This window comes from Malaclemys terrapin, chromosome 23, assembly GCF_027887155.1.
Source record: "Malaclemys terrapin pileata isolate rMalTer1 chromosome 23, rMalTer1.hap1, whole genome shotgun sequence".
Classification (NCBI taxonomy): domain Eukaryota; kingdom Metazoa; phylum Chordata; order Testudines; family Emydidae; genus Malaclemys; species Malaclemys terrapin.
In genome coordinates, this window is record NC_071527.1 from 11,516,690 (window position 1) to 11,587,159 (window position 70,470).

Sequence of the window (70,470 nt, forward strand, 5' to 3'; positions counted from 1 at the left end):
CATTTGGATCAATCAGAGAGCTATCCATTGAAAAAAGTATTGGAAGAAGCAAAGACTTCAGTCCAGAAGTTGACTAATGAAGGCATTTATATTGAATCCTTAAGTGAAGAGGACAAGAAGTGTTTGTTAAGACAACGGAAAACGTACACAGACTTGATTCTTAAAAATCTACGACAGCGACTTCTAGATTCTACTCAACCTCTACGTAGCTCTTACAGATCCCTGTCTTATAAAACACTGAAAGTTGAGTGGAGTGAGGCACTACCAGCAAGGGGGCTGCCATGTACTCGGGACAGAATAGAGAATTTGAACACAGAGTGGAATATCATATGACGAATGAATGAAGATTTGACTTCAACTTCTTTTTTATCCTCACTAGTGGCTCGACCTGATCTTTGTGTTTTGTTTCCTGGGATGAAAGAAGTAGGAATTCATCTCCTGCTACTCCCAGTCACAACAGCTACAGGTGAGCGTTCTTTTTCATCATTGAATGGAACTTTGTATTCTGAAAGAAGTCGCCTTCTGCCTGATCATGTGAATGAACTAATGAGCATATCAATTGAAGGAATGGAAGTACCGGACAAACGAGAAGCTACTGAAGATGAACGCATTGCATTCAAGAAATTCATTAACAGAGTTGTGCAAAATTATAACAAGAAACCAAGAAGGATGTAGATGTAGTGCTTCATAGAAGGCTTGAGTAGCCAACTTTAATTTGTGTGATTTTAAAACATGAGTTAAATCTAATAAAATGGTCATGAAACATTTTTCAGTTTTTACTATGGTGCCATACAACCCACCTTCACCCTCATGGTCTCACCCCTCCTCGGCCCTGACACACACACACACACACCCCGTAAATTCGAACACCCCCCCTAATTTCAATTCCTGGTGAAAACACTGATCTGGACCGGATCATACTCTGCATGGCCAGCCCATCCCGCCTCCCGTGCTGCCGTGGCTACACCGCTGCTCTAGCCCGCTAGCTCAGTCGGTTCCTGAGCTGGAAATTACACCTCTGGCTACAGTGTAGAGCCAAGGGCCAGAGATGGGTTGAAAATGCACCAGCAGGATTTGTAGCCCAGCCCGGGGCTGGCCAGGGAGGGCAGACATGCAATCAGAGCCCGGCTCTCTGACCTCTCTCTAGCTGCTAGTGTGAGCCCCATCTCACAGAGCTTAAGCCAGGAGGGACCATCAGACCAGCCAGTCTGTGTAGCACAGGCCATTGCACGTCACCCACGTGTCCCTAATGCTGAGCCCAGTGACTCCTATTAGACAAAAGCATTTCAGCCCTTGGGTAACTCAACTGGTGCAGAAAACAGGAGAGATCGAGGTGCTGTCAATGGCCGAGGCCCCTGCAGGAGGCTAGGATAAGAGCTGGCCTCTGGGGAGATGCAGAGCTCACATCTGGGACTGACAAAGAGAGGAGGCCAAAAGTGGATTGGCTGGGTGGCGCGCTGGCGTGGCCAGGATGGACGGTGTCTTAGCCTTTGCTTCTGTGTGCTAACCTGGGGACTTCCTGGGCTGGGTTCTAGCTAATAAACCTGACTGGTTGTAAAGGCTCCTGGTGTCACTGCAAATCCTTGCCAAGGTGCGCGGGGGCCTGAGGAGCGGACAAGTGTCTGACCAGGTGTTTGTCTCAGCTGGATTCACTCCAGCCCCAGAGGCTCAGTCGCAGAGGCATTGAGGATACATGGCCTATGCTTGAGGAAGAGCAGGACCACCATCCTCTCCAGTGCCCAGCTGCCCTGAACCTTGGCCCAGGGGAAATCCCAGGAGAAGAGGCCAGCCGGGATTGACACAATAAACAGATCCCCTTACACCCAATCCACAATGGCCTTCCTGAGAGAAGTGGGTGTGGGCAGGGGAAGCTCCTGCCTGGACCTGGGCGGGGGGGGGGAGGGTTGGGTCTCCAGGGGCCCCCTTCACTAGTGCTGAATTCACAGATCTCATTGACAATGACTGGGCTCCTGCTGGGCGTGCGGAGGCTGAACACGCCCAGCCCCTCTCGGCAACGCACAATCCTTCCATTGTCCCCAGCCCCAGGGCAGCCGCTCCCCCAGCCCCGCTCCCTCAGCAAACAGACTTCACCCACATCGACGCAGCCACGGACTGGTTAGTGTAGACGTGGCACCGTTTCTGCCAAGGGCCGGGGTCAACCAGCCAGGGGACCTTGTTGAAACTGACACACGCCAAGCTCCCCCAGGGACCTGGGAAAACTGAACATTTCCCCTGGGCCCCCCAGCCAGCAAATGTTCCTCACCCACTGCACTGAGTCCGTATGAAGAACACTGAAAACTTCATTAAGGGGACCAGGCACAGAGCTGGCACCCGGGAAACACAGCAACCACAAATCATCTCGATACGTGCACTCTTCCCCCTCCCCTGCTCTGCGGACCGTGGAGGGCCTTGGCTCTCTCACAATTTGCCCCATAAAAAGTATGTCTACAACTAATAACTAACCCAACCCCCCCACCCCCCACCGCGCCTTTGGCAGTGCCCTTAGCTGCCGTGTCCCTTCTGCAGGAGTGAATTTCCAATGTGCCCCACTCTGCTTTGCACCGTCCCAGAGCCCTGCAATACACTAGGCCAGCCCCCGTCCCGCTGCCAGGGGAAGTTGCCTGGTCCCGGCCAGAGACCCCCAGGCTGGCCCAGCAATAGTGATTTCAGCTACGCTGGTGCTGGCAGGGGGCATTGCCTCTAACCACAACACCATCTCCACAATGCCATCTTTGTACACCAGCTCCACTGCCCATTGCTGAGCCAGCTATAGCAATTACAGTACTAGTGGCACCAGGGAAAGGGGCCCTTATCAGAGTCACTCAGTGCAGTCAGTGCACTCAGCAGTTTCAGTAAAGAGCTACCAGGGATGGGGGCCCATTAGCAGATAAAATTCCCCATGCACAGAATCCATGTCATCACACTCTCCCCCGCCCGCCTGCCTAAAACTGAACCTGGCTGGTTCGTGCCCATGCTCTACTCAGCCGTGCAAGACGAGGGCTCTGGTTATGGCGACTCCTCACTCAGGGTTTGCTGGTGGCACTTCTGCTGCAGTCTTGTCGTACAACAAATAGCCCCACCTTTCATCAGCCCTGCACCCACAACGTCAATGAACGTTAAACCAAATGGCCAAAATGGTCCCAGTGGGCAATAAACGTGCAAATAAGGTCTGGCTCATTCTGCCTCTTCCTCCAGTTCACCACTAGATGGCGGCAGAGAGCCCCTCTCCTCTACATTTTAGACCACCAGGCTTATTGAGGTGCCCTGTGTACATTGGGCGGGGAGGGGGTTTGACTGGGTTGAGCACACAGGGCTGGTGCTGTGTTTGCTGCTTTGTTATTGCCCTAGAGGGGTTCTCACAATAAATGTTTTGGTGGCCTCAGAGTGTGGCCACCAACTCTCACTGGTGGCCGCTCTGACACTTTTCCCTAAAATACTTAATTAACGGTGGGAAAAACAATTCAATGTGCAGAGATTCACATCCAAATCAGTGTCATTGATATCTGTAGGGTTTTGGGGAGACTCAATAACAAAAATAATGCTGCCTCCCCTCCCCCCACCAATCCAGGGCTTAAGTGAAATTTGTAAATCATAGAATATCAGGGTTAGAAGGGACCTGAGAAGGTCTCTAGTCCAACCCCCTGCTCAAAGTGGGACCAGTTCCCAGACAGATTTTTGCCCCAGATTCCTAAATGGCCCCCTGAAGGATTGAACTCACAATGCTGGCTTTAGCAGACCAATGCTCAAACCACTGAGCTATCCCTCCCCCCACAGCACACTTAGTAGCTGCCTGGGAGGCTATGAAAAGTGATAAGTGATATTAAACATACAAGTATCACTTTTCATAGATAGCTAGTAAGTCTACTGTGAAAAGTGATACTTGCGTGTTTGTTAACATCACTTTTCCCAGCAAGCCCCAGGATCCATTAAGCCCTGGATGGGGTGGGGGCAAAGGGAAGGCAGCGGGGCCAGAGGCAATGGTGGGATGGATGCAGGGCCTGGGGAAATGGATGCAAGGTGAGGAAGGCAGCAGTGTCTGGGTGGAGGGGGGGTTTGGATATAGGACTGTGGAAGGCAGCGGGGGCCTGGGGCCATGGGGGGTTGGATGTGGGGCTGTGGGAGGCAGTGAGGGCTAGTGGCGATGGGGGTGGGTGATGAGCTCCACTGTCTCATGGCCAGAGCCAGGGCCTTGTGTCTTCTGCCATGTGGCCAGGACCAGGGGGGCTCAGTGCCGCTGCGTGGCTGGAGCTAGCACTCGCTGCTATACAGTCAGGACCAAGGGTCAGCATCCGGAGCCAGCTCCCACTACCACGTGGCCGTATCCTGAGAACAGAGCCGTGGGTTGGCATCTGCTGCCATGCAGCTGGGGCAGGGGATCAGCACCAAGGGCTGGGGCCGCGTGGCTGGAGCCCAGGGCCAGTGCCTGCCACCGCCCGGCCAGAACTGGGGGATAGAGGCTGACTGAAGCTCCGCGGCTGGAGCTGGAGGTCAGCACCTGCTGCCCTGTGGCCAGAGCAAGGGGTTGGTGCCCAAAGCCCCGTGCTTGGAGCCCACTGCTGTGCGGCTGAGGCTGGGGCTCGGTGCCTATGGCCAGCGCGTGCCATTGCGTGACCAGAGCCCGGGACTGGAGCCGGGAGCCAGCGCCCGCTGCCACCCAGCTGGAACCAGGGGCAGGAGGCTGAAGTCCTACAGCTGGAGGCCAGGGCTGCATGGCCAGAGCCAGGGGAGGGTTCAGTACCTGCTGCCCCGCGGTCAGAGCACACGGCCGCATTGCCAGGTCCCTGAAGTTCTGCCACTGGAGCCTGCCACCCAACACCCCCCTAACTCCCTATCGTGGGTTAAGAACTCACCATGCTCCTGCAGCATTGTGCCCCACCTCTCTCTAGAGGCGGTGCAGGGCAGGGCACCCAGGAGCAACAAGGAAAAAGGGGGCAGGGCCGAGGCTTGGCCCCCCAACCCCATCACTGCCTAGGAGGCTGTCGTGGCCGCACGAAAAGCCTCTGGTGGCCACATTTAAGAAACGTTGCCCTAGAGTACAAGGCAGAATATACTGCTCTGTTCCTGTCAATGTGGGGCTCTGTATGATGGGTTGTTATTGTAGGGTCACACAGGAGTGCTGGGGATTGCATACGCTTGTTATTATAGGGTTGCGCATACACTGGTTTGTTAAAAGGGCTTTGGCGTGGGGGGGAAGGGTACTCGAGTCACAGCCCTCTGCCAAGCAAAGGCAGCCCCATCTCCTGCCCTCTAGGCAGAGGTGCTGGCGCTAGGGGTGCTGGGGGTGCGGCAGCACCCCCTGGCTGAAGTGGTTTCCATCCTATACGGGGTTTACAGTCTGGTTCAATAGCTCTCAGCACCCTCATGATACAAACTGTCCAGCAGCCCTGCCTCTAGGGGAAAAGGTGGGCTCAGCCCCTGTGGCCCATTCAGCCCCTTGCTGCTCTGTGGGGGCTGTCACCGACGGGCCCAGATACAGCCTGAGGCAACAGTGAGTTTGTGATATGGACGCTGGGGTGGAACCCCACCCCCGAAGTCTGGGGCCTCCTAGGCTTTCCCATCCGCCACTTGATTTCACGAGCCTCAGTGGGGGATAAAGCCCAGAGTCTGAGCTATTCTGACTGTAGCCAGCAGGGGACAGCAGAGGACAGCATATCCCCCCGCCTCCTCATGACCATAGGGACACTGGCAAGAAGATTTCGAATGGCCCCTAACTTTGGGTGCCCACGTTGAGACACCTGTAGGGCTACCATATGTCCGGATTTCCCCGGACATGTCCGGCTTTTCGGTCTATAAATAGCCGTCTGGGTGGAATTTCTAAAAATCTAAAAATGTCCGGGATTTCCCCCCCGGTCGGCTATTTATAGACCGAAAAGCCGCCGCTCGGCAGCCAAAGCCTCTTCCCGGCTCCCCCCATCCCCTGCAGCCCCTGCAGCCTTACCATGCTGTCCGGCCCCGCATCTCTCTTCCCCCTCCTCCCCTCCCCTGAACGCTCCGCGCCCTGCTCCTCCCCCTCCCCTGCTTCCCGCCAATCAGATCTTCGCGGGAAGTCTGAAAAGAAGCAGGGGCAGGCGGGCAGCAGCAGGTAAGCTGGGGCGGGGGGGGGGACGCGAGGAGGAGGGCTCCGGGGAGGCGCAACGCGGCCCAGTCCGGCCCCAGCCGGCCCCCCCGAGTGGCTCCGGCCGGCCCCAGTGGCTCCGGCCCGGCCTGGTTCGGGCCCTGGGGCACCGGCCCCAGTTCCGGCCGAGCGGCACCAGCCGAGCATCCCCAGCCCCAGCGGCTCCGGTTCCAGCCAAGCGCGCCGGCCCTAACCCCAGCGGCTCCGGCCCGGCTCGGGCCCCAGGGCGGCCAGCCTGGCCCCGGCCGAGCACCTCCAGCCCGGCCCCAAACCCCGCGACTCCGGCCAGAGTGCAGCCCGATTCCTGGGCTCTTGTTAAAGCCGGCCGTGGTCGGGGGACAGGGAGTGGGGGGTTGGATGGGTTGGGAGTTCGGGGGCGCTGTCAGGGGGGCAGGGGTATGGAGAGGGGTCGAGGCAGGCAGGGAGCAGAGGGGGTGGGATGAGTCAGGAGTTCTGGGGGTCCTGTCAGTGGGCAGGGAGCAGTTGGATAGGGCATGGGAGTCCCAGAGGTCTGTCTGGGGGCGGGGGGGGTGAATATGGGGTGGGGGTGTGGATAAGGGTCGGGGCAGTCAGGGGACAGGTAGGGTCCTAGGGGGGCAGTTAGTGGCAGGGGTCCCAGGAAGGGGCAGTCAGGGGACAAGGAGCAGGGGGGGAGTTGGGGCTTCTGAGGCAGTCAGGGGGTGGGAGGGAGTGATTGGGGGTGGGGCAGGGGCGGGGCTAGAGCGGGGCTCCTCCCCCTGTGTCCTCTTTTTTGACTGCAAATATGGTAACTCTAGACACCTGGGCCTGGATTTCAGAGGTGCTAAACACCCGCAGCTCCCAGCGGGGCTCGTGGGCACTTAGGGTGAGTCTACACTGCAGTTACGTGCCCACGGCTGGCCCGGGCCAGCTGACTCCGGCTCACGGGGCTTGAGCTGAGCAGCTGTTTACTTGCAGTGCAGATGTTCTGGCTTGGGCTGGAGCCCGAGCTCTGGGACCCTCCCACCTTGCTGGGTCCTAGAGCCGAAGCTCCATCCTGAGCCCTAAAGGCTACACTGCAGTTAAACAGCCCCTTAGCCCGAGCCCCGGGAGCTGGAGTCAGCTGGCCCGGGCCAGCCGCAGGTGTGTAATTGAAAATCAGCCCCCAGCCATCTCTGGGTGGGCAACAAAACCTGAAGCATCCACTGCTGGCCATTTACCCACTACTGAATCCCTGGACCTGAACTCCATGGGTGAGGCCACCTTGCCTGGCCTGCGTTTGGCTCTAGGCTGCATCTCCTGGGAGCCTGGCAGGTCCTCTAGGTTTGATGTATCGTGAGGGCAGCACATGGCTCTGGGAAGGCTCAGTAACTGAATGAGTCTGTTCAATTACAGGGATCTGCTTCTAGCCAGGCCAGCATGAGGCGGGTGGTTGCGTTTTGCTTGGGTCTGTAAAACAAAACTAAATCAAAGTGGCTGGTGGAAGCGGCGCAATGAACATTTAATAAGAATCAGTGGCAGAGCTAATAGTGGGCCGGGGCAACCGCGCCCCTCGACAGCCATTAGGTATACGTGTGGTGCCTTTTCAAGCCAATAGGTATAACTGAAGGTGGAACCACCAATGACCCAGCTGCCTCCTGGTTCCACCACTGCTCAAAATGTAGCTCCTCTGATGCTAAGAATCCAGAGTCTATTGAGCAGGAACAGGGGACAGACAGCACCCTTGCTTGGAGAACCCATGCTTTGCAAAATGAGACATGGATTTTCATTCACCCTGCACTGAATTGCAGCCACTTCTGGGGTGGGGCGCAGTAGCTGCATAACAACACACAGCAACACTGCACAGGGATTGCTCGCCCAGCATTGAAATACAGACATCTCTGGATGGAGCACAGCTGATGTGCAACAGCGCTCAACAACACTACGCAGGGATCACTCACCCAACACTGAAATGATGCCACCTGTGGGGTAGGAATCCAGCAGCTGTTGAACAGCCACAGAGCGACACTACTCACAGTTTAGAGCAGGGTGTGAAGAAGACTCTCACTTCCATTCGAAAGCTCTGGGGGAGTTTATAGAAACAGAACATGCTGTTAACCTGAGCTGAACAGCAACCAGATGTCCTGATTTTATAGGGACAGTCCTGATTTTTGGGTCTTTTTCTTATATAGACTCCTGTTACCCCCCAACCCCTGTCCCGATTTTTCACACTTACTATCTGGTCATCCGAGTGGTGTGCACATTTGTGGGTCCCAGCTGCTTCCTGCCCCCTTCATTGAAGCAGGTGTGCAGGGTTACTGCCCTGGGAACTGCAGGCAGGGGCGTGGGGCAGGGCTAGCTGGAGACAGGGGGTGCAGGGTTGGCTGGAGGCAGGGCAGGGACTGACTGGAGGTAGGGACTGGCTGCAGGCAGGGCAGGGGGGTGCGGCAGGGGTTGGCTGGAGATAGGGGGGTGCAGCAGGGGTTGGCTGGAGACAGGGCAGGGGGCCTGTGGCTAAATCCAGACCACAGACCTGGGGCTTAAAAGACCCTTGGAAAGTGATGTTCCATGGTTGCCCCCAGAACTGGGACAGAGCAAAAGTGGCCCACAGGTCAGGACCGCCGGTGGTGCTAATAACCCTTAGCTCTTCTCTTAGTTTTTCCTCAGTAAATGGCACAATTAGGAGGGCCTGACATGTGACTTTTGAATACTTGGGCTGGGCCATACTGCCCCGGTTCAAGAGGGGTCTCTGAACAGGAATAGCAGGGGGCTGCAGGTCAGGGTCTCGGGGCTATTGGGTCCTATTCCCAGCTTTGCCATGGATTCACGATCTAACCTGGGTGAAAGGACTTCTGGTCCCCAGGCCTCCGTTTCCTCACTCTAACATGGGGATAATCCCCACCGCCGGGTGGGCTGAGGCTCACTCTGTTAACACTTGCATAGCCCTTGGCAGTGTTACTGCATCCGTACCTATGTCCTGACACCTTCCTTCATTGGGGCGGCTGCTTCTGGGGTGGGTTGTCCTCCGTGTCGCAGCTCGAGCAGCAAGGCCCCAGCTGGGGAGCTTGCAGGGTGGTTTAGCTGCGGCGAGCCAAGGCCAGGGCTCTGTGTCCCGTCCTTTCCTGTCTCCCCACCCCCACCCCCTTCCCCCGGCTGCAGGGGGAGCTGGGTTCCTCGCCTGGGGCTCCTTAGCCTCTAAATTATTCCCTGAGCTAAGGATCCGTGCACCCTAGTGTCCTGCAGCGTCTCTGTCTGCAGTGTGATCACCCAGGGCTAGGACCAGCCTGCAGGTTTTGCACCAGTGCAATAGGGCCCTGACCACGGCTTCTGGCTGCTCCATGATCATCTGGGCTGTGGGCACTGGGCCATGTGGCCAGAGCTCCAGATGCTTCTGCTTCTTTGGCAATGCACCATGTTGTGGACAGACACTTCCTGCAGCCCCATTTGAAGCACTTCGGCTGGAAGATCTCCCCGGCGTGGCAGCAATTGGAGAAGCACAGTGTAGGTGCGGGAGGCACCAAGCTCTTACTGCCACGTTGGTCCTGTCCCACTCAGAGCAACCTCCATGCCGTGGCATTAGTCGCGCCAAGAGCCCAGCGGAATTACCATCACTTTCTTTTGTCCCCTGAATGTTGGCAGAGGTGCCCCCTGCTTTCTGAGCTGCCCTTCCCCCATCCTGCTGCTCCAGTGTCACTGTGCTGCTGCTGCTGGTTGCTTAGCCCGGCCTGCACCTTCTCCAGTGCCTGGCCTCCCCCACACCCCCAGCACTGTGGCCGTAGCCTTTCAAACTGATCAGACCGGGTTTTGCAAGGCTTTCTCGCTATCCACATTAGCACGGTCACGTGCTGGAGGCCGGGCTGACTGTGGTGTTGCTGATTCGGGCATTCTTTAATGTGCCGCTAATTGGCAAAGCCCCAGCATCTATGGACTTGTCTGCACATTCCACCCCAGTGCAGCTGTGCCACGGTAGCGCTGTAGTGAATACACCTCTGTTGGCGTGGTTAAGCCACATCCGCGAGAGGCGGTAGCTATACTGACGGGAGAAGCCCTCCCGTCGACATAGCACTGTCTACACCAGAGGCTAGGTCGGTCTAACTGCGTCACTTGGGGGGCAGGATGTGTGTGGATTTTTCACACTCCGGAGGGACGTAGTTATCCCAGTATAAGGCTGTAGTGTAGACTTGGCCTAATGAACCTGTCCTGCCCAAGTGAAAGGCTGTGATCTATACAGCCAGCCCCTCCTGTGGAGCGGTCCCACTGAGGAGCAAGGAGGTGGATTTTACCCCAGTATATGACATCAGAGAGACCGAGACTGGCACGCTGCATCCAGTTCTGGTGTGCACATTTTAAAAAGACTGGGGGCAGCTTGGAGACGGTGCGGGGAGGAGCCACAGAACTGATCCAAGAGCTGGAGCAAAGGCCAGCCGGGGAGAGGCCTAGAGCTCAGTCTCCTTAGCACCTCGGGGAGGAGAAGGGACTTGATTTCAGTGTCTGAGTCCTTTCCAGGGGAGAAGAATACTGGGTGCTGTTGCGGAGTGTGGGGGAGTCAGGGCCCTGCACCCCTCTTCCCGAGATTCACTGCGACTCTCAACCAGCCAGTAAAGCAGAAGGTTTATTTAAGGACAGGAACACAGTCTCAAGCAGAGCGTGTAGGTACGACCAGACCCCCTCAATTAGGTTCCTCTGGGAGGTTCAGGGAGCTTAGACCCCAGCTTGGGGTTCCCTGCGTTGCACCACCCAGCCCAAACCGAAACTAAACTCCCCTGTCAGCATTCACAGACCACAGTGAGAACAGGCCCAGTTCGTCACAGGTGCCAACGAGCTTTTCAATCTAGCGGGAAGGCAGAGCAAGAACAACTGGCTGGAAGTTAGAGCCAGACCAGATCAGACTCGAAATAAGGCACTGATTTTGCAGTGGGAGGGCGATTGATGCCCCCGGCGAGGGGTGGATTCGCCATCTCTGGGGGGTTTCAGAGCCCTAACCCTAACCCTAATCCTAACCCTTTGCGGAAGAGGCTTTAGCCAAATGCAGGTGATTGGCTAAGTGCAGAGAGACCTGGGGGAAGTTCTCTGCAGGGCCACCCAGAGGATTCAGGGGGCCTGGGGAAAAGCGGAGGAGCGGACATAAAAAAAGGCACCACGCGCTGCGGCGCTTGTACTCACTGGACAGCGCTCTGAGGCGGCAGAGGGTCCTTCACTCGCTCCATGTCTTCGGCAGCACTGAAGGACCCGCTACCGAAATGCCGCTGAAGACGTGGAGCGACTGAAGGGCCCGCCGCTGAAGTGCTGCCAAAGACCAGGACCGCCGCCGAGTGAGTACAAATTAAAAAGGCGCCTCTAGCCAGGGAAGGGATTCTTGGCCAGGGCCGCGGGGCCCCTGTGGGGCCCAGGGTAAATTGCCCCACTTGCTCCCCCCAGGCGGCCCTCGTTCTCTGGCCTGTTGAACAGGATGTTGGACTGGATGATTTGATGGTTCCGTCTGGCCTTACACTCACTCCCACCTGTCTCTTCTTTTCGCTGCCAGTTGTTGCATTTTTAACATCCCAAATCCAGATTAGCGGCAGGTGGGGAAGGAAGAAGGCGGATTATCTGGTTTCATTCCCAGCAATTGAGTTAATTCGATTTTAGGTCCGGATTTCGAAGGGCTCATTCAACTGCGCTGGCTAAAGAGGCTTGTGCTAAGTGGCACATGGCTGCGTCGCGTGGAGAGCTTTTGGTTTGGCTGCGGGGAAAGTTGAACGGCTTGTCAGAGTTTGGGGGCAGTGTGGTCTAGGAGTCAGGACTCCTGGGTTCAACCCTTGCCTCTGGGAGGGGAGTGGGGTCTAGTGGTTAGAGCTGGGAATGAGGACTGTGGGAGGGGAGCATTCTCTAGTGCAGCGATTCTCAAACTATGGGGCAGGTCTCCCAAGGGAGGCATGAGGGTGTGTCATGGGAGGTGTGAGCTGTGTGCTTTTTAAGAGCACTGGCTGTCGGCCCCCGGTGGCAGGGGCTCATACAGAAGGGCTGTGCCCGCCCAGGAGGCGGGAATAAAGGGGACAGCCAGAGCCCCACCACCAGGCTTGGGCTCTCCATCCCCCTGTCTCAATCCCTGTCTGGGGTGGCGGTGGGGTTCCAGCTGTCAGCCCCAGGGTGGCAGCAGCAGTGCAGAAGTAAGGGTGGCGTTGGGGTGCTAAGTCTGCTGTGAAAAGTGATATTGACGAATATCATTTTTTCACATCGCTGTTCTTATTTCTGTGCAGACGCTGCTCTCTGCTCTGCCTTCAGAGCGGGGGGGGGGGTATATGTACTTGAGGGGGGTGGGGGTGTGAACAATTGCAGACACAAAGAGAGGAGGCCCAATGAAATGCATGTGAGAACTACTAGTGGTTAGGGCAGGGGTGAGGGCTGGTAGTCAGGACTCCTGGGTTGTATCCCAGGCTCTGTCACTGCCATACTGACTAAACCTCAACCAGCGGCCTTAGGGACTGCAGGTGTAACCCCTCTGCCCCTCTGAGTTGGCAGCAACAAGGGCCGGGTTCAATATCTAGGGGTTCCGTTTCAATAACGCAATGCAAAACCGGCTCGAGCCTCCACCCAGTGACCTGGGACAATTACATACCACCCCCCGGGCGCCTCTAGGAGGAAACACTTCCCCTCTCGCAAGCACAGAGTTGGATTGTAGCAAAAGCCTTTTAATAAAGGAGGGAAACAATGCAGCATTATGTTGGGGAAACACCACAAACAGGATTCATAACACAAACCATGAGCAAAAGACCCACTTCCAAGTAAGTTTGGCAGTGTCCTTTTCCTCTCAGGGTCTTAAGTCCAATCACCCCAAAGTCCAACAACCCCAAAGTCTCTGTCCCTGGTCAGTGCTGCCCCAGAGTTCAAAAGTTTATCTGCAGAGTTTTACCCCCCCAGCCTGGGCGGAAATGGGGGGGGGCACACGGGATGTTAAGGGGCACCTTACATGGTCCGAGGCCGACTGCTCCACCTCTCCGTGGAGTTCTGCTGCAGCCTTTACCATGAATGGCTCCACTCTACCAGCCGCGCTGCGCCACGCCGCTCCGCTCCTTCAGCTGTCCCCGCAAACTGCTCCGCTCTGCTCCCCGTTCCATGGGCCACTCCAACCGTCCCACAAACTGCTCAGCTCTGCCAGCCGCTCCACTCCACCAGCCATCCCATGAACCGCTCCAGCTGCCCCTGCAAATAGCTCAGCTCTGTTTGCTGTTCCCTGGACCGCTCCAACCATCCCACAAACTACTCAGCTCTGCCAGCTCCTTAGCAATATTTCTTCAGGCTCCCCCACTGGTTAACACAGTGCTCTGCTCAGCAATTTTAGCTCTTTTAGTGATTTCAGCTTGTAGTAGAGAAGCCCCAGTGCTGGTGCATTCACCCAAAGTGAATTCAGTTCAGTAACTTCTAGCTAGACTCCTAATGGAAGCAAACTTAGCTCTTCTATTCAACAGAGGAAACAGTACAATTGGTGCACCAGGCCCTCAAAGGTGGGCCCATACCATCAGATATACATGCCCATTCCCAGCCTCTCTCAATTCACTGGGTTTTGTAACCCATGCCCCTTGTCTAGTGAGTGCTACTTAGTTACTGGTGAGTCCCTCTGTCATACAACAGTTCCACTGGCCTTGATTCACAGAATCAGGGTAACAACACTTTATTCTTCCTGCCCCAATAACAGAGAAACTGGGGATCCCACACCAGCTAAAGTAACCACTTTCAGTTGTTGTTGTCCCAGGCTAGGCAGGTGGGTGTGCCTATGCAAACAAGATCAGCCCCTGAAGTTCTTTTCCACCCTCACCATAATTCACTACCAGATGTCAGGGGAGAGCTCATCCTGACTCTGCTTACACAGGTAACACCAATATCAGCTGATGTGGTACTCAGCTGTTACCACTCTGTGCCTTGGTTTACCGCAGTGGTTGTGTGCTGAGGCATGGCCAGGCTTTTATACCCATTGCACAGAGACCGGTGGCAGACTAGAAATGGAACCTGGGTCTCCCATGTCCCAAGCTCTTGTCACTCACCACAGGGCCAGCCTTCTCTGATGGGCGGCTGCCTGCAGAACCAGTATGCCCTTTGCTGAAACTGGGCCATTGTAAGTGCCTCTTGCTCAAACCCTCTATGGCCCCAGAAAGCCAGCCTGAGCTCCTGTTCCGGAGAGGTCTCGTCTGCCTCCAACCCGGCGCTGGCTGCCCTGCTATTGTCCATTGTATGCTGTGCACATGATCCTAAAGGAAGAAGGTGCTCCCGGCACTGGGACCCTCTGGGAAATGAGCCTGGAGGCTGCAGAACCTCCACTTGGCTTGTAGCAGGGGCGGTCTTTGTGTTCTGTATTTGTACAGCGCCTGGCGCAAGGGGGCCTGGTCTGACTGGGGCTCCTAGGCTGTACCATGACATCCCTAGTAAATAATGTACAGCGCCAAGCACGGTGGGTCCCTGGGCCATGACTCGAGGTCCTAGATAGGATTATAAGCCTGGATAAGGGAGCTGCTGAAGGGTCTAACTAGTAGGATGGGATCTTTCCTGTACAGGGCTCAATGGCTACAAAGATAAAACAGCAGCAGGAAAGTTAAGAGCAACAAGCAGGAGGAGAGCGGCGAGATGCAGGGGGCTGATCCAGGCGGCAGCAGCTGCAGAGAAGGAGGCTCTTGTCTTGTGCCCGCCGGGAAGGGAGTAGAGAGACACACGGGTGTCTTTGACCCGGCTTCTGAACTCCCAGGGGCCCAGCAGTGCCTGGAGAGGCTGCTCGCTGTGAGCTGGAGCAGTGGAGACCAGCGCTTTTGTACAGTCTCACGCCTTGGGGATGCTCTAGCTGTGATTGGAGGCGGTGCTATGAGCACCGCCCCTTGTTGATCATGTGATGAGAAGGCCCCACCCCATGCCCTGGCAAGGAGAGGGGTGGGAACAGGTTTGTGTTAGCAGGTGCCTAGTGAAACTGACACAGGCTTGGAGCGGACCCAGATTCTCCTGGGGCAGCCCCGTCTGTCTGTCTGGCGAGCCTCATGTTGTCCCCGGAGCAGGCCCAGGCAGGGAATTACGGCTCCTGATTCTGCAGCCAGGCCTGCGTTTCTTGCTTCACCTGATTCAGGTGCGGAGAGACTCACAACCCTGAGTGAAGGAACCAGTTTGGTGAATGCAGTTCAGCCTGCCTGGGGTCTGGTCAATGCGATGGCCCCAGCCGCTTTGGAAAGGAGTCTAGTTTGGCTTTGACGTCGGTTAGAATTTGGGGAGGGGGTTTCACCAGAAAGAACGGCATTTAGGGGCTGCAGGTAACACCACTATCAGCCACTGTGTGACCACTGCTCACCCTGCGCCATGCCCTACGGGGCCAGCCAGAATCCGGTGCTTCGTAGGGGCAAAACAAACGGTAGCACCCAGGAGCCCCAATCATGGACCAAGGCCCCATTTTGCAAGGCTTTGTACATTATTTATTAGGGGTATTACGGTAGCGCCCAGGAGTGCCACTCATGGGTCAGGGTACCATTCTGCTGGGCATAACAAAAAGATGGTGCTTGGCCCGAAGAGCTGACTATCTAATTGCTTAGCTTGGCCGTGGAAGGTGCCCAGGAGACAGGCCGGCAGTTCCCTGAGCGGGGCATGCCTTGGAGGGGTTCTTTGTGTAGGACTCAGGATTTGAAGTCTTTGTCGTGTTGTCGTCCCCCACACACAGTAGAGGGTCCCTGGATCCCCTCCAGTCAAGAGGTGCTGGACAGGATCTGTTCTCTTGCTGCACGGGGCCAGATCCTTAGTTCAGCTGCGCTCGTATCCAGCCTGGCAGAAAGGAAGGGGGATCAGAGCCATGGCCCATCTAGCCTGCCACCCCACTACGATCGCTGACTGGGGGCTCTGCTAGGAGCACATCGCTAGCTGGCCTGAGAGCAGCCTCTGAGCCACTTCCCCGAGGGGTCCTTCCACCAGCCAGTGGGTCCTGGCTCAGGGCACAGCCGTCCCATCCAATCCCCACCACTAATCCCCATCTCTTTCCCTCGCAGAGATCCTCAGCGTTGTCTTTCGCAGCGTGAAGAAGGAAGGAGAATGGAAGGTAAGCAGGCCGGGCCTGCTGCCCTGGTGTTCCCCTGGGGATATGCTGTATCCATATATCGTGCTCCTTCCCCTCCAGCTTCTTGGGATTCATTAGGACCCTGAGGTTTTCCAGGCTGGATCAGATCCCTGCTCTGTCTAGCCCATCATCCGTCCCCAGCTAGGCTTGGGTATGTCTGCCTTCCTGCTGCGCTGGATCAGACCCAGCTGGTCCAGCTAGCCCCATATCTCCCCACACACACACCGGATCAGACCACTGGGCCCAGTGAGCCAGCCTGGGTGGGAGGAGGAGCAGGAAAGCGCCAAGCATGGGGGCAGCATGCACCATTGGGCAGGCAGGTTATTGAGCCCCCGGCATGGACTGGGCTGGGGTGTGTGGAGCGGTGGGCTTGGCCGGTGCGGCAGAGGGAGCACAGGGGACTAGGTTTCCCAGTGGCTGGATCTGGTGCAGCAGGATGCTGGGCTGCACGGAGCAGTGGGTTCATTCGGCACAGCAGGAAAGCGGTGGAGATGTTGGGCCGATGGCCTACAGGGCTTTCCTAGGGGAACATGGAGACTCCCCTCGTTCCATTTCTCTGTGCCCTGATCCTGGTTCTGTCCTAGGGCTGGGGAGCGGGTATCTGGTGGATCAGAGCAGGGGATTAGAAGCTAGGACTCCTGGGTTCTGTCCCTGCCTCTTGCACTCACCCTGTCACCTGGACGAAGAGGCTGATCTCCTCCAGTCTAGGAGGATGGAACCATTCTGAATGGCCGGGTGTCCCAGGTTTGTCTCCGACATCTCGTACCAGCCATTCTGCTCAGAGCCGCTCTCCTTGTCGCTCCTCACGCAGTCCTTAGCACGGTCAGCTCAGCCAAGTGCAGGCTTGGTAACGGCCCTGCCGCTCTGCTGTGGAAGGGCTGGGCCGGGAGCCGTCGGCTCTGCCGTTAGCAGTCGCTCTACTCCCTTGGCTGTTCCGTGGATGATGATGGTGGGCGGCTGGGCTCAGGGCAGTGACTAGCTCGTCCGAAGCGGCGCGCTCCCCTCTCGCTACCCCAGGTGCTGATCATGGACCGCCCCAGCACACGCATCCTTTCGTCGTGCTGCAAGATGTCCGACATCGTGGACGAAGGCATCGCGCATGAGTGGCCCCTCCCTCCCGTCTGCTCCCCCCACCAGGGCTCCCCTCCCCCTTGGATACACCTCACAGTCGGGGAGTTGACTTGTCTACATTCACGTTTGCATCTAGTTTCCCCCCTTTGCAGCCCCCTAGATGCCCTCCTTGCTATTGGTACCTTCCCAGCCAGATCTAGTTCCCTTAGCCCGGCGCTTTCAGCCCCTGGAGCCTCTTCACCGCTTTTCTCAGACCCCAGTTAACTCCTCGCTGCTCCTCCCCCATGCTGCGGGCAGGGTCCTGGCAGGGGAGGGGGAATGCTGGCTCCCTGCTCCAGGGTGGAGGAGCCCTGGGGTTGAGGGGCCCAGAGCTGAGCCAGCGCTCTAGGGGGCTGTCCCCAGCACAGTACAGAGGGACGTTCCCTCCCTGTTCCATACTGGGGCAGCATCGCAGCCCATGGCCCCACATCAAATCGGCTGCTGCATTGTAGCCTGTAGAACCCCTCAGCCTGCTGCCAGCGAACATCCCTGTTCCCCTTGGCTTCCCCTCCCCGCATCCCGGTGGAGAGCGGCTGGGGCGGGTGGCTAGGACACACTGACCTGCACCCAATGTCTGCTCTCTCCTAGTCGTGGAAGATATTAACAAGCGCCGGGAGCCAATCCCCAGCCTGGAGGCCATCTACCTGCTCAGCCCTGTGGAGAAGGTAGGAGCTCGGGCCTGGGGCAGCTGGATGGGGAGCAGGGGAGACTCCGGGGCAGCACCTAGTGCAGCCTGGAGGTGACGCCGTCCGGGGGGATGCGCAGCACAAGGTCAGGATGGGAATGGGGCCAGTAGGGGCTCCCCAAGAGGCTGTTTTCCCGGAGCTGGGCTTCGTGTTCTTTGCCACGTGAGCACAGACTGTCCCCCAGACCTCTCCGCAGTGCAGTCCCGTGGGGGTTGGATGGGAAGGTGCAGCAGTCGGAGAGAGGCAACCTCGGCTAGGCTGACCAGATAGCAAGTGTGAAAAACCGGGACAGGTGTTGGGGGGTAACAGGAGCCTATAGAAGGGAAAAAACTAAACATTGCGACTGTCCCTATAAAACCGGGACATCTGGTCACCCTAAGTCCTCAGCTGAGACTCAAAGGGAAGGAGAATCGCTGAGGCAGAGGCTCAGGTGGCAGGAGCTGTGGGGGAGGAGGCTCCTGCGTCTGCAGCAGGGAGGCCAGTGGAGGGAGACGGGGGCAGGGGGCGCTGGCAGAGCAGGGTGAAGCCCAGAACCTGCAGGGGCTGCCCGCAGAGGGAGCGCTGTGGGAGAGGACTTCGACCTGGGACCTGGGGCTCGGGACAGGGCAGCCAGGTTCTCACCTCCTGTCACAATGGCCGGTCATGGAGTCCAAACAGCTTCTGAATACCCTGCCTGGCTAGCTGGGGTGGCGAAGCTGCAGGTGCCCAGCATGGCGCCCAGGGAGGGAGCGGGCCCTGATGGCGGCTGCCTGGGATTGCTGCTTGGCCGGCTGTTCCCTGGGCACTGCTCAGAGCCCACTTAGTTCAGCAGCAAGGCCAATGCCAGGCCCTACCCGTGGCCGGGCACGGACACTTATGTGCCAGTGAGAGACGTGGCTGGGCCCTGAGGATGTCCCAGGCACATGGGCACATGTCCAGCTCCAGGCGGGGAGGGAGCCCAGAGCCAGGGGGTGAAAACCAGCCCACCTCCCGATGACATCATGCTGGGCCCTGAGTCCCCAGGGGCTGGGCATGGGCTGGGCCCTTCGGGCAGCAGGGCGGGGCCTTGGCTGGTGCTGACAACCCCTCCTCTCCCCCCTTTGCAGTCAGTGCAGGCTCTGATCGATGACTTCCAGGGCACCCCCACCTTCACCTACAAGGCAGCTCACGTCTTCTTCCTCAGCCGTGAGTATCGGGGGGCGGGGAATCCCCCTGCCGGGAGCCTGGCCAGCGGCACACTGGAGCCTGGGGGTGGGGGGGTCTCTCTCTGCCGGCAGGCCAGTGCGCAGCACCCTGATTACGCTCTGCCCTCCTGCAGGGGGATACAGACCCAGCAGGCCAGACTGAACGACCCCACCGATCCCTTCCCCCGCTTCTCCCCCATGGGCCTGCCTCCAGCCAGCATGGCTCACAGACACCTGCAGCGTGCGCCCAGAAAGGCGGCCTCTGGCTACCATTCCCAGCATGCATTGCTCCATCCGTCCCAACTGGGGTTTGGGAATGGTACACCCGCAATACCCAGTGTGTCAAGGTCACATCTGCTTCTCCCCATTACAGCCCAAGTCCCTGTTCCTCCTTGTGCATCATGCTGAGTTGTACCCTCCAGTCACTTCCTCCGTGCGGGAGGGCTGAGGGCAGGGTGTGAGACAGGGGCTGCGTAGGAAAAATTGTGGCCCCCCTCGCTGATGCTGCAGACAGGGGCGGCTCTAGGCACCAGCAAAGCAAGCATGTGCTTGGGGCAGCCCATTTGCAGGGGCTGCAGGAATCCAGCCTGGGAGCTGAGAGCCAACAGGGGCCCTGGGAGCTGTAGTTCCTTGGTTAGCTTCCTGCCTATAGAGCCAGCCCTGGAGCAGGGAAAGAACTACATTTCCCAGCATTCCCTTGGCCACTAGCAACAGGAAAGAGGGGGAGGGAGTGAGGTAGCTGAGACCTCATGCTGCAGCCTGCTGTGAATGGAGAGCTGCACTGTGAGTAGGGATACCATATTTTAACATTAAAAAAATAGGACACTCCACGGGGAGGGAGGGTAGCCCCACCCTGCCACCATTCACCCCCTCCGACTGCCCCGCACAGAAAGCCCAACCCATCCAACCCCCCCGATCACCCTTCCCGGGACCACTGCCCCAACTGCCCCGCAGGACTCCACCCCCTATCTAAGCCCCTCTGGTCCTTGTACCCAACTTCCCCCTTCCTGAGACCCCCCCCAACTTCCCCTCTAGGACCCCACCCCCTACCTGTCCCCAGACAACCCCCTGGGACTCCCATGACTATCCAACAGCTGCCTGTCCCCTAACTGGCCCCCCAAACTCCTGACCCATCTAACCCCCCCTTCTCCCTGCCCCTGACTGCCCCCTTGAACCTCTGCCCCATCCAACCCCCCCTGCTCCCTGTCCCTTTACTGCCCCCCCCCCGAACCCCGTACCCCTTCTCCAACCCCCCAACCCCCTTACCGTGCCACTCAGACCAGCGTGTCTGGCTTCGTGCAGCGCGAGACACGCTACTGCATACATGCTGCTGTGCTCCCCCGCGGAGCCACAGGCTCCCCCCCCCCCCCAGCACCTGCCTTCCAGAGTTGAACACCTCAAAATTCAGGAGTGCTCAAGCTCCGTTTGGGCAGCTGTTACTTCATTTCTCCCAAATCAACTATACTGATCCACTGTAACTTGCTGTAGAAAAAGTAGAATAAATTGAGCAAGAAATGCTTCCCAGTGGTTATTAGGACTGGAATTGCTATTTTCAACAGCCATTGCCTGTTTGTTTGTTTGTTTAAAAGGAAGACAGTGATATTGCATTGGCAAATTCCCTATAGAAAGAAAGAGTTGAAGAAAAGAATAATAAAGGCACCTCAACTTTTCCTCATTTATGTAGGACAGTCTTATAATATGCATCCAGATATCCTCCAGTCACACAAGCTGAAAATTGTTCCACTTTACTGCAGTTCTGTAACCATGTGGGAACCAATCCTGTCTGTGTTCTGTGCACATCCAAAATTCCTGCTGAATGACCCACCCTGGGAGCGAGTTACCAGTGACCCAGGGCTGGGGCGGAAGGGGGGTGCAGGTGGAGTGGGTGATCCCAGGGCTGGGGCAGCAGGAGGTGTGTGTGTGTGTGTGGGCAATGGTGGGAGGGTACGGGGAACCCAGAGCTGGGGCAGTAGGGTGTGTGTGGGGGAGAGCCAAGGGCTGGGGCAGCAAGGGGGTGCGGGTGGGGGAGGTGAGAGCCCAGGGCTGGGGAGGCAGGGGGTGGGGGTGGTGGGGGAGAGCCCAGGGCTGGGGTGGGGGGCAGCCAAAATGTTTTTTGCTTGGGGCGGCAAAAAACCTAGAGCCGGCCCTGGCTGCAGAAGGCGAGAACCTGGCGTGACTCTGGTTTGGGGGGGCTGGACTCATCGTTGACTCCTGTGTGGCCCTGCTGACCTGCCCAGGTTCCCCACAGGTGTGCAGCACTACTGCCCCTGCTGTGCCCGTCCTGACCCCGTCTATGGGGGCTGGCGCTGTGCTGGGGTCCTGAGCCCTGTGCCTGTCACCCCCACCCACTGCCTTTGCCTTGCAGCGTGTCCTGACCCTCTGTTCAACGAGCTGCGGAAGTCACGGATCACCAAGGCCAACAAAACCCTCATGGAGATCAACATGGCCTTCCTGCCCTATGAGAGCCAGGTGAGGGGTGACCGGGCTTTGGAGGAGCAGGGCCGCAGGGCAGATGGTGACGTACGACACCCCAACCTTAGTGTTCCCCATGGCTCAGGGCGGGGACACCTTTCCCTTCTAGGGCCCTGAGTTTGATGCCAGCACAGGGCAGCAGGGACTAGCCGGCTGCTCACACCCTGTGAGACGTGGAATCGCTGGCTTGGATGTATGGGGGAGGAGGGCGCTGCCTCCCTGGCTTTACCAGTTCTTACTGATGGTTTATAACAGGCCTGCAAGACAGCCCGATACTCCGCACACCTGCCCTTTGCCCAACCGTCCCATCCCCTCCTTGTGTCATCAATGGGTTCCGCCCCCTCACGACCCTGAGGGGAGGGCTGTGTTGTAGCCCCATTGCATTGATGGGGAAACTGAGGCACAGAGAGACATGAGCCTGGTCTACACACAAAAGCTTTGTTGGTACGGGTTTGTTACGGGGACATGAGAGAGAACATCCCCCCTGTAACTGATGCAGCTGTGCTGGCAGAGCCCCTGGGTAGATGCCGTTATGCTGGCAAAGCAGTTCTTCTTCTTCTTCGAGTGCTTACTCCTATCGATTCCAATTAGGTGTGCGCGCGCTGCGTGCACGATCGTCGGAAGATTTTTACCCTAGCAACTCTCAGTGGGTTGGCTGAGGCGCCCCCTGGAGTGGCACCCTCATGGTGCCCGATATATGCCCCTGCCGACCCAGCACCCCCTCAGTTCCTTCTTACCGCCCATGACAGTCGTTGGAACTGTGGAGAGCGGCATAGCTGACCTCCACAGCCCTAGCGTACTCGTTGTGTTATAGATAGTTCTTTAGTATAGTTTAACAGTTTTAGCAGTTTTAGAGTAGTTCTTAGTAAGTTTTGTATATATAGTGTATATAAGTTGAGGAAACAGGGTTTATCCCCTTCCTCTGCCCCGGTACCAAGGCTCATGCCCAAGTCTCCGGATTTCAAGCCTTGCTCAGCCTGTTTCAAGCCGATGCCCATTGGAGACCCCCATGACTCCTGTTCGAAGTGCCTGGGGGAAGCTCGTCAGCCTGATAAGTGCCGCATTTGCAAGGCTTTCAAGTAGGGTTACCATATTTTGTGCCTCCAAAAGGAGGACACTCCACAGGGCCCTGGCCCCGCCCCAAGCCCCGCCCCCTCCCCCTCCCCAACTCCGCCCCTCCCCAAAGTCTCCGCCCCCTCCCCTGCTTCCCGCGAACATTTGATTCGCGGGAAGCCTGGGCAGGTAAGGGGGGGTGTGGGGGGAGGAGGTGCGGCCCAGGCTGGCCCCCCCGGCGGCTCCAGCCTGGGTCGGCTCGGGCCCCGGGGTGCCGGCCCTGGCCCCCGGCCGACCACCCCCGGCCCGCCCAGCACTGCCGGCCGGCCCCCGGCGGCCCAGCACACCCCCCGGCTCCGGCGGCCCAGCGCACCCCCCGGATCCCGGCCCCGCGGCCCAGCGCACCCCCCCGGCGGCCCGACCCCGCGGCCCAACGCACCCCCCCGGCGGCCCGGCTCCCGGCCCGACCTCCCGGCCCCGCGGCCCAGCGCACCCCCCCGGCGGCCCGGCTCCCGGCCCGACCCCCCGGCTCCCGGCCCCGCGGCCCAACGCACCCTCCCCCCCCCGGCGGCCCGGCTCCCGGCCCGACCCCCCGGCTCCCGGCCCCGCGGCCCAACGCACCCCCCCGGCGGCCCGGCTCCCGGACCGACCCCCCGGCTCCGCGGCCCAGCGCACCCCCCCCCCCGGCGGCCCGGCTCCCGGCCCGACCCCCCAGCTCCGCGGCCCAGCGCACCCCCCCGGCGGCCCGGCTCCCGGCCCGACCCCCCGGCTCCCGGCCCCGCGGCCCAACGCACCCCCCCGGCGGCCCGGCTCCCGGCCCGACCTCCCGGCCCCGCGGCCCAGCGCACCCCCCCGGCGGCCCGACCCCGCTGCCCAGCGCACCCCCCCGGCGGCCCGGCTCCTGGCCCGACCCCCCCGGCTCCCGGCCCCGCGGACCCCCGCGGCCCAGCGCACCCCCCCGGCGGCCCGGCTCCCGGCCCGACCCCCCCGGCTCCGCGGCCCAACGCACCCCCCCGGCGGCCCGGCTCCCGGCCCGACCCCCCGGCTCCCGGCCCCGCGGACCCCCGCGGCCCAGCGCACCCCCCCGGCGGCCCGGCTCCCGGCCCGACCCCCCGGCTCCGCGGCCCAACGCACCCCCCCGGCGGCCCGGCTCCCGGCCCGGCACCGCGCGCCCGGCCCCGCGACCCCGGCTCAGCCCTCCCTCCCGATTTTCCCGGACATGCCCGGCTTTTGGGGGATTTCCCCCCGGACGGGGATTTGAGCCCCCAAAAGCCGGACATGTCCGGGAAAATCCGGACGTATGGTAACCCTACTTTCAAGCCTCGCACAAAAAAGGAGCAGGACTTCCATCTAAAACAGCTTCTGATGGAAGTGGCACTTAGCCCGGTGCCCCCGCCCCGCGCGCAGACCAGGCACCGTCGGTCCGCAGTGCGCCTCCGGCACCAGAGCGACCCAGCACCAGCCAGGTACCTTGGCACCGGATGTCTCCGGCACCGGTACAGACGCGGTACCGCTCTCTGTCTCCGTGGCCCAAGAAGCAGCACAAACCACCTGCTGCTCCTCCCCAATTACAAGCGCCACCCACGGCCTCAGGGGAACAGCAACCCGTGCTGGATCACAACACATAGTCGCCAACTCCGGCACCTTCGATTCTGGTGCCGCAAGCACCGTTGAGTCTGGTGCATATAAGCTCCCCAGTGCACACCGTGGTTGAGCTGGGCCTGCCATCCACTCCGGAGACCTTCTCCACCGCTCGAGACCTGATCGTGCTGACTGAGCCTGGACTGTCTCAGTCTCCTGCACCGCCGGTGCAGACTGTCCAATCCATAGGGAAGCCCACCTTCATACGACCTCCATCACAGAGCAAGACAGCTCGGCACCGCTCTCAATCCCGGACCCGGTCGCAGTCCCGCAGATGGTCCCGGTCTCGGCGCCGCTCGCAGTCCTGGCACTGATCCCCATCTCGGCACCAGTCGCACTCGCAGTGCCGCTCCACCTCCCGAAGGTCCCCCTCCTGGTATGATCGGTACCGATCCTGCTCCCGGCACCGATCATCGCGCAGCCGATCGCGGCACCGCCCACACCGTCGGTCTTCGTCCAGAAGGCGTGGTCATGGCAATAGGAGGCGACAATCTGGTCCGCCAGAATCAGGGCCCAGACAAAACTTTTGAAGCTGCGCTCCAGGACGGAGCACCAGTCTCCTCCCAGGATCCTTCCCTATCTTTCTCCAACCGCTTCTCCTGTTTCCTCCCTGCATGGTCCCGCATAACGTCAGACCGCTGGGTCCTACGCACGGTGGAAACTGGATACCATCTTCAGTTTGTTTCTCCCCTCCCTTCCCACCCTCCCTCCCCATCCCTCTTCAGGGACCCTTCTCACGAGCAACTCCTCTTATAGGAATAGGAGTACTTGTGGCACCTTAGAGACTAACAAATTTATTAGAGCATAAGCTTTCATGGACTACAGCCCACTTCTTCGGATGCATCCTCTTATAGGAGTTACAAGCGCTCATGTCTGTTGGAGCAGTGGAAGAGGTACCAAAGGACTGGAGGGGCAGGGGTTTTTACTCCCGCTACTTCCTAATCCCCAAGGCAAAGGGGGGACTTCGACCCATCCTGGACCTACACGGACTCAACAAATTCATGCTAAAGTTGAAGTTCCGCATGGTTACCCTGGGAACCATTATCCCTTCCCTGGATCCTGGAGACTGGTACGCCGCCCTCAACATGAAGGACGCGTACTTCCACATAGCCATTTACCCACCGCACAGGCGGTTCCTTTGTTTTGTGGTCGGACAGCAGCATTTCCAATTTACCGTTCTCTCCTTCGGCCTGTCCACAGCGCCAAGGGTCTTCACAAAATGTATGGCTGTCGTAGCGGCCTGGCTCTGCAGACATCAGATCCAAGTGTTTCCGTACCTCGACGACTGGCTCATTCGGGGTCGGTCACAGCTACAGGTGCGGTCTCACGTTCGGTTCATCATGACTTGCTTCAGGCAACTGGGCCTGCTGCTCAACGCCGAACAGTCCACTTTGGAGCCAACCCAAAGAATAGACTTCATTGGGGCGATCCTGGACTCGAATCTCGCCAGGGCGTGCCTACCGCAGGCCCACTCCAGGGCGTGCCTACCACAGGCCCGCTTCCAGTCCATGATGACCATTGTTCATGGGCTCCAAAGCTTCCCGACCTCGACAGCACACACGTGCCTCGGTCTTCTGGGCCACATGGCCTCGTGCACCTTCGTGACCAGACATGCCAGACTATGCCTCCGCCCACTTCAGACCTGGCTCTCATCAGTGTACAGTCCAGGCCGAGACAGTTTGGACACAGTATTCACGGTGCCAACGGAGGTCTTATCCTCTCTGGGTTGGTGGCTAAACCCCAGCCTTGTTTGCGGGGGGATGCCATTCCATGCTCCACAGCCCTCTCTAGTCCTCACCACGGACGCGTCATCTCCGGGCTGGGGCACTCACCTCGCGGACCTTCGCACACGAGGTCTTTGGTCCACACAAGAAATAACCCTGCACATCAACGTAAGGGAACTGAGAGCAGAACGCCTGGCATGTCAGGTATTCCGCGAACATCTGCAGGGCCGTTGTGTCACAATCTTCACAGATGACACAACGGCCATGTTTTACATCAACAAGCAAGGCGGAGCGCGGTCGTCCCTCCTCTGTCAGGAAGCCATACATCTCTGGGAATTCTGCATAGCCCACTCAATCGACCTGGTGGCGTCTTTTCTCCCAGGAGTCCAGAACACCTTAGCAGATCGCCTCAGCAGGGTCCTTCCTGGCTCACGAGTGGTCGATACATCCGGACGTTATTCATTCTGTTTTCTGAAGGTGGGTATTTCCCCACATAGACCTTTTCGCCTCTCGAGAGAATCGGAAGTGCCAGGTGTTGTGCTCTCTCGACGGACGTTCCCCGGGCTCCCTGTCGGATGCCTTCCTAATGCTGTGGAAAGACCACCTGCTCTATGCCTTCCCTCCATTTCTGTTGGTCCACAAGGTCCTGCTGAAGTTACGCAGAGACAAGGCCCGCTTAATCTTGATCGCTCCAGCGTGGCCCAGACAACACTGGTATAGCACATTCCTCGATCTGTCGGTGACCAAACCAATCACTCTACCATTGTGGCCGGACCTGATCACTCAGGAACACGGCAGGTTATGTCATCCGGACCTGCAGTCCCTCTACCTGACTGCTTGGATGCTGCATGGCTGACTCAATCCGAGCTGCGTTGCTCCACTTGTGTTGCAGCAAGTGCTCTTGGGGAGCAGAAAGCCTCCACTAGGTCCACATACCTGGCCAAATGGAAGCGCTTCTCCTGCTGGTGTGCCCTAAACAACACTGTCCCTATGGGGGTGCCAGTACCTACCATCCTAGACTATCTCTGGTCCTTGAGACAGCTAGGCCTTGCTGTTTCATCTATCAGAGTCCACCTAGCAGCGATTTCAGCCTTCCACCCAGGTGAGAACGGGCACTCAGTCTTCTCCAGTCCCATGGTAAGCAGGTTCCTCAAGGTTTTAGAATGCCTGTACCCACAAATTCGTCAGCCAGCCCCTATGTGGGACCTCAATCTGGTCCTATCTAGACTCATGGGTGCCCCCTTTGAGCCGATGGCCACCTGCTCGCTTCTGTACCTGTCCTGGAAAACAGCTTTCCTCATCGCTATCACATCGGCGAGACGAGTCTCAGAACTTCGGGCCCTCACATCGGACCCACCGTATACGGTGTTCCATAAGGACAAGGTACAGCTGCAACCACACCCCGCCTTCCTCCCTAAGATGGTGTCTGCCTTCCATGTCAATCAAGACGACTTCCTCCCGGTCTTCTTCCCGAAGCCGCACGCTTCACGAAGGGAACAACAGCTACATTCCCTAGACGTTCGCAGGGCTCTTGCCTTTTACATCGAGCATACGAAGCCGTTCAGAAAGATGTCCCAGCTGTTCGTAGCGGTGAAAGGACTTCCGGTCTCTTCACAGCAAATCTCGTCTTGGATTAAATCATGCATCTGTGCACGTTACGACTTGGCTGGTGTCCCAGCTCCACAACTCACTGCCCATTCCACTCGGGCTCAAGCTTCGTCCTCTGCCTTCCTGGCTCATGTGCCCATACAGGAGATCTGTAGGACAGCGACTTGGTCATCCGTGCATACCTTCGCTTCCCACTATGTCATAGTGCAGCAGTCCAGGGATGATGCGGGATTTGGGCCTTCATTCCGCGACATCTCACTCCGACCCCACCGCCTAGGTAAGTCTTGGGAGTCACCTAATTGTAATCGATATGAGCAAGCACTCGAAGAAGAAAAGACGGTTACTCACCTTTGTAACTGTTGTTCTTTGAGATGTGTTGCTCATATCCATTCCAAACCTGCCCTCCTTCCCCACTGTCGGAGTAGCCGGCAAGAAGGAACTGAGGGGGCGCTGGGTTGGCAGGGGCATATATCCGGCGTCATGAGGGCGCCACTCCAGGGGGCACCTCAGCCGACCCACCAGGAGTTGCTAGGGTAAAAATCTTCCGACAATCGTGCACGCAGCGCGCGCACACCTAATTGGAATGGATATGAGCAACACATCTCGAAGAACAACCGTTACAAAGGTGAGTAACCGTCTTTTTCGCCATTGTACCTTATTTCATCTGGGGCACCGGTGCCAGCTGTGCCAAGAGAAGCTTTGGCTGGTATAAGCTGAGTGTGCGTCAGGAGGCTTTGCTGGCTCACCCGTCCCGTTGCACCAGCAAACCCTTCGTGGGCCGATACTGTTTTATTGGTGTCCAAGCACGTTTTCCCCAATGGCTCGTTCTCTTCGTCCAGGGAAATAAGCGACAGCGGCAGACGCGCGTTGATGCCGGGTTTGCCCGTGACTATTCTGGGGTTTTTGCCAGACTAGAAGTGTGGCCAAGCCCCCTCCCCCAACATTGACTTCTCCAGGGCAGAGACACACCCCTGAGAGCACCCGGGAGTCTGCAGCCAAGTAAGGACCTGAACCCGGGGTATCTTCGTCCCAGGCTGGTGAATGAATCTCTGGGCCGCTGTCCCTCTACCACAACAGGAGTGGCACTGGCAAAGGGATCTCCCTCACTAGGGACTCGCTACGGCTCCGCCAGGCTGGCCTGGTCCAACAGCGCATCTTAGGGGCGCAGTATGGGGCACCGCTGGCCTGGCTGCCAGCACTTGGCACCAGGGTCTGATCTCTGTTCCCTACGCCCCCCAGGTGTACTCCCTGGACAGGCCACAGACCTTCCACATCTGGTTCAGCCCCTACCACTCCTTGGAAAAGAACAAGCAGATGGAGATGCTGGCAGAGCAGATTGCCACATTGTGTGAAACCCTGGAGGAGTACCCAGCCATCCGCTACAGGAAGTGAGTGTGCCCGGGGGGAGAGGTACCCAGCCATCCGCTACAGGAAGTGAGTGTGCCCGGGGGGAGGGGTACCCAGCCATCCGCTACAGGAAGTGAGTGTGCCCGGGGGAGGGGTACCCGGCCATCCGCTACAGGAAGTGAGTGTGCCCGGGGGAGGGGTACCCGGCCATCCGCTACAGGAAGTGAGTGTGCCCAGGGGGAGGGGTACCCGGCCATTCGCTACAGGAAGTGAGTGTGCCCAGGGGGAGGGGTACCCGGCCATCCGCTACAGGAAGTGAGTGTGCCCAGGGGGAGGGGTACCCGGCCATCCGCTACAGGAAGTGAGTGTGCCCAGGGGGAGGGGTACCCGGCCATCCGCTACAGGAAGTGAGTGTGCCCGGGGGGAGGGGTACCCGGCCATCCGCTACAGGAAGTGAGTGTGCCCGGGGGGAGGGGTACCCGGCCATCCGCTACAGGAAGTGAGTGTGCCCGGGGGAAGGGGTACCCAGCACCCCCTATAGGTAGTGAGTGTGCCATGGGGAGATACCCGGCCATCCTCTACAGGAAGTGAGTGTGTCTGGAGGGAGACGGTTACCTGGTCATCTCCTACAGGAAGTGCGTGTGCTCCTGGGGGAGGAGCTGTTTCTACCCACAGGGTTTGTCTTTGCTGCAGGGCCCGTGAAGATAACTTACACCTGGCGCATGCTGTGCTGGCCAAACTCAAGGTGTTCAAGGCATACGAGCCCAGCATGGGAGAGGTGAGCGAGCTGTGCTGGCCAGGCCCTCACCATGGGACAGAGCTGCGGGGGGAGAGGGAGCACATGAGAAGTAGAAGAAAGGTGGAGTGATTTAGAACCTGCTCGAAGATCCTGGCGGGCGGAGGGGTGGGGTCTAGACCCCCTTGGAGATCCTGAGGGCTCGGGAGAACAATAGTATTCCCTGTGTGGTTGGACTAACGGCCCCAGCCCTTCTCTAACAGTGGCCATGGGCGGATCGAAAAGTGCTTTACAAAGGCCAGTGTCCTTATCCCCTCTCTACGGATGGGGAAACCGAGGCACCGACTGGGGAAGTGTGTGCCCAGCACAATCTCTCTGTTTATAAACAGGGCAGTTCGGTCACAGAACTAAGCTTCGCACACAGAGCCTCTTCCACGCCTGGACACTCCTGTCTGTGTGTGCTCCTACACCCATCCCCATGGTATCGGAACCTCACTAATGAATTCAGCCTCCCAGGGGAGGCAGGGTGGCCTGTGTTACAGATGGGGAAACTGAGGCATGCAGGGAGTCTGTCAGAGCAGGAATAGAACCCAGCTCTCCCGAGTCTTAGCCACAAGTCAGCCCTGGCCTGTGGGCTTCCCCCAGCTCCTGCCGTCCCTGTCCCACCCCCAGCAGAGGGGAGCTGCAAACCCACCCTGCCCTGGATTCTCGCACGGGAAACCCAGTGGCTCCTGTCCCCCTAGGAGAAACAAAGTGATGTAAAATCCAAGGCCTGCCCAGATCTCTCCCTCCTGTTGCTTCTGCTCTTGCTTCCAGCCTTTGCCGAGCTGCTGGGAGACTGTGCACCTGTGACCAACTGGGAATGTTCGTAATATCTTTTATGAATCCAATGTGTGCCTCAGTTTCTCCTATATGTTTCATGGCTTCTCTGGCAGGGGGTGGGGGGGAAGGACTCTCAGGGAAGGTATGAGTCATGGCGGGGAGTGGGGGCGTCACCTCCCTGTCTTGGTGAAATGAAGAGAATCGGACCCAGATCAGCCTGGGAGCCAGAAAGACCATGACATCTCCAATGGCTCCTGGCTGGACGCTCCCAGCAGGGAATCGGAGCAGAGGCCCCAGCTCGAGAACACAGGGTTGGGAAGGTTTGAGCTGGGGGATAAGTGAGGGAAGCTGGGAGCTCTCGCCTGAGAACTGACCAAGGTCAGACTGAGGCCTGGTCTACATGAGCCAATTAGGTCGGTGTAACTGCATCGTTCTTCTTCGAGGGCTTGCTGATATCCATTCCAATTAGGTGTGTGAGCGCCGCATGCACGATCGTCAGAGAATTTTTACCCTAGCAACACCTGGAGCAGCGCCTTTATGGCGCTGGATATAGACCCCAGCCGAGCCAGTGCCCTCTCAGTTCCTTCTCAGTGCTCGTGACGGTCGTTGGAACTGTGGAGCGCGGCTTTGCTGATCTCCACTTTCCCTAGCGTTTTCTTTCCTGTAGTTGTATAGTTGTTGTTATAGTTACTGTAGCATAGTTGTAGTTATAGTTTTAGTCGTAGTTATAATGTATATAGAATTAGATAGTGGGTTGGGGGGGGTTCTCTCCCCTCCTACCCACCTGCCACTTGGGCTAATTCCCAAGGCTCCGGGTTTTAAAACTTGTTCGGCCTGCTCCAAGCCCATGCCAATGGGAGACCTCCACGACTCCTGCTTGAAGTGCCTTGGGGAGTCTCACCAGTCCAACAAGTGCAAAATCTGTAAGGCATTCTGACCTTGGACCAAAAAGGAGCAAGACTTTTGGTTAAAGCAGCTCCTAATGGAGGCGGCTCTTAGCCCAGACCCTCCAGCGGCGCGCAGAGACCCGGCACCGAGCACTTCGGTACGTAGCGCCCTGGCAACAGCAGCAGGTTCTACACCTCGGATAAACTCTAATAGAGACCCGCGGCACCAACCCTCCCCACCACCGCAGCCAGCACAACTGACCCAGTGCCGATCTCTTTCACCTGGCTCCAAGCGGCACCGCAGGACAGAGACGGCGGATCCACCTCAGCTGTTGCTGGCACCCATGAAACCAGCCTCGGAGTCGCGTCCAGGTTCGGAGCGACTGAGGGGCAAGCACCGATTCTGGCACCGTTGAGTCCGGCACCGATTCTGGCACCGTTGAGTCCGGTGCGCATAAGCTCCCCAGAACATACTGTGATTGAACCCCAGCTTCCGTCAACACTGGAGACCTTTGCAGCGGCACAAGACATTATCGCCCTAATGGACTCTGCCTAACCACAGACCGTGGTACCACCTCTGGTTTGAGCAGTGCAATCTAGAGGCAAGCCAGCCCTGATTCGCCCGACAACTCCCCCGGCAGAAACACAGCACTGTTCCCAGTCCCGGATTTGAACCTGCTCACAGTCCCGACGACGCTCACAGTCCCAGCGCCGCTTCCTCTCGCGGCACCGGCCATACTCGCGTTGCCGGTCGTACTCGTGGCACCGCTCCGCCTCACACCAAGGCACTCGGTACCGGTCGGATTCCCGCTGTCGCTCCCGGCACCAGTCAGAGCGGTGATCTCCTTCCTGGAACCGATCATGGCACCGATCCTAGAGACAGTCATCATCGAAACTGCGGTCTGGATCTCGGTATCAGTCCGGGCCCCGGCATCGATCCTGCTCCCAGCACCAATCCCCGACACTGTGACAGCTCCGCGCACTGACGACTCAGCTCCACTCTCCATCGCGTCCGGGAGAACCGACACAGTCGCACTCGGCACCGCCCTGGCCCTCACGCTCTGCCTCTCCCTCATCACAGTCCAAGAGAGACTCGCATCCAGGGTACCATGCCTCGGGTCAGGGCGAGGGGGATGCCGGATGCTGGCACAAAGAGGATAACAGTCACGGCCAAGGACCACCTCAATGGTCCTTTTGGACCCTGTGGGCATACCACCAGGCCCAGGGGGTACCGTCGGGAGCCTCCCGGTCAACCCACTCAGAGCCTCGCATCCCAGAGGTCACCATAAGCTGTCCTGCCCCACGGGGTATGGATGCCCCAGCCTCCACCTCTGGACATGCTCCAGACCGCTGCGGCGGGGATCCCGAGCAGCAGGACCCGTCACAGCAGGAAGGACCACCGGACCCTCTAGCACCAGTAGCGTCCTCCTCATCTTCCCCAGATGAGGCAGTGGCACGGACAACAATCTCTGGCCCTCCTCCAATAGACTTTCATGCCCACCAAGACTTACTACGTAGGGTGGCACGTAATATGAACCTTCAGGCAGAGAAGGTGGTGGAGCTGGAGGATCCAGTGGTCGATATCCTGTCAGCAGAGACCCCGTCCAGAGTGGCTTTGTCCCTCATTCGTACCATCCATACCAATGCCAAAACAATATGGCAGACGCCTGCTTCGATTCCCCAAACAGCTAGAGGGGTGGAGAGGAAATACTTTGTTCCCTCCAAAGAGTATGAGTATTTATCTACTCACCCTCAGCCGTGTTCACTAGTAGTGGCCTCGGTAAACGAAAAGGAGAGGCATGGGCAACAGGCTCTGGCACCCAAGTCAAAGGACGCCAGGCGCCTCGACTTATTCGGGCGCAAGATTTATTCTTCCGGGGGGCTGAAGCTCAAGGTTGCGAACAAACAGGTGCTCCTGAGTTGCTATGACTATAATTCATGGAACTCTATGTTAAAATTAAAAGAACTAGTGGCCCCAGAGTCCAGGGACGAGTTTGGGGCTCTAGTGGAGGAGGGTAAAAAGGTGGCCAGGACCGCCTTACAGGCCTCCTTAGATGCGTCGGACTCGGCTGCCAGGCCCCTTGCATCGGGCATAGCCATGTGCCCGCGCCGCATATCGTGGCTTCAGGTGTCGGGTTTGCCTCCAGAACTACAGCAAACCCTACAGGACCTTCTAATTGAAGGACAAGGCCCGTTTTCCGAAAAGACGGACTCTTGATTACAGAGCCTCAAGGATTCCAGGACTATAATGTGCTCCCTGGGAATGCATACATCGGTCACCTAACGCAGACCCTTTAAACCGCAGCCTCAGCGGTCCTACCCACCTCCTTGGCCGAGGCAGGACTTTTATAGGAGGCATGGAAGAGGTGGCAGGAAAAAATCCACCGGCCACCAGCCCGGTCAGAACCAAGGCCCGCCCAAACCACCGGCGGGACCTGAACAGAACTTTTGAAGGTGCGCCCGAGGACAGCATACCAGTTACTATCCAGGATTCTTCCCCTCCGTTCCGGAATCGTCTCTCCCGCTTCCACCATGCGTGGTCCCTTATAACCACAGACCGTTGGGTTCTTCGCACAGTGGAAAAGGAATATTCTCTCCAATTTTCTTTCTCCCCTTCATCCCCATCCCTCTTCAGGGACCACTCTCAAGAGCAGCTCCTCATCCAGGAGGTGCAGATGCTTCTCGCCATGAGAGTGATCGAGTAGGTTCCAAGAGAGCTAAAGGGCAGGGGTTTTACTCCCGTTACTTCTTAATCCCCAAGGCTAAGGGTGGGCTCCGCCCTATCCTGGACCTGCACGGACTCAACAAATTCATGGTAAAATTGAAGTTCCGTATGGTATCACTGGGGACCATTATTCCTTCCCTGGATCCTGGAGACTGGTCCCTCGACATGAAGGACATGTACTTCCACATAGTGATTCATCTGGCACACAGAAGTTTCCTTCACTTTGTGGTCAACTGCGAACACTATCAGTTCACAGTCCTCCCTTTCGGCCTTTCCACGACCCCCAGAGTATTCACCAAATGTATGGCGGTCGTGGCAGCCTCCCTTTGTTGGCAGCAGATCCAAGTATTTCCGTATCTTGACGATTGGCTTATCAGGGGCCGCACCAGGGAACAAGTGCAGTCCCACGTTCAAGTTACCATAGCCATGTTTCATCAGCTGGGCCTTCTGCTCAACGTCGAAAAGTCGACTCTGGAGCCAACCCAGAGAATAGAGATTATTGGGGCAGTCCTAGACTCCAGACTGGCCAGAGCCCTCCTTCCGGAGCCCCGCTTCCAGTCGCTGGCGAACATCATTCGCAGCCTTCAAAGTTTCCCAGCCTCAACGGTAAAAACGTATCTGAGCCATTCCAGGCCTGGCTATCCTCAGTATATCGTCCAGGTCGGGACAGCTTGAATATAGTGGCCACCACTCCAGAAAGGGTCCTAACCTCTCTCCGCTGGTGGTTGGTCCCAGGGACAGTATGCGAATGGGTCCCATTTCACGCCCCTCAGCCATCCTTGTCCCTAGTCAGAGACGCTTCATCCCTAAGATGGAGCACCCACCTGGGGGACCTCTGAACACAGGGTCTATGGACTGCAGCCGAGTTATCCCTTCACATCAATGTATGAGAGCTGATGGCAGTGCGCCTGGCATGTCAGGCATTCTGGGAGCAACTACACGGTCGTTGTGTGGCAGTCCTCACAGACAACACCACGGCCATGTTTTACGTCAACAAGCAAGGGGGAGCCCGATTGTCCCTCGTTTGTCGGGAGGCCATTCGCCTGTGGGAGTTCTGTATAGCCCACTCTATCCATCTGGTAGCGTCCTTTCTGCCGGGGGTCCAGAACACACTGGTGGACTGCCTCAGCAGGTCCTTCCAGTCTCACGAGTGGTCAGTTTGTCAAGATGTCATCCACTCCATCTTCCTGAGGTGGGGGTTTCCCCAAGTCGACCTGTTCGCCTCACGCGCCAATCGGAAGTGCCAGACGTTTTGCTCTCTCCAAGGGAGGTCCCCGGGGTCACAGTCAGACACTTTCCTGATTCCGTGGAAGGACCAGCTCTTCTACATCTTTCCTCCGTTCCCGTTAGTCCACAAGGTTCTGATTCTGGTCACCCCAGCGTGGCCCAGACAACACTGGTACACCACGCTGCTGGAACTATTGGTAGACACTCCGATTCCACTACTCGCTCTGGCTGGACCTGTTCTTGCAAGACCACGGTCGCCTTTGTCACCCTGACATGCCATCCCTCCATCTCACAGGGTGGATGCTGCATGGCTAACACAGTCGGAGCTACTCTACTCACACACGGTACAGCAAGTTCTGCTAGGTAGCAGGAAACCCTCCACTCGAGCCATGTATCTCGCCAAATGGAAGCGTTTTTCCTGCTGGTGCGCTCAACGCAACACGCCACCTTTGCAAGCGCCGGTGCCTCTCATCCTGGAATATCTTCTCTCCCTAAAACAGCAGGGCCTGGCGATATCATCAGTTAGGGTGCACCTGGCAGCCATTTCGGCTTTCCACCCAGGAGACCGTGGTCGTTCTATCTTCTCCAACACAACGGTCGGTAGGTTTCTTAAAAGACTGGACCGTCTCTACCCGCAGATGCAACAACCAGTCCTGGCATGGGACCTTAACCTGGTCCTCTCCAGACTCACGGGGCTCCCGTTCGAGCCGATGGCCACCTGCTCACTTCTCTATCTCTCTTGGAAGACGGCCTTTCTCATAAGCATTACTTCAGCGAGATGCGTATCCGAGATCAGAGCCCTTACATCGGAACCGCCATACACAGTCTTCCAAAAGGACAAGGTGTAGCTTCGCCCTCACCCTACCTTTCTCCCCAAGATAGTATCATCCTTTCATGTCAATCAAGACATTTTCCTCCCGGTCTTCTTTCCGAAGCCGCACGCTTCACGACGGGAGCAACAGGTGCACTCCCTCGACGTTCGTAGGGTTCTAGCATTCTATATTGAGTGTATGAAACCGTTCAGGAGGACAACTCACCTGTTCGTCGCCGTGGCTGACTGGATGAAAGGCCTCCCAGTCTCCTCGAGACATATCTCCTCTTGGATCACCTCCTGCATCCATGCTTGTTACGACCTGGCTGGTGTCCCAACCACGCACCTGGCCGCTCATTCCACAAGGGCCCAAGCTTCTTCAGCTGCTTTCCTGGCACAGGTCCCAATTCAGGAAATTTGTAGAGCTGCCACCTGGTCATCAGTTCATACCTTTGCCTCCCACTATGCAATAGTCCAGCAGTCCAGAGACGATGCTGCATTTGGTTCAGCGGTGCTGCACTCAGCAATATCTCACTCCGACCCCACTGCCTAGGTAAGGCTTGGGAGTCACCTAATTGGAATCGATATGAGCATGCGCTCGAAGAAGAAGACGGTTACTCCCCTTTGTAACTGTTGTTCTTCGAGATGTGTTGCTCATATCCATTCCAAACCCGCCCTCCTTCCCCTCTGTTGGAGTAGCTGGCAAGAAGGAACTGAGGGGGTGCTGGGTTGGACGGGGTATGTATCCAGCACCATAAAGGCGCCACTCCAGGGGGCTCCAGAGCTGACCCACCAGTTCTTGCTAGGGTAAAAATTCTCCGACGATCGTGCACGCAGCGCGTGTACACCTAATTGGAATGAAAATGAGCAACACATCTCGAAGAACAACAGTTACAAAAGTGAGTAACCATCTTCTCGGGGGTATGAGAAAGGCAGCGTCACTGAAGCTGCACAGCTGCAGTGGTTTACGTGTAGACAGGCCCTGAGCGAGAGACCAGGAGCCTGAAAACAGGTCTCGCTGCAGCTCGGCCAGGCTCTGGGCTGACCAGAACGGCCTCTTGCTTTAACCTTCAGTGGGCTGGGCTGCCCGGGCTGGGGTCCAGGTGCCTAAGAAACCCGACTGTTCTGACAACGCTGGGGGAGTGGCCCTGTCACCCGGGCTGAGGGGCGTCGGGCCCTGCGCAGTGGACGGGTCTGTCCCAGGGTCTGTCTCAGCTGGACTCGCTGGGCAGGGCTCACGGGGTGAAGCCCAGCGGTTCGGTCTCAGGAGGTGGGAGGCCGAACGGCTTGTCCTGGAGGAAGAGAGAGACCTGTTGGGGTCTGGCACAGCAAAGGGCTTCCTCCCAGAGACTTCCCCAGCTGGGGCCCTGGCACCAACCCTGTGGATCCATGAGCGCACCTCTCCTCTCTACTTTCCCATCCACCAAGGCAGTGTTGCCTAGTGGATAAAGCCCTGGACCAGGATGGGAGACCCAGGTTCTATTCCCAGCTGGGTGACCTTGGGCAAGTCACCTCCCCTATTTGTGCCTCAGTTTCCCCATCTGTAAAATGGGGATAATGATACCAGACTCGGGCAGGGGGGCCCCCTCTGGGATACTCACAGCTGGCAGCACAGGCCGGCCTCCAGAAGGGAGCCTGGCACACACCTAGCTGCCCAAACCATCTACACAGGGAAGGGATTGACAGTATGCTTGTTAACCACTGGACCTACTTGCTGCAGCAGAGCTGGCTCCAGCCTGCAGCCCCCATCTGATCTGTGCTATTCTCAGGAGCTGAGAGCGGCGCTGGGGAGGGCAAAGTCCTGCTCCGTGCACACCCTGTTGCCAGCCCTGAGGGGTAGCTGGCACAGGCAGTGCTGTGGCACCCACCAGTGCACTAACCACCCCTCTGCTCTGAGCAGGGTGGGGTGACCCGGTGGTTATGCCAGCCCCCATCTGCACTCGGGGTGAACTGGCAAAGGTGTGAGCAAGTCCGGGGTGGGGGAGGGCGCTGAGCATAGCAACCCACCCAGGCTGGGTAGGGCTGGAGAGGAATGATGGCGCCAGCTCTGGGTTCATGTCCCTGCTCTGCCACAGACTTCCTGTGTAACCTTGGGTGAGTCACCCAGCCCTTCTGGCCTCCATCCCCCTCTGCAATGGGGTGACAGCCCTGCCCAGCCCCACGTGCATAGGGGGGCAGGATGCAGCAATGATAGTGCTACAGTGGTGGGGTCCAGATACTCCTCCAAGAGAGGCGCTCCCCCGTCAGCCTCAACCTATTTACCCAGAGGCTGTGGAGACCAAGTGTGGCTGAAAATCGGGCTACGTACTGAGGTGGGACAGTTGGGGAAGCGTCAGGGGCTGTACGTCCCCGGCCCCCCTGACTGTCTGTGCTACCCAGCGAAGAGCAGACGCAGCCCCTTGCCGAGGTGCTCCTGGGTGGGCCTGAGTTCCACTGGAGCTGCTGGAGCCGGTTTCAGAGCCGTCTGCCATGGGAGCGCAGGGCTGGTCTCCTATCGCCACCTGCTGTGCTAAGAGGGCAGTGCATGCTGAACAGGCAGGGAGCGGGGGCTGGGCCAGCCCCCCCCCCCCCCCCCCCCATGATGTGGGTCTGAGATGCTGACCATGTGAGTGGGGGGGCCACCCAGGCTGGGAGTGGGGAGCTAGAGCCATATATGGGGTCCCAGCTCAGATGCAAAGTGAGGCATAGGGATAACGTCCCATTGTCCCCCTCTGGGATCTTGTATCAAAGAGTCTCTGGGCCTGGTGTTGGTTACTGATAGACTAGCCAGGGCCTTCTGGTGTAGTTCCCCCCCCCTCCCCACGCAGCATATGGGGCAGGGGGCAGTCGGGGGGCTGCCATGTAAGGGGCACGCTCCCGTTGGTGGAGAGGCACGAGCAGAGAGCGTGCTTGGGGGAGTGGCCATTGCTATTTGCACGAGGGGCAGGTGGCCCGTCCCTGCAGGGGGCGTTGCAGCGCAGCTGGCTGGGGAGCTCTCCCTGCCGGTCAGGGCGGGACCCCAGGGCACGTCTCAGCTAGCTTGGGGGGTGTCTCCTGGCTTCCCCTGGGGTTGGGGGCTGGGCCGCAGAGAGGGCGGGTGGTGAAGTTTCAGGCCCACCAGGGCCCATTGGATTGTGCCGTGTAAGCCAGGCCAGGAACCATCCGCCAGAGCAGGGGGTGACGGGTCTCTCTCTCCTTTGCCCCAGGGCCCTGACAAAGCCCGCTCTCAGCTGTTGATAGTGGACCGGAACTTCGACCTGGTGTCCCCACTGCTGCATGAGCTCACCTTCCAGGCCATGGCCTACGACCTGCTCAGCATCGAAAACAACACCTACAGGTAGGGCCTGGCTGCCAGCAGGGGGCGCCCCGCACTCCTCAGGCGGGCTGGGGGGGTGGGACCCAGGCACCTGCAGTGCTCTGTAGCTCCCACGCTCGGAGGAGGGGTGTCACAGCCTGACCCCATCCCCCCTCCGCAGGTACGAGACAACGGGCGCCAGCGACTCGCGGGAGAAAGAGGCGCTGCTGGATGATGATGACAAACTCTGGGTTCAGCTACGCCACCTGCACATTGCTGACGTCTCCAAGTGAGCGCGCTCAGCCCTGCCCCTGACACGCCCCCTCAGTGCCCCGTCCGTCCCCCGGATATGCCTCTCCGTGCCCCACCCAGGGCCGGGACCCATCCCCCCCCAGACACACCACTCCGTGCCCCACACAATGCCTAGTGCCGGGACCCACTACACTCCCCCTTCGGCACAGCTCTCCCCTCCCCGCCCAGTGCCAGGACCTCCCCCTCAGACACACCTCTCCCACCCAGTGCCAGGACAGCCCACCCCGTTGACACACCCCCTCTTTTCCAGTGCCGGGACTTCCCCCATCCTCCCCTTCGGACACAGTCCTCCCCACCCTGGGGCCCCCTTGGACACACCCCTCCCCTTCCCTTCCCACCCAGTGCTGGAACCCCACTCCCCCTTGGATACACTCCTCTCCGACCCAGTGCAGGGACACCCCCCCGCAACACACCCCTATCCTGCTCAGTGCCAGGACTCCCCCTCCCACTCCCACCCAGTGCTGGGGCCTGTCCCTCAGACATGCTCCTCTCTGAGTGCTGAGATGCCCTGGACCCTGCCCCTCTCCCTAAAGGACCCCTGAGCGCTCCCTTCCAGAGCAACTGTCTGCATCTCCTCTCGGGGATCCCCCTGTACACTGTTTTCCCCTAATCCCAGGATCTCCCCATGCACCTCACAGCCCCTTGAGTGAGTCCCTCACCGACCTCCTGCTGGGCCTGCCGCTGCCCCCAGACCCCCCCAGCAGGGTACCAGGAGCCCCCAGAGGTGCACTGAACTCTCTGCCTTGCGGTAACTTGGGAAGAGCCCCCCCGCCCCTCCCCGCCCTGTCTGAGAATCTCGAGGCAGAGAACCCTGGTACCCGTGGAGCAGGGGCTCCATCCCCTGTAGCATAGGACAGGGCACCCTCTACCTCCAAGGCAATGCCTGACCCCTCTTCCTGCTGCAGGAAGGTGATGGAGCTGCTGCGCACCTTCTGTGAGAGTCAGAGGCTGACCACAGACAAGGTGCGGTGGGGGTTGTGGGGGAGCGATTGGGGATTCCAGACCAGAGAGACTGGGGGACCCATCCCACTGCCACTGATGGGGAGGGGAGACTGCCCTGCTGCCCTAGGAGGGGTTGGCGGGGGCGGGGGGAGGCTGTCCCATTGCTCCCAGGGTTTGCCTCTAAAGGGCTAAGAGGTGTATGTGGAGCCCCCTGCCCCCCAACCAGAGCTCTGGAGCTCCCCACGGTGGGGGAGGGCAGAGGCCCATGGGGCAGGGTTAGAAAGCAGGGTCAGGGCCGCGCAGGGAGAGCTGCAGGGAGCCAACGCTGCATCTCCCTGGCCCGCTCCCGCTTTACACCTCAAGGGGCACTCGGGTTGCGGGGCTCCCGTCTCATTCCAGCTGGCCTGGGAAGAGCAGGTCTAACCCAAGCCGCAGCCACATGTGGTCTGAGTGACCCACCCTGGCCCTGGCACGCGTGGTTGGGCTGCTGCGGCTGTCCGCAGGCGAGGCCTCTGCCTTGCAGGGGGCTCTGTGTGCTGGGAGGGGCCGGGATCTCACCACCGCCTCCCTCCAGGCCAACATCGAGGACCTGTCCCAGATCCTGAAGAAGCTGCCCGAGTACCAGAGAGAGCTGAACAAGGTAACGGGGCTGGGGCTGTTAGTGGGCAGGGGGCAGGGCATTCAGTGGGGCTGATGGGGGGGCAGGGTGCTCTGTGGGGCTGGTGAGGGACAGTAGGGACTCTCTGGGGGGCAGGGCACTCTGGGGCTCTCCGCTTTACTGCCTGATGAGAGCTGCTGACCTGTCCCGTCGGGCAGAGCCATTTCCCCACCCAGGTGCTGTGTGGCACCATGGGCAGCAGCCTGCCCGTCAGTGCCCAGAGCTGCCATGTTAGCCGCAGCAATGGCAGCCCTTGGGTAACGCCCACGCCTTGCTGCTGCAGCTCTCAGGAGAGGGCCTTGGTTGGCTTCCAAACCAGCCCGTTGGAGCCACTCCTGGTGCCACTGGGCCACGTGCCAACAGAAAGCTCCTGGCCTCTGGCACAGGTACCCCGACACCTGCTGGTCTCCAAGCCCCCAACCTCATGCTGACTAACAGAGAAGCCGTGGGCTGATTTGGAAGCTGCTCCCTCCTCCTGATCCCTCCTCCTCCTCCAGCTGCCCCACTCCATCCCAGAGGTGGCTGCACTTCAGTGCTGGGCAAAACAATCCCTATATACTCGGCTTATACAGTGATTGGGGCTGCTCCTCTGGACAAGGGGCCCTCCTTGGGGATTGGGGGGTGCAGGTGCTCTGGACCAGCCAGTGATGCGGTAAACTTCCCCCGTGCCCCGGTCTCTTCCCGCAGTACTCCACGCACCTGAACCTGGCCGAGCACTGCATGCGGCACTTCAAAGGGACGGTGGAGAAGCTGTGCAGCGTGGAGCAGGTGGGTCTGTGGGCAGAGCCTGACTGAGGGCCAGAGTCTGGCTCATGGACTCAGCCCGGAGAAAGGGGTCTCAGACCCACAGGCTTGCTGGAGCCAGGGCCAGCGCCCCCCCCCCCCCCCCATGCAGCACTGGGGGTGCAGAAGGGAGACATGGGGCTTGGGTTACTCCCTGTGGGCCCATTGCTCACCCCAGGGGGAGCTGACCCCAGGGAGGAGGGGGCCCTGGCACAGGGGGTAGGCGACCTGTGGGTTGTGGGGCTGTCATGTCACGGAGTCCCCGGGTGATGCTCTGGAACTGCTCCCTACAAAGCCAGTCAGGACTTTGGGGAGCCTCCTCTCCCTTGGAGCAGACTGTCTTCAAGGCAAGAAGCTCACATGGCTTCACCTCTTGGGTCTCTCCTGGGAGCATTCAGCATATGCCTCTCCGTGCACTTCCCACAGCGAGTCCGCCCAGGCGGGGTCCTGGGGAAGCCAGAGGTCCTGCACGCACCCCTCACTTTGCAGTCAGACGTGACTCTCAGCCAACCAGTAAAACAGAGGTTTATTAGATGACAGGAACACGGTCTAAAACAGAGCTTGTAGGTACAGCGGCGAACGAGACCCCTCGGCCGGGTCCATTCTGGGGTTCAGAGAGCCAGACACCCACATCTGCCCTCACTCCTACTCCCCAGGTAGCTCCAACTCTGAACCCCCTCCAGCCCCTCCTTCTCTGGGCTTTGTCTCTTTCCCAGGCCAGGAGGTCATCTGATCTCTTTGTTCACCTTTAGCTATTTCCTTGCAGGGGGGGGAAGGGGCCCTGGCCATTTGTTGCCAGGGAGACAGAGTGTCAGTGATTTATGCGCACTGGCCTTTCCCCACCACCTAGAGACTTAAGAAATGCATAGGGGAAACTGAGGCACTCACACAGTATTCAGAGGAAACATTAAGAACAGTCCCACTTCGTCACATCTCTCCCCCCTTCAAGACTGAACTGAGCGAGGTCACTTTAGCCAGTGACCTGGGGAAGTTCGAACCCACCAACGTTCCCATGGATGCCCCATCATCTCTCCCATTCCTTGGTGGGAGTTACACCAGGCCCTTCCCGCTTCACACCCTCCCGTGGCTCTATTGTGCTTGATGGCGCTTGCAGGCTGCATGTGGGTGGGAAGGTTTATGCGGCCCGTATCCTTTTGCCACCCCAATACCTCTGGGGTTTAAACTGAGATTGGGTCTTTTCCCAGTGCTCCAGTTTGGAGGGCTGCAATTCGGGCTCTCTTGGTTAAGAACCCCCATCTTGACCTTGGCCACCTTCTAAACAGGTGTCTCTGTCCCTAGCAGCTTGGCAAAGTCTGGGTTTACCAGATTTACCGGGCCCTGGAGTAGAGCCTCCTTCAGTATACAGAGAACTCTTTGGCACTGCTCAGTCCAGACCACCTTGCACTGTTCGGCTTTTACCGTCAGTCCTGCCTCCTTGAGGCAGCCCAGCACCCTCTTCACCTGGGACACACGTTCCTCCCAAGTCTGGCTAAAGACACACATGTCATCAACATACGTCAGGGCCAAGTTCTCCATCCCCCTCAGCTTGCCTAGAATCTCCCCAGGCCTAGGCATGGGGTAGGCATCGGATACCGTGATGGCTTTAAGCTTCCGATAGTCCCCACAAAACCCAATCATCCTGTCTTCCTTGGGGACTAGCCCCACAGGTGAGGCCCGTGGACAGCAGCTCGATCACATCTAAAGCCAGCATGTCCTTGACCTCTCTCTCCAGGTTTTGGGCTGCTTTCCCAGTGACTCTGAACAGGGAACACCTGATGGGGAGATTGGCTCCCACCTCAAGGAAAAGATCCACCAGGGGGGTCTTCCCACTTCTCCCAATCCTCCCTTTTCAGGTCCAGGGGTCCCCTCACTTTCCTCTCATACAGCAGCTCGAAAGGGAAGAACCCTGTGGATTCCTGGGGCACCACCAGCTGCCTCCCGATTTCCCCCAGTTCTACTTCCCCTTGGGGAGCCCATTCCTGGTATAGGAATCCCTTCTCCCACAGGACTCTGTCCCTGCAGCCTTCCCCAAGGGGGTTTGCAGTGCTGTGACCAGCAAGTTCCCTCAGCTTCTCCAAGGAGGAATCCTTCCGCAGCTCGGTCTGGAATTCAGCTGCTGGGGAAGGGAGTGGGACCTGCTCCCTCTCGCTGGTTGGGCCTGGGGTCACAGCCCCCCTGAGCCCTGTCCCTGGTAGCTTCCTCCCTGCTGTGTAATCACTTCCCAGCAGCATGTCTGGACCAGGCAAACCTAGTTGGCAGCCGACCTGCTCTGCCTGGGCGTCCCCCCACTCAGCTGGGGTTTCAGCTCCCAACCATGCTCAGCGCTGCCCGGGCTTTCTGCTCTCCTTACAGCATTAGAGCCAGCGTGAGCCCCCTCTCCGGTGAGACAGGGAACATTTCTCCCACACACTCCGCCCCAGGGGTCTGGTTACAAGTAGGCAGGTATCCTGAGCCCAGCAGCCCCTCCCTCCTGCCAGACAGGTCATTTGCATTTTCACTGACCATTTGCATCTTAGCCAATTGGTTCCCTGGATTCAAATTCAAACCCTCAACCATTACAGGAGCAGGGCCTGGACCCTGTCCCAAAGAGACACAGTCACCCCTCAACAGGACCTCACAGCCAATATCCTGGAGAACCCCAACTACCAGCCAGCCCGACCCCTCCTGGGTCTGCACAGGGATCCGGGCCATAGGCAGGACGAGGGGCTTCGTCCCGGGGACCTTCACCCAGGTCACACAGCCCCTCAGCATCTGCGGCTGCACCACCTGGGGCCCGACAACAGTTCTCTCTGTCCCAGGGTCTCGCCACCCCAGGAACTTCTCCCCATTGACCACCACCTTCCGCTCCCACTGGGGGTCCGAGGGGCCTGAGCCCAGGAGACTCCACGCCGACATATAGGCCGGGGCCAGGAGTGGGAGCCTGACCACCACCCCACCCATCTGGCTGACAGCGTCTATGGCCTTGGGACCCACAGGGCCGGCTTTAGCAAGAGCGGGGCCTGATTCCTGGGGGTGTGGCTTGCCGGAGCTCCAGCCGGGGTCGTGGGGCTTGGGTCTGGCCCGGAGCCGCTCAGCCAGGGCCGGGCTGGAGCTGAGCCGGGGAGCCGAGCCGGAGCCGGAGCCGAGCCACGGGGACCGGACCCGGAGCCGCTCAGCCGGGGCCGGACCCGGAGCCGAGCCGCGGGGGCCGGGCCCGAGCCGCTCAGCCAGGGCCGGGCTGGAGTTGAGCCAGGGGGCCGGGCCGGAGCCGAGCCGAGCCGCGGGGGCCGGGACGGAGCCGAGCTGGGGGGCCGGACACGGGCCGGGCCCGAACTGGGCTGCGGGGCCTGGGCTGGAGCCGAGACGAGCAGGCCGGACCGGCGCCCCGGGGCCGGAGCTGCTGGGGCTGGAGGTGCTCGGCCGGGGCTGGACTGGGCCTCGCCGCGCCTCCCCGGAGCCCTTCTCACACCCACCACCACCCCAGCTTACCTGGTGCTGCCTGCCCGCCCCTGCTTCTTTTCAGACTTCCCGCGAACCTCTGATTCGCGGGAAGCAGGGGCGGGGGAGCAGCAGGGGGCGGAGCATTCAAGGGAGGGGGAAGTGAGCTGGGGGCGGGGTGGAGAGCTGCGGCGCGGGGCCTTTTGGCGCGGGGCCCAATTCAGCCGAATCGGCTGAATCGGCTTAAAGCTGGCCCTGGGAACCCAGCAAGGGAGCTAGATACCGGGGCTTTTCCGCAGGGTCCCCCTGGTTCAAATCACCAGCCTGCTCAAAGGCCGTGTGGTGGGCATCCACATCCCCCACTTCCTTAACCAGGGGCAGCAATTTAGTGTCGAGGCTCCCTGCGGAACAGGCAGCCCGGGGTCTATCCCCACTCACCCCTGGGAAGCCCCCTATGCCTCTCCGCTCCACCATCGCCAGTCCACGCTGCTGCTGCTTCTCCTGCAGCTTTTCCTCGGGCTCTTGCTGTCTCTCACGGTCCTCTCGCTCTCTTGGACTCAGCTCCAGTCCCATCCGTCTCCAACCCCCCGATGGGGAACCCGATTGTGAAGACCCAAGTCTGGGGGATGCCTGGCTACTGCTCCTGCTGCTTCCAGATCCTCTTGGAGCCCCATCTGGGTCAGGAATCTGCTCCTTAGAGCGGTCCTCGTCCTCCAGCTGCAGGATGAACTGGGCCTTGGTGAATTTCCCAATGCGTAACCCTCTCTTTTTGCACAGGATTACAATGTCCTTCTTAAGGAGATGGTGATAGGCCATCACTCCGCTGTTCCCAAGTTGCTTTGGACTCAGAGGCCCGTGTGCTCTCAGCTCCTCCATGGTTTCCAGGATGAACCCCTAGTGTGCCAGCCCTTCTCGTGGTCACCGCCTCTTTGCCAGGGTCGAGCTTCAGACTCCTCCGGCCCTGGGACCGCTCGCTGCAATCCCCAGGGGAACCCTGTTACTGCAAAAGTCCTCTCTCCCAGGGTCAAGCGGCAAGCTCCTCCGCCCCTGAGACTGCTCGCTGCAGTCCTCAGGGAAACCCCGTTACTCCAACAGTCCTTCTCGCTGGTCACACACTCCTAGGGGTTAATTGCCCCCTGAAACTGTCCCCCCTCTGTTTTACTGCTCCCCAGTCACTTACTGCAAGAAGCGCCACTCCCAGGGTGCCGTACATCCCACCACTGCCACCAGTTGTCACGGAGTCCCCGGGCGATGCTCTGGAACTGATCCCCACAAAGCCAGTCAGGACTTTGGGGAGCCTCCCCTCCCTTGGAGCAGACTGTCTTCAGGGCAAGAAGCTCACACGGCTTCACCTCCTGGGTCTCTCCTGGGAGCATTCAGCATATGCCCCTCCGTGCGCTTCCCACAGCGAGTCCGCCCAGGCTCTGCACTGCCCCCTGAGGTCGGACCTGGCGGCCTTTGCTCCTCGCTGCTGCCTTCTGAGCAGTGTCCGCCCTCCACGCTCCCCCCAGCTCGTTCTCTGCAGGGAGGGGAAATGGAGACACACACGCGGAGTGGCCCCCGCCCCCCAGCCCGTTCTCTGCAGGAAGGAGGAATGGAAACGCACACCTGGAGCGGCCCCACGGCCTGTTCTCTGCAGGAAGGGGGGTTGGAGACACACACCCTGAGCGGCCCCCCCGGCCCGTTCTCTGCAGGAAGGGGGGATGGAGACACACACCCTGAGCAGCCCCCGGCCCGTTCTCTGCAGGGAGGGGGGATGGAGACATACACCCCGAGCAGCCCCCTGGCCCGTTCTCTGCAGGGAGGGGGGACATCTCTCCCTTCCTGCAGGCGGTTGAGACCATTTTCTGTCTCTGAGCCCCCTGCGACCAGTTCCCTGCCCATCCCTTGTGTCATCCCTGTACTAGCTCCCTGCTTCTTGCTGCATCCAGCCCCTTCCCCCAGCTCACCAGGGACTGGGGAACCTCCCTCACCCTGACACTTGGCACAGTCCCTCTTCCCCCATCGGTTCCTGCCCCATGCTGGCTCGGTGGGGCAGGGCCCTGCTCCGGGGCCCTTCCTGTAACCCTGCTCAGGCACTGTCCCTGCTCCCATTCCCCAGGCCAGGGTGCCCTCATGTGGCTCTTCTGGCTGCCCAGTTGCCTGGCCAGGGGGCGCTGTGGAGTTGCCAGGCCTCCCCCTCTGCACTAAGCAGCAGTAAATGGTTTCCAGGTGGGGTGGCGGGGTGCGTTGCCCTCCCTCCAGCTCAAGGCCTCACAGCCTTAAAGAGCCAGGCCTCAGCTCTGACACTGTACCTGACTGGCCGCAGGAGGGGGAGCCCAGATCGGGGGAGGGGGACTCCCTCTGCACTGCCAGGGGCGCTAGAGAGACCCCTGCCCCCAGCGCCCAAGAGAACCTCTGGAGGGAGGGAAGAGCATCAAGAACCTAAATTCAACCATTAACTGCGTGGGGTCCAGTGGGCTAGAGGGGGGCTGGGAGCCAGGACTCCTGGGTTCTACCCCCAGCTCTGGGAGGGGTGGGAAGAGCAGGATCTCAGGGTTTGATCAGGGAACTAGGACTCCTGGGCCACGTACTGAATGTGCCAAGGCTGTGGGTGCGTCCCAGGGGTGCTGGCGCTGACCTGTCTCTCCCCATGCAGGTGTGAGCATGGTGAACCGCCACAAGCTGATCCAGTGTGCCAACGTCCAGCAGCTGAGCGGCATCATCGACAACATGGACTTCCTGGGCATCTCCATCATGCCTGGGGTAAGGGACTGGGGCCAGGGGCCAGCAGCTGTACCCATGGCAGGGGAGCCCAGGCCAACCTGGGGGTGCCCCCCATGGCAGTGACCTACTCCCAGCACAGAGGTGGCCTCTGCCCCATACAGTGGGGTGACGCCCTCCCCTTATGAGGGTGACCCCCGAGTTACTCCCCATCTGGGGTGACCTTTTCTGCCCTGCAGAGGACCCTGGGGGTCAGGACCTCAGATCGCTGGGAGCTGGAGCTGGTGACCACTGCATGGGGTGGCCATGCGACTGTTCTCCCATCAGTCGCTCTCCCCTCCTCTCTCTCTCTCTCTCTCTCTCGCTCAGTGATCCATTCTGTTCTTTTCTCTGCCCCTCCCCTGCCAGCCCGGCCGCGCTCTCCCTGTCTGTCCCCATTCCCACCCCTCACCCCCTCCCTGCTGCCTCTCACCCACTCTCCCTTCCTCCCCCAGAGGGGGCAGCTGCGACCCGAGAGGAAGGTGCGGCCGGAGTCCACCTACCTGCTCTCCCGCTGGACCCCCAGGCTCAAGGACGTCATGGAGGTACCAGGCCGTCTGCTTCCTGGCCTTGGGGGTGGGGGTCACACCTGGCAGGCTGGGCCCAAGGGGGAGGGGCTGGTTTGGGGTCAGCCATGTGTGGAGCCCTGCATATCCGTGCACCATTTCTGCGGATAGTGGATCCGCTGCAGATACAACCGGGTCGGGCTCTACTCCCCAGCAGTGCCGCTGCATCCGGCTCAGGCAGCCTGGGGGGCACAGTCAGAGGCAGATAGGTCGGAGTCGGGGCTGTCTGGCACCCACTCGCCCCGCCACACTGCTTCCTGGCCAGCAGCTTGAGCAGCAACAGCGTCCCCACCAGCTCCTGGACAGCAGGATTTGGGATTGCAGTGGGTGGGGCCCTGGCGCCACACCCCTCCACCCCACAGTGATGCAACGTGCTCTGCTGCTGCCATGTACCCCCCAAGAGCAGCACATGATGAGACACCCCTTTAAAAAAGGGAAGAAGGAGGATCCGGGGAACTACAGGCCAGTCAGCCTCACCTCAGTCCCTGGAAAAATCATGGAGTAGGTCCTCAAGGAATCAATTATGAAACACTTAGAGGAGAGGAAAGTGATCAGGAACAGTCAGCATGGATTCACCAAGGGGAAGTCGTGCCTGACTAACCTAATTGCCTTCTATGATGAGATAACTGGCTCTGTGGATGAGTGGAAAGCAGTGGATGTGTTATTCCTTGACTTTAGCAAAGCTTTTGATACGGTCTCCCACAGTATTCTTGCCGCCAAGTTAAAGAAGTATGGGCTGGATGAATGGACTGTAAGGTGGATAGAAAGCTGGCTGGATCGTCGGGCTCAATGGGTAGTGATCAATGGCTCCATGTCTAGTTGGCAGCCGGTTTCAAGCGGAGTGCCCCAAGGGTCAGTCCTGGGGCCGGTTTTGTTTAATATCTTTATTAATGATCTGGAGGATGGTGTGGACTGCACTCTCAGCAAGTTTGCAGATGACACTAAACTAGGAGGCGTGGTAGATACACTAGAGGGTAGGGATCGGATACAGAGGGACCTAGACAAATTAGAGGATTGGGCCAAAAAAACCTGATGAGGTTCAACAAGGACAAGTGCAGAGTCCTGCACTTAGGATGGAAGAATCCCATGCACTGCTACAGACTAGGGACCGAATGGCTAGGTAGCAGTTCTGCAGAAAAGGACCTAGGGGTCACAGTGGACGAGAAGCTGGATATGAGTCAACAGTGTGCCCTTGTTGCCAAGAAGGCTAACGGCATTTTGGGCTGTATAAGTAGGGGCATTGCCAGCAGATCGAAGAACGTGATCGTTCCCCTTTATTCGACATTGGTGAGGCCTCATCTAGAATACTGTGTCCAGTTTTGGGCCCCACACTACAAGAAGGATGTGGAAAAATTGGAAAGAGTCCAGTGGAGGGCAACAAAAATGATTAGGGGTCTGGAGCACATGACTTGTGAGGAGAGGCTGAGGGAACTGAGATTGTTTAGTCTCCAGAAGAGAAGAATGAGGGGGGATTTGATAGCAGCCTTCAACTACCTGAAGGGGGGTTCCAAAGAAGTTGGAGCTCGGCTGTTCTCAATGGTGGCAGATGACAGAACAAGGAGCAATGGTCTCAAGTTGCAGTGGGGGAGGTCTAGGTTGGATATTAGGAAACACTATTTCACTAGGAGGGTGGTGAAGCACTGGAATGCGTTACCTAGGGAGGTGGTGGAGTCTCCTTCCTTGGAGGTTTTTAAGGCCCGGCTTGACAAAGCCCTGGCTGGGATGATTTAGTTGGGAATTGGTCCTGCTTTGAGCAGGGGGATGGACTAGATGACCTCCTGAGGTTCCTTCCAACCCTGATATTCTATGATTCTATGATTAGCCCCCACCCCCTCCACGCTGCCCCCATCCCCTCCATGCTATCCCTTCTCCTCGAGACCCCGCCCCCTCCACGCTGCCCCTTCCCCTCAGCCCCCACCCCTCCACACTGCCCCCTCTCCTCGAGACCCCGCCCCCTCCACGCTGCCCCTTACTCCCAGTCCCCACCCTCGCGCTGCCTCTTCCCTGCAAGCCCCCTTCCCCCCCTTGCTAGCCCTTGTGAGGGCTTGCTGCTACCAGTGAGGATGCAGATACAGGTAGAAGACGGCTAGTGGATCGCAGGCTGATGCACATCCACATTTTTGTATCTGCGCAGGGCTCTAGCCATGTGAGAGGCTCATCAGAAAGTCCTCTGCTGCTGCCATCCTTAGGGGTCTTAGATCATAGACACCAGTGCAGGGCAGTTGTCTTACCCGGTGCTGAGATGCTGCCACCTCTGGGGTGGGGCACGGGTGGTTTATACAGGGGTCCCTCACCGGGGCTGAATTCTTCCTGAGGAGCGGCAGGCAGCTGTTAACAGCCGCACAGCAGCACTGCCCGAGAGTCTAGGGCAGGAGGTGATCAGCGTGCGGGGCTGGAAGTGCAGGGGATCCAGGCAGCCCACTGTCATGACTGGCACTGGAATCTGAATGGCCGGCAGGGTCCTTGGCCTAACCTCCAGTGAGGAACAGCTGTTTGACGTTCATCTAAAGGACGAACTCGTGCAGCACAGTGACCGGGGAGAGCGCCCCCTACTGGCCCCTCCGCCCGCTCCTGGCAGTACAGCGCCCCCTAGCACCGCGCTGGGGCCAGCACTGACTGCCAGGGGAGAGAGCCCCCTACTGGCCCCTCCGCCTGCTCCCTGCAGTACAGCGCCCCCTAGCGCCACACTGGGGTCATAGAGCACCCTCTGGTGACTCACTAGCACCCCCCAGCACCTAATGGCTTTTCCTTAGAGGTCTCCTATCCAAACACTGCCTGGGCCCAAACCAGCTTAGCTTGTGAGAGGTGACATGGTCGCTCCTTCCCCCAGTGCTTGCTGGGGGCTGAGCCCCTCATTGCCCTGCCCTGTGGGGCACTCCTCAAGGCGGTGGGGGGCACACTTAGTTGCCTTCAGCCCACTGGCTTGGGGCTCCTCCAGGCAAAGAATTAACCCCCCCACCCGAGAGAGGCTCCCAGGCCCCTGCTCCAGCGCTGTGATGGTTGCTACGGTGGGATTTTGGGGCAGGAAGTTGCGGTAGCCTCAATCCCGTGACTAATCCAATCAGGGGCACCCCCCCCCTCTGCGCCAGCTGCAGCTCGGCAGGCCTTAAGCTTCCCTGTACAAGTCAACGCAGCGGATTAATGTAAAAGCCTCTATTATGTGGTATTAGGATGTATCATAGCCTGGACCCCCTGCGTGTCCGGGACACACCTCATGGGACAAGAGGCAGGGCCTGGATCTGCCCACAGCAGGGAAGGGGCACTGAGGGCAGCCCCCTGCCTCCCCTCCCCCCCAAGTGAGGGGCCCTGTATCCGGCTGCAGGAGGTCTCTGCCCTCCCCATAATGGTGAATGGGTGGGGAGTTCACAGCAGGGCACTGAGCGGCTGAGGGGGATGTGGGGAGATGGGGGGGCATCACTGGAGGAGTCAGCATGGTCTTTGCTGGCTCCCCATGCCCCACCCTGGAAAGGGGGCCCCTGGCTGCTCCCCCCAGGGACTGTCAATCATTCAGTGAGGAGCCATCCCAGCCCCTCCCCACCAATGGGGCCTGGCTTGGCCACCAGGTCCAAGGTTTCTGCTGCTTGGCCCCTGCTGACCTGTCCTCTTCCCCCCTCCCCCGTCCAGGACATCATTGAGAAGAAACTGGACAAGAAGCTGTAGCCCTTCATATCAGACCCGGTCCCCACCACCAGCTCCCAGGCTGCTGTCCCCTTCATGTCAGATCCGGTCCCCACCACCAGCTCCCAGGCTGCTGTCAGGTAAGGCTGAGCCTGGCTGGGCTGTGGGGGGTAGAGCCCTGACACCCTCCCTACCCCCCGGGTGTAGGAGCCTCTGTGCCTGGGAGTGCGTGGCCAGGACCCTGCCCTCTACGGGGGAGGGGGTGTCCAAGAGCCTGGAGCCCTGGACCCCTCTCACCATGTCGTCGTCCCCAGCAGTCCCTCAACACCCCAGGGCCCAGGATGGAGGAAAGGGACTGGCCTAGCTTTAGACAGCACTCCCAGCCCAGGGCAGGTGCCTCCCTCCCCTACTCCCTCTTGCCTCCTTTGGGACTCCTGTCCCACTGCCTTGGGCAGGGCCTGCCCCCCATCCCCCTCCAGGCCCTGCCCTTCCATCTGGCCTTACCTCAGCGAGCCCCTGGTATCCACACTGCCCCTCTCCCCCCAGTGCCCACTTCGGGCAGTGCTCCCCCCCGCCTGGCATTCCCTCAGCAAGCCCCTGGTATCCACACTGCCCCTCTCTCCCCCCAGCCCCCACTTCGGGCAGTGCCCACCCCTCTGCCTGGCATTCCCTCAGTGAGCCCCTGGTATCCACACTGCCCCTCTCTCCCTCCAGTGCCCGCCTTGGGCATTGGCACAAGAACAAGCCTGCGGCCGAGTACCGGACGGGCCCGCGCCTCATCATCTACGTGCTGGATGGGGTGTCCATGTCTGAGATGCGCTGCGCCTACAAAGTGATCCGGGCCACCGAGGGCAAGTGGGAGGTGATCGGTGAGTGGGGCGAGTCCTGGGGGGAGAGGCGGCTGGAATGCCCAGGTCATGACCCCCTGGGAGGGGGAGACCCTAGAACTGCCTGCCCAGCACCCACAGGGCGCCCCTGCCACACTCTGTCCTCCCGCACCTAGGGGCCTGGGAACAGATGCGCTTGCCCCACCTGCCCGCAGCCCCACATGGCCCGTATCTGGCCACCTGATCTCCTGGCCCCTGGCTCCCCAGGGCTCTCCTTTCCCAGGGACCATGTGTGGGGGTCCAGTCAGACACCCCCAGTAACACCCATAGGGATATGGCTCACCCCCTGCACACACCCCTCTAAGACCCAAGGGTGAGGAACGCTGTCAGCGCGCGGATTTTTACCTGGCCATGCAGGGTACAGCGGCACAAGGGGTGCGGTACCAGGTCGCAGGGGGCAGAAGACAGCCCCTCCCCCCCGCCCTAACAGCCTGGGGGTCGTCCCCCCCCCCCGCACTAGAGCAGGGTCTAGCTGCAAGGATGGGGGAGATGGTGATGCCAGCCTCATGCCCGCCCCACTGTGCCCACCACTGCCAACCACCTCTCTCCCCCCCAGGTTCCAGTAACATGCTGACCCCCAAGCACTTCCTGGATGACCTCCAAACCCTCGACCAGCTGGCTCCCAAGGAGGCCTAGAAGCAGCCCCCTCCCCCCAGAGACTCGGCTCCCCCACAGTTCGCTGCCCCCAGCTCCACCTGCTCTTCTCAACAAGGCACCTTCCCCCCTACTCGGTCCTTGGCGGGGGGGGACAATGACCCCCAGGCTGCTTTGCTGTTAGGGCAGGGGGCAGGCCAGACTCCCTCCCTCTGGCACAGCCTCTAGGGCTGTCACCCTTTGTGCCCCGTGGCCACCTTGACCCCGATGGAGTAGGGGGAGAATCAGGCTCCGTTATCTCCAGCCTCAGCCATTCCTACCTCCCCTGCCTGGGACCCAAAGCACAGCCCCTCCCCCTCTCTCTCCTGTCATCCCTCTGCCAGTGATGAGGGGCACACAGAGGCTGCGACCAGCGTCTGGCTTTAGGGGGGATGTGATTAGGGTTACCATACGTCCTCTTTTTCCCGGACATGTCCGGCTTTTCGGCAGTCAAACCCCCGTCCAGGGGGAATTGCCAAAAAGCCGAACATGTCCGGGAAAATGGCGGCTCTCCTCCTCTCCTGACTCTTTGGCTCTGTTTAAGAGCCGGGCTGCCTGAGCGCTACCGGCTTCGGGCAGCCCCGTGCCTCCGGAGCCCGGGAGGGGAAGTGCCCGGCCGGGGGCGCAGGGTCCAGAGGCATGGGGGCTGCCCAAAGCCCGAGCGCTACCGGCTTCACGGTTTGCCGGGCAGCCTCCAGACCCTGCGCCCCCGGCTGGGCGCTTCCCCTCCCGGGCTCCAGCTGCGCTGGGGAAGCGCCGGCCGGGGGCGCAGAGTCTGGGGGCTGCCTGACAAACCGTGAAGCCGGTAGCGCTCGGGCAGCCCTTTCCGCGTGGCTGGGAGTGGGAGGGAGGAGGGGGCGGAGTTAGGGTGGGGAAGGGGCGGAGTTGGGCGGGGCTAGGGTGGGGAAATGGGCGGGGCCAGGGCCCGTGGAGGGTCCTCTTTTTTTATTTATTAGATATGGTAACCCTAGATGAGATCCAGCCACTGAGTTCCAAGCTGTTTCTGTCCAGTCTGCAAAGGGTTAAAGAGAACCCCCCTTCTGCCCCCATCTCATCCCCCTTCACCGCCTTGGGGTGCTGGCCCAGCCCTGGCTCCCTGCACCCCTCCCAGCACAGCCTGGCACCCTGGCCTCGCGGTGGGAACCTCGGCTCCAGAAGGGGGGAGAGGTCCTAGGAGGAGTTGCAGTCAGGTGCCCAAGTAAGTGGGGGTGGAGTCAGGGCTGCATAGGAGGCGTGTCCAGGGTTGGGCAGCAGCAGCAGGGCGGAGCCAGGCTGCATCTAGGACCCCGCAGGACGGGTTTGCCGCCCCGATGGGCCTGGATCAAATGCCCCTGCCCAGTGGCAGACACCTCCCCAGTGCCTTTCCCTGGGTATCAGAGCCACCCCCTGGGCACCTGGAGCCCCAGCTCCAGCTGAGGCAGCCAGCTCCAGCCCCCGTGGGTCTGACCAAGCCCTGAGCCAAGCCTCACCCCCTGCATCCCACGGGCCCTAGAGGTCCCCTCCCTCTTGCCCGCCAGCCGGGCTGTGCTGGGACAAGCGCTGGCCGGAGTGACCCCAGGTAAAGGCAGTGACCTCCTTTATGGGGAGTGACCGGCCGGGGGGGGGTGAGGGGGGAGTTTGTGTGTTTGTAGGTCTGAGGCCCTCCCCTGCCCATTATCACACAGTCATTGCTGGCCCTGCCCCCGGCTACTGCCCTGCCGGGCATGTTCCTGGGCCAATGAAGTGCGATGCCAAAGGCTGGCCGAGGTCTCTGCTGCTGTTCACAGGCGGGGGAAGGGAGGGGACAGGGCGAGGTGTGTGGCTGAGGGCCCAGGGAGCGGGATCCCCCCAGCTCACCCTCCGGTCCTGCTGCAGGTCCCAGGCGTCCTGGCTCTGAGTCACCCGGCCAGTGCTGCCTCCCCGCACCCGGGAGCAGGGTGGGGAACTGGCTGCTCCTTTCATTGTTGGACCAAGGCCTGGGGGCAGCTCTGCTCTGGCCTGTGGACGCTCCCCTGCTGGTACAGTGCTGGCTCACCCAGCCGTGCCCCAGAACCTACACAGTTCCCGTGTCCTGCTGCCCCGACTTCCTTGTTCTGCCTCTCTGGTCCGTGTGCCAGAGGGACCAGCAGGGAGCCCCAGGAGTCCCCCCAAGCTGCTATAGGGTCCCCATCAAGTGTGGGGTTGGGGCAGGCACTGAGCGAGCACCGGGGCCCAGCCCCCAGGCTGGCCCCCACAGGGAGCCATACCCACCCAGCCCCTGCCCCTCCCATAATCAGTGCTGGAACCCAGCCCCCTGCGTCCCAGCCCCTGCTCTAACCACTAGCCCCCGCTTTCCGCTCAGATCTGGGACAGAACACCTGCCTCCTTGCCAGGGCCGGCTCTGGCTTTTTGGCCGCCCCAAGCAAAAAAAAAAAAACTGGGGCGGCTAGAACGGCAAAGCAAAAAAAAAAAAAAAAACCCTGCGGCGCGGCCGGAGCCAGGGTGCAGGGGGACTCCCTGTGCTGCAGATGTGCCCCGGCTAGCGAGGGGGAAAGAGCAGGGGGGAGAGAGAGAGAGAAGGGGGCAGCCAGGGCTTCAGCGGGGCGCTACCACGCGGCCCCGACTGTTGCGCCGCCTGCCGGGAGGCTCTGTGCCGCTCCGGTCAGCTGGGAGGGAAGGACGCGGACTGCCCTGCAGGGCGCTCCCATCCTCCGCGCCGCTGCCCCCTACAGGGCTGCTGGAGCGGAACACCACCCAAAAAAAAAAAAAAAAAAAACGGCCGTGCCGCCCTAGGATTGGGCCGCCTCGAACAATCTCCCGCCCCAAGCACCAGCTTGCTCGGCTGGTGCCTGGAGCCGGCCCTGCTCCTTGCTCCCCCTCTAGTCACTGAGTGGCTCTGGTTGCCTGTGACCCCTCCCCGCCTCTCCGCCCCAGACCTGCAGTGTCCCAGCCAGCAGGGGCGGCTTTAGGCCGATTCAACCTATTCCCCTGAATTGGGCCCCGCGCCTAGGAAGGCCCCGCGCCCAAGCCCCACTGCTGGAGCCCTGGGGTAGGGCTGCGGGGCTCTGGGGGCTATTTAAAAAGTCCGGGGCTCCCGTTGCTTCTACCGCCCCAGCCCTTTAAATAGCCGCTGGAGCCCCACCGCTTCCCCAGGGCTCTCGCGGCTATTTAAAGGGCCGGGGCAATAGAAGCAGGGGAGCCCTGGGACCTTTAAATAGTCCCCAGAGCCTTGGGATAGCGGGGCGCTCGGGGGCTATTTAAAGGGCTGGAACTCCAGTTGCCTGTGCTGCACCCCCTGCCCACACCAGCCCCGCATCCCCTACCCTGCCCACAGCCAGCCCCTGTCTCCAGCCAGCCCTGCACCCCCTGCCCACAGCCAGCCCCTGCTGCACCCCCTGCCCTGCCTGCAGCCAGCCCGTCTCCAGCCAGCCCTGCACCCCCTGCCCACAGCCAGCCCCTGCCTCATCCCCTGCCCTGCCCACATCAGCACCGCCCCCCCACCCTGCCTGCAGCCAGCCCTGCACCCCCCTGCCCACAGCCAGCCCCTGCCGCAGCCCCTGCCCTGTCTCCAGCCAAGCCCTGCCACACCCCCTTGCGGCCCTGCCCGAAGCCAGCCAGCCCCACACACACCCCTGCCCGCACCAGCCCCACACCCCCTGCCCTGCCCGCAGCCAGCCCCTGTCTCCAGCCAGCCACGCACCCCCTGCCCTGCCTGCAGCCAGCCCTGCACCTCCTGCCCTGTCTCCAGCCAACCCCTGCCGCACCCCCATGCCTGAAGCCAGCCAGTCCCGCACTCCTCTGTCTCCAGCCCTGCCAACCCCCGCGGCACCCCCCTGCGGCCCTGTCTGAAGCCAGCCAGCCAGCCCCACACACCCCTGTCTCCAGCCAGCCCTGCACCCCTTGCCCTGCCTGCAGCCAGATCCTACCTCCAGCCAGCCCCTGCCCTGCCTCCAGCCAGCCCCATGTCCACTGGTGCCCTGCAGCTCCCAGGGCAGTAACCCTGCACACCTGCTTCAATGAGGGGGGCAGGGAGCAGCTGGGACCCACACATGTGCACACACCCCCAGGGAGTGGCGGGGACCCACACACGTGAAACGGAGCTCATTAATAACCGATCAACAGCATCTATGATGCAATGTACATAATATATAATTTTATTATTTATATAGTTATGGAAAGTAAATAATACATGGAAGAAATGAAAGGCTTTTTTTTACGTTTTTTTTTTTTTAGTCATCCCTGCTGGGGCCCCGCCGAAAATGTTGGAATTGGGCCCCGCCCTTCCTAAAGCCAGCCCTGCCAGCCAGGCCAGTGTGTGGGGGAGGGCAGCACTGTTATTGCAGGCAGTTGGGGAGGGCGGGGACTGGAGGGCACTGACTTGGCCATGCAGCCCTGGGTTGGGGCCTGGGCTGAGCCAGGTTTGGCGCAGGGATGGCCTGGCTGGGCACGCCCTGTTTGTGATCATCTGGGTCTGGCCTAGGCCACGTTTGGCTAGCACCCCTTCAAGCCCAGTGCCCCGGGCTGGTTCACGGGAGGGAGGGCCGGGGAAGGGAGGGCAGGCGGCTGCTTCCCTGCCCAGCTGGGGGCTGCCCTGGGTGGGAGACAGGCAGAGGGAGAAAATGCAGTTCCTCTCAGCAGCACTAGGGGGACCAGCCAGGTCAGACACTCTCAGCCTATGCACCCCCTGCAGCCCAGACACTGCATTGCACCCCTCCTGTGCCTCTACCCATCGCACCCTGCCATGGCTCTCCCGGCACCTGCCAGCCTCAGCGTGCCCCAGGCTTGGCAAAAGACGATCCCAGCCCCTCAGAGGGCTTGGAAAATGCCCAGCAGCACCAGTGTGACACGAAACCTCAATAACAGGAACCCAGAGGGGGAGTGACTCACATGGATTTGGGGGCAGAGCTGGGCTGGAACCCAGGAGTCCTGCCTCCCAGCCCCTGATCTAACCCCTAGACCCTACTCCCCTCCCAGAGCTCAGCACAGAACCCGGGAGTCCTGCCTCCCCACCTCCCCCCACTCTAGCCATCCTCCTCTCCCCTCATACCCCTGCTAATAATTGCACACGCAGCCTGCTGGGGAATGTGCCCCAGAACAGGTCAGTCCCTTCGAGCCCAGCAGGCCCTGTTTCCCCTGCCCCCTGGGCCAGCTCCTCTCGCCCTGCTGGGCAAATGAGCCCTGCCAGCGCTGCGTGCCTGCTGTGGCCGGGGCGAGAGACCCTGGCACCTCCGCTCTGCTGCTCGGGCCCAGCCCCAATCTGCTCTGCTGCGGAGCTTTCCGTCCCTGATCCCTGTGGGGAATTATCAGCCCCAATTAACAGCCATTTGGATAATTGCTGCGCGGATGCCAGGCGGGTGGGCGGCGGATTGGGGGCGCGGAATTAAAACGCTCCAGCAGAAACACCTGCCCAACTGTGGGCTCACCAGCTCCCACCATGGCTGCCCTTACAGCTGGGCTGCCACCGGGGCTCCGTGTGCACCCCGGGCCTGCACCTTGAGCAAGGGGGACCCCAGCCACACACGCTGTACCCCTCAGCCTGCCCCCAGAAGCATGAGGGGGGTGCAGGCCTGAGACAGCCAGCCATGGGCCTGGTCGGTGCCAGGCAGGAGGGTGGATCTGGCAGACAGGCCCAGCCTCCAGGTCCTCCCAGGGCAGAGGGCAGGATGCTGCCCTGGCTCTGCCACGCTCTGCCCCAGGCCCTGGTGAGGACAGCAGGAGAGGGTTGCACGTGTCAGCCCAAGCTGTGGGCCTGGGGGAGCTGATCACTGTGCTGGTTCCAGCCCTGGGGGCTGGTGGGAATGGGGTGCCAAGATGCCCCTGCCTCCCAGTGCCAGCTGTGCCAGGGCCCCCAAGACCTTTGGGCCTGGACTGGGTGGATCATAACTAGGGCGGAGCTGGGACCCAGGGCCAGGCATGGGGGCGACAGCCTAGGAGAGGCTGCACCAGGCTTGCAGAAGAGCTCAGCCTGCAGAGACCTGCATCCAGACCCTGCTGAAGGGAGAGTGGGGCAGAGCGGGGTGACTTGGGGGGTTTACAGCAGGGCTGGGGGGACGCAGTGGGGGTAGCAGGGAGGGGGAAAGGTTTATAGTAACTGCAAGTGGTATACAGTGCATAGGGTGGGGGAGGTCAGGGGGTGATTTGGCGTGGGGCAGTGGGAGGCAGGAGGTGGGGATGGGTGACACCCCCAGGCAGTGGCAGTGCCTCCTGTAGGCAGCACTGGTGCATCCAATGGGTCCTAGAGCAAATATTGTCTAAAGATCGGAGTTAACCAAACCCAGGCTGAGCCAGCCCTGCCCCCGCAACCTGCCCATCCCTTGTGGGTGTGGACTGCAGCCCGGTGCCCCCTGCCCTGGGCCTGGCCACGCGGGGGGCTGAGCGATCCCAGAATGATGTCCAGCGCACACCCCTTCTCCCGGGCAGGGACCCAGCACCTCGTCCCCCAACCCTCCCCAGAGTCAGCCCCCAACCCCTGGGCCTGGGCAGGAGGCGGGGAAGGCGACTGGCCTGAGCCAAGTTCACAATTATGCAACCAGCCCGTGTGATGCTGCTTATCATCTTACCGCGCAGCCCAAAGCCGGCTCACCCGCCACTTTAGTGGCATTTCATTGCCTGAAATTAAACCTCATTTCCTAATTACTGGGTGGGCTCCAGCTGCTGTGCAGGGCTGGGCTGGGCTTTAAGAAGGGGGCAGCATAGTGTGATCAGCATCAGTTACACAGACAGCCTGTTGGAGAGAACCCTCCCCAAAGCCCGAGACCCCCCTCACCACAGCCAGACCCCCAGGCTGCAGCTAACGAGGCCCAATCACCTCCCTCTGCCCTGTGGGAAACTCACCTTGGCTGGTTCCTACAGGGTCCATCCAGCCCAGTGTCCCCTCTCCCTGCTACGCTGGCTCTGACCAGTGTCAGTGTCATGTGGCGTGGCGCAGCTCACAACGTGGGTGTCAACCTCAGGGCAGCCCCGAAACTGGCTGGGTGTTCTCAAAAGAGCTCACACCAACCAGGTACCGGGTGTGAATTCCTCCAGCCCTGCAACAGCCACAGACAGTCCCCAGGGGCACCCTGGTCTAGCAAACCAGCCTTAGTGATAGACAGGCCCAGGTTTAGGTTCCAAAAGGCAATAGAAGCTGCTGTAACATCCAAGCTCTGTTTGTCCTTCCAGGCTAACCCAAGCTGAGCTACTCGGGGATCCCTTGCTTATGCTTAGAAATCTTGCCCTCCCCAAGTGCCAAGCTCAGCAGTGCTACAGCTCCTTCTGGCCAGGCATTTTATTCCTTTTCCCCAGAGTTCAAACTGATGGAACGAGTGTCGGCGCCTGGTGTGACGTTATTGACATAAACTGGGACCGTGTAGATCATTGTTGCAAACAAGGTCCTGTAGTGGCACCCAAATCTTGTGTAAAGGGGGTCAAATGGGGTGTCTAGGACAAGGTTATGGTTTACTGGTTATGATTATGCTGTCTATATGTGTGTATCAGTTTTGTAGTTGAAGTTATGAATATTGGCTCTATACTGTCTGTATTTCAAACTTATGCTATGCTGCTGGGTGACATCCCAGACAAACTGGTGTTAGCTCTGCCTAGCCTGCTTGATGGCCCATTAAGGACCATCAGCTTTACAATGGACCCATTGAGAGAAGGCAAATATGCCTTGAGACAAAGCAAAGTATGCAGGAACTTGCCCATGTGACTCCAGACTCCATTTTGCTGTAATTTTCCACAGTAAGAACAAAGAGGTGTGCTTACACCTGGAAAAGACTATATAAGGCTGATGCCTCATCTCCATCTTGTCTTCAATCCTGCTTCATACCTCTGGAGGAACTTTGCTACAAGCTGAAGCTTTGAACAAAGGACTGAGGACCCATCCCAGCGGGGGATGTATTCCAGAGACTTGATTTGAACCTGCAGTTTATTCCATCGCTGCTGCAAGCCTGAACCAAGAACTTTGCCATTACTGTATGTAATTGATTCCATTTAACCAATTCTAACTCTCATCTCTATCTTTTTCCTTTTATGAATAAACCTTTAGATTTTAGATTCTAAAGGATTGGCAACAGCGTGATTTGTGGGTAAGACCTGATTTGTATATTGACCTGGGTCTGGGGCTTGGTCCTTTGGGATCAGGAGAACCTTTTTCTTTTACTGGGGTATTGGTTTTCATAACCGTTTGTCCCCATAACGAGTGGCACTGGTGGGAGTACTGGGAAACTGGAATGTCTAAGGAGATTGCTTGTGAGACTTGCGGTTAGCCAGTGGGGTGAGACCGAAGTCCTCCTAGTCTGGCTGGTTTGGTTTGCCTTAGAGGTGGAAAAAACCCCAGCCTTGGGCTGTAACTGCCCTATTTGAGCAATTTGTCCTGAGTTGGCACTCTCAGTTGGGTTCCGCCAGAACCGCATTGTCACAGTGGCGTAGTCGTGCTTGGATCCACAGAACCAGGTCAATTAAGCTTTGGATCAGAACCCCACATTATCCAAATTTGAATTTTGGGATTGAGAGTTTGGTTGGTTAAAGAGCAGTTGCAATGGGTGAGCAAAGAGCATATGAGGGCCTTGACAAAAAAGCCCTGAAAGATTTGTGTTCAGAAAAGGGGATAAGCTTTAGAAAGAAAGCTACAAATCAAGAACTGAGAGATCTGTTAATGGCCAGTGATCAGAAGGCAGAAGCAATTGAAAAGCAAAAGGCAGCAAGTAAACTGCAACTTGAACATGAACAAAGACTGGCAGAAATTCGATTGCAGGAACTAGAAGCTGAGGCAAAAGTGCAAAGATTTCAGCTCCAAGTCAAAAAAGCAAGGGAAGAAAAGCAGAAATTGTATCCTCTTGAAAGTCCGGTTGATAACAATGTTGGTATGTTGTATAACTCTGAGCAGTTGTCTGGGTGTAACCAAATGTACCCCAATTCTGCCACCTTTTATGTAAATGCTTTTACTGTGTGTTCAGTAAAGAGTGGCTCCATAACTTGTGCCAATGCTCTGTATGGGAGCGGTAGTGAAAAATTCACAGAGAATGTAAAAGTCAATGGTAAAAGCTGTTTAGGGCAAATGATGGCTTCTAACATCACTCTGGTTAAAGCAGATCTTGTCAAAGAGGAAGATTATTTACCAAATCAGAGTGTGAATGTTGTAGTCCTCTATGAGTTTACTGTCCGTGTGCCTTTAGCCAGAATCCACCTTGAATGGAATGGTGCTAAGCATGAAGTTATAGCTGGTGTAAAAAAGTTATTGCCTAAGGATCTTTTGATTGGGGAAAATGTTAAAGCTTTGTTCAGTCCAGGTAGTCAGTCACAGGACAGGAATGATCTTAAACCTGTGTCTATTGTGGGCAATGATTTGCCTGGGGAGGGTTGCTCCAAAGGTTTGTCGGAGAAGAGATATTTGTCTGTAAATGAAGTTTCTGAATGTCGGTCTAGTGTCTCAGAAGTGAATCTGGAGTTAAATCAAGAGCAGCAAAATCTTATTGGGCAGGAAAATGTTTCTCTGGAGCAGATTAAAATGGATGGTCAGGTGGAAGTCCTAACTGAGGAAGGAAAGGGTGGATTTTGGATGGGTGATGCATTGGTGGCTAGTACAGCTTGTAAAAGTGAACCTGAAAAGGGTAACTGTGATTTGCTGGCAGTGGCTCAGTGTAGTAAGAAGAGCAGTTTATCGGTTGGGAGTGGCAAGGTGCCTGGTAAGGAAGCTGCCCCACTCTCCCAGTCTTTGTCTGTAATCAGCCCTGTGTGCTGGGACAAAGGAGAGGAAGGCAGGAAAAGTTTGGAGGAGCCTGGGCAGCCTTGTGAGCTGATGGCTTTGTCTAGTCAGCAGTTTGGGAAGGCAGGGATAGTGGAAGATGAATGTCCCTATACCTTACCTGTTTCCTGTGTGGAGAATAGTGACAGTGAAGGAAATGTGCCTGTATCTGTCAGGGGTATTGACTTGCCTATGGAGGAAGCTACCTCAGTCTCCAAGCAGTTGTCTGTGAACAGCCCTGTGTGCTGGGACAAGGGAAATGAAATCCCGAGCTGTGTGTCTGGTAGAAAGGGTGTCTCCAGCTCTTCTTTGTCTGTGGAGCAGACAGAAGGTGCCTTTCAGCCTGTGATGGTTGAGAATAGTGCAGTTATCTCAGAATTGGTTCTGAATTCAACTAAAGCCCAGGAAGGGAATGATCCTAAGTCTGTGTCTGCTGGGGAGAATGGCACCATAACTAGGTTGCATCCAGTTAGTGTCTTAGCAAAATCCCAGAGACCAGACAATTCTGGTGCTTATATTTTGCCTGTTGCTAGTGTATGGTTGGTAAAGGGTGTAGCAACTCTGTCTAATCAGGGTAATACTCTAGCCAGGGCACAAGGAGAGCAGGAAGGTGATTTGGTTGTGTTATCTACTGATGGTGTGGAAACTTGTAGCAAGAAGGAAAGAATTCCTGAACTTGTGTGTGGCAAAGGGAAGGGAAATGTTTCTAACCTTTTATCTAGGAAGTCTATGGGTTTGCCTGAAAGGGGATTGTGTAGAGATCTGCCTGATGGGCCAAAGGTGATCCTGGATGTATGTAAGACCCAGAAAAAGTCTGTTATTGCTCAGGGAAGTGTTCCTTTAGAGCAAGCCCTAGGTGAAGAGGGTAAGGGCAAAATTTCTGTGAGGGGTGATTTGCTGCTTAGAAAAGCTCCTGGGGAAAGGAATCCTCATGGTAAGCTGCGCAAGCAGTTCCCTGTAACTGAAGGATGTGAGAGTGATTTAATCAAGGAAGTTTCAGTTCCTAACAGCCAGAAATTTTCTGTTGTGAATGGATCCACTGACTTTCCTTTCGAAAGATCCAGTGTGGGTAGCTTTGAGAAGGTCTCAGATGGAGTAAGAGCTGTTAAGAAAGTTGAGCAACCCTATAACCAAGTGGCTGTGTGTGGCCAGCTTGTTGGGAAGACAATGGTGTTGGAACAGGACTGTCTCTATGCTAATTCTTTAAGTGAGCAGTCTGTGCTTCAGGATCTGAGGACAGATTTGGTTACTGGTGTTTCAAAGCAGAACAGTTTTATGGCTAAATGCTTGGGGATGCAGGGGAGAGCAGGCAAACTCTCACCCTCAAACTCTTTGGATTTGTGTGGTATCTCTTTAAAACAGAGTCCAGTCTTGGAAATGATAGCAGTTAAGGATATAAAAACTGGTGGACTGGCTTCTGTCTGTGGTAATGCAAATTACTTGTCTGGCTGGGAGGGGAAGGACTTGCTAATAGCTGTTAGCACAGAGAGCCCACCCCATCAGCCAGTGAATTCTGGTAAGCAAGAAAAGTCAGGGTTTGATCCTGCAGGACAAGGAGGAAAGAGAAAACTGCATTTTGCAAAGGGAAGCAACAGGTTAACCCTAAAATGTCCGAACTCCAATGGTATTGAGCCAAAGGTGTGGCATGACAACCATAAATGTAGATGGACACTTGCAATGGATTTGTTGTTAATGCTAATAGTAATTTTGTAACTAAGGTGTTGCTATTACCAAGAACTGTAAGAATGTACAATGTTCCTAATCGGTTGGAAAATCCCTTGAACATGTTAAAAGGAATACATGAGAACACACTTTATGTTAAAAGGCCTTGTTATACTGATGTTTCACAGTTGATGCCTATAAACAGTATTGGAACTTTTCACAGGAGAAAAGACATTCCAGACCTAATGTGCTGTATGAGAAGGGAAACTAAGGCACACTACCATATTGCTTTCACGGCTAAATGCCAAGATTCCTGTACTATGAACATCATTAATATCTGCATTTATTTGATGTTAATTGGGTTCCAAACATTTGCCCGAGCTCGTGTGGATAAAGTAGCTGTTTTCTTTAGCTCTTGGCAAGGTCACATAAGACATACAGGAACCATGCTGCAAGAGCAAATCCAATCCACTATTGTTCTAACCAAGTTTTACCTTAAGTTTGTAAAGAGGTTCAATCATGTTGTTGAACACAATTTTGATAAACCATTTCTGTTATACACTGGTATGGCTTCTAACCCAATACTAGCTGTAGTGAGACAGAACCCAGGATGGGGAGCTCTTGGGATGCAGTCAGTGATGTTTGTGTCATCCCTTCCTGCATCAATTTTGCGTTGGGGGTGTGACGTTATTGACATAAACTGGGACCGTGTAGATCATTGTTGCAAACAAGGTCCTGTAGTGGCACCCAAATCTTGTGTAAAGGGGGTCAAATGGGGTGTCTAGGACAAGGTTATGGTTTACTGGTTATGATTATGCTGTCTATATGTGTGTATCAGTTTTGTAGTTGAAGTTATGAATATTGGCTCTATACTGTCTGTATTTCAAACTTATGCTATGCTGCTGGGTGACATCCCAGACAAACTGGTGTTAGCTCTGCCTAGCCTGCTTGATGGCCCATTAAGGACCATCAGCTTTACAATGGACCCATTGAGAGAAGGCAAATATGCCTTGAGACAAAGCAAAGTATGCAGGAACTTGCCCATGTGACTCCAGACTCCATTTTGCTGTAATTTTCCACAGTAAGAACAAAGAGGTGTGCTTACACCTGGAAAAGACTATATAAGGCTGATGCCTCATCTCCATCTTGTCTTCAATCCTGCTTCATACCTCTGGAGGAACTTTGCTACAAGCTGAAGCTTTGAACAAAGGACTGAGGACCCATCCCAGCGGGGGATGTATTCCAGAGACTTGATTTGAACCTGCAGTTTATTCCATCGCTGCTGCAAGCCTGAACCAAGAACTTTGCCATTACTGTATGTAATTGATTCCATTTAACCAATTCTAACTCTCATCTCTATCTTTTTCCTTTTATGAATAAACCTTTAGATTTTAGATTCTAAAGGATTGGCAACAGCGTGATTTGTGGGTAAGACCTGATTTGTATATTGACCTGGGTCTGGGGCTTGGTCCTTTGGGATCAGGAGAACCTTTTTCTTTTACTGGGGTATTGGTTTTCATAACCGTTTGTCCCCATAACGAGTGGCACTGGTGGGAGTACTGGGAAACTGGAATGTCTAAGGAGATTGCTTGTGAGACTTGCGGTTAGCCAGTGGGGTGAGACCGAAGTCCTCCTAGTCTGGCTGGTTTGGTTTGCCTTAGAGGTGGAAAAAACCCCAGCCTTGGGCTGTAACTGCCCTATTTGAGCAATTTGTCCTGAGTTGGCACTCTCAGTTGGGTTCCGCCAGAACCGCATTGTCACACCTGGCTCCCATTCAAGGGCGTGGGGGCTGTAGTAGGAAGAGAGCCTAAAATATAAGCCCTTGTATTAAATGCCTAGTACAAGACCTAAGCTAAAGTAGTGGCAAGCTTTGCTAATATAAAGCAAAAGTCAGGCTGTGAACAAACGTCAGACTCTGCCCGCTTGACATTCACAGAATCGGGCAAGCACAGCATTGGTATTGCAGAGACACATTCCTAGAACGTGCGAGGCACAAAGTACTCACACAAACACATTCCAGAAGTGTGGTACGAAAACCACAATATCAAGAATGGCACAAAAACATTCCCCAAGGGTAACAGGAACACACTGAGCTCTCCTAAAAGATAAGGTCAAATAGCAATGTAATAAATAAAAATGTTTTAATCAAACCAACATGTACAAAAACATGGACAATAACTAGCCAGGTCAGAGGGCAGTATCTATGTCAGAGGGGCAGCTTGTTTGTATCAGGGTATCTCAAAGAGTGTCTTGGTCCAGCCAAGGGGGAAATGGAAAGTCCTGCCATTCACTGAGCTGCGTCCATTGTCACAGGCATACGTGTCTTAGGATCCTCGTAGAGTCTGCCAAGTGCTATTACCATGCCTTGTCAACAATAAACCTGGTCGGGTGCCTTCGTCCTTTAACGGATCTTGTGGTCATTGAGCGGTTCACTCAAGGTCTGCTGTGCTGGCTGGCTGCGCAGAGCTGGGGCAGCACACAGGGAGAACACACACACACTGTGAAATATCTAACAACAGAGGCGATCAGTAAGGTCTTTGATGTTTCACAATTGCTCGTTTCAATGGGCAGGCCCAGCACTCTACACTAATTCATGCTTCTCCCCTGTTGGGGAAGTTACATATGCCATGGCTACACTACAAAATCAAATCGCCCTGCATGCAGCCACCACAGTAGTTACAGCGCTTGTGTGTGTGTACACCTGGCTCCTTGTGTCGGTGGTGTGTGGTATCGATTGTACTGTTAGTGTGGGACAGTCGATGTAAGCAACGCAGTATCTACACTGACACCGCATTGACCTAACTACACTGAGTGGGGGAGGTGGCGTGATTAAGTCGGCATAGCCGGAGAGTTACATCAGCGGGAGCCAAATATTAGTGTAGACACAGTGTTAGGTGGACGTAAGCTGCCTTGCAAACTCAGTGGTGTAGAGCAGTTACAGAGGTTTACGATGCAAACACTCATTCTAACTTTATACCACGGGCTACAGAGGTTATGGGAGAGATCAACCCTGCAAGCAATTCCACAAGTCGAAACACTCCACACACGCTGATCAGCAGCTGTTTTAACACGGCTAACACACAGGCTGGGTCAAACTCTGCATTTGTCAGCGTTCAGTGAGGCCTAAGGGCCTGGGCATGAGCTGACACCTGGTCTGCTAGTGTCACAGGACCCATCTAGCCCAGTATCCCGCCCTCTCCCTGCTGCCTCCTTCCCCCAATCAGATCAATGGGGCCGGCCACCCCAGCACCAGCTACTTCAGAGGAAGGTGCAAGAACCCCCTCCTAGTGGCTAATGATGACACAACCAGTGGGCGGGACATATCCCCCTCATCCTGACAGTCAGCCGTGGCCTTGTGCCCTATTTTCTAAATTCTGTCCTAACACCCTTGCCCCCGTCCCCCGTCCCCCCTCCCCCCCGTCATCCTTGTCTGAATCCTGCCAGGCTCACAACATCCGTGACATCTAGTGGCAGTGAGTTCCCCTGGCTAATTATGTAACTTCCCTTGACATTCGCTTTCACAGAGCGTCCCATTGTTCTTGCAACACTGGGGCAGGTGAAGGGGGGGCAAATAGGAGCACCCACCCCCCTTTCATTATATTCTGTACCTATTTCAGCCCGGCTTCTTTTGCTCCTCTTTAAACTAAAGCCTGAGCCTTTCTGTTGGTAAAGTGGCCTTTTTCTTGACAGTGTTGTAGAAAAAACTTTGCTTCTTTCTAAACATTTCAGGTTTTTGATGAGCAATTAAAAAAAAGCCTTCGAAAAATTATCCCTCCCTCCCCCATTTCTCTGCCCTTTGTCCTTTTCTCATTTGCCCTGGAAAGTGGACGGGAGGGGATGAAAAAAACCACACACACACACACACACACACACATGTATTTTTTGCAAGGGGTAAAAACATAAGGGTTACACACACACAAGGCAGCTCTTCCTACTGCCCTTCTAGTGCCAGGGTAGCCCAACACCCTGGCACACTTTAACCGTTAAATGGCCAGCGTTGCCAACGCCCATCATTGCATGGTGAGCCCAGCAGTGGGTGGGTGGGTGGGGGAGTTGGAATGGGATCAGTAACGAAGAATCTTGGCTTTCGTTATTTAAGGGGCCCACCCTCGGCATGGAGGAGAAGCCCCAGCCCTCGCGCCTCCCAACCACAGAATGCAAATAAATATTAAAATCTTGTGATTTTTTTAAGTAAATCTCATGCTTTTGAGGCCTGACTTGTGACTTCTGAATGTTGGGAGGCAAGAGGGGCACCACAGCTGATGGGCCTGCTTGGTCTTCGTGCTATCTGGATAGAGGCACCTGTGTGGGACCCGGGGTGGGACGTGCCTCCCCACACTTGGGACAGACAAAGCTAAACATCTCATGGCTGCCCCTGGCGGTGCGTGGGGGGAATGCAGCTCCCACGCTATGGCCAGAGTCAAGGGAGGCCGTGTGGCCTAGTGGGTAAAGCACTGAACTGGGATGCAGCAGACTGGGGGAGGTCTATGTCTGGCTCTGCCACTGGGTGACCTGGGGCAAATCCCTTCCCTGCCCTCTGCCTCAGTTTTCCCATGTGTACAGTGGGATGATGACACTGACCTCCTTTGGGAAATGTTTTGCTGGACAGTGCTATGTAAGATGAATAATAATATTCTGGGCTGGCCGGGGGGTGGGGTGGAGGGGCGTCTCTCCTCTCTGGGGCACGGGTTCGAATCTGTCCCAGGGGAGCAGTGTCTGACAGTGGGTGGTGGCTGTGGAGCGGGGCTCAGTCTAGTTCCTGTTGGCACAGCACCCGCATTGCCTGCCGGCTGTGGGACTGGCACGCTGGGGCTACAGAGCCTGAGTTCCGCTCTGCCCCTAGATGGGTCCTTTCAGGGCAGGGCCATTGGCGTGGGGGATGGGGGTGTGACGCAAGCTGTGGGCTCTGGGGCAGTCGAGCTGGCCCTTTCCCCAGCACTGGACTCCCCTCTGCATGGTCCAAAGCTCCCCAGGCCTGAATCCCGGCCCCACGGAGCCCAGCTCGGGGAGGGCTCCTGCAGCCTCACCGCCTCTCCGGTACAGCCAGTGGCCTTGGCACTTTGGGGCAAGGCAAATCCCTTTCCAGCCCCCACCCCTGGTGCAGGGGGCACAGGCCAGCCCAGGGCTCTGAGGAAGAGGAAAATGGGGCGCGCCCTCTGTTCCTCTGGTTTAA

General features: G+C 58.2%; 1 pseudogene; it reads left to right on the forward strand.

Annotated features, from left to right (window-relative positions):
• The first annotated feature begins 17,126 nt into the window (after nt 1–17,126).
• LOC128828462 (syntaxin-binding protein 2-like) lies at nt 17,127–53,956 on the forward strand (annotated as a pseudogene).
• The last annotated feature ends 16,514 nt before the right edge of the window (nt 53,957–70,470 follow it).